The sequence below is a fragment of the Rhinolophus sinicus genome, linkage group LG12 (genome assembly GCF_036562045.2).
Source record: "Rhinolophus sinicus isolate RSC01 linkage group LG12, ASM3656204v1, whole genome shotgun sequence".
Taxonomy (NCBI): domain Eukaryota; kingdom Metazoa; phylum Chordata; class Mammalia; order Chiroptera; family Rhinolophidae; genus Rhinolophus; species Rhinolophus sinicus.
The window spans coordinates 37,219,972-37,292,060 of record NC_133761.1 but is presented as its reverse complement, the minus strand read 5'-3'; the positions used below and the strand labels follow the sequence as shown (position 1 = coordinate 37,292,060).

Below are 72,089 nucleotides of genomic sequence, written 5' to 3'. Positions count from 1 at the left end.
GGAGAGGGAAGAACTCAGACTGCTAGGGCTCCACTTATGGCCCACAGGGCTGAGGGGGCAGCATATAACACGGCGGAACGAAACGCTCACAGCAGAGACCTCGGAGAAAAGACTGAGGGAAGAAGGCTGAAAATGGTGGTTTAAGCCCTCACTGCTGAGCAGAGAACGGAAGCCTTAGGTACTGAGACTAGCCGCCCCCTCCCTACCCTCCCAGAGCTCGCCCCGCCCCCACCTGCCCGGTGCTAGAAACAGAACGGTAGCAGTGTCAGATTAAAAGAATAGAATATTTGCTGTTCTGAGAACTGTGGACCACAGACAAAGATTCACAGCCCAACTAGTTCCAGCAAAGGTAAGGGAACTGGGGAAGCAAGACCAGCTGTGGTGATGGTCGCCGCCATTGCTCTGGGCCATGTCTCACAACGCACCCCGCCCCTGGCCCTACCTATATGGGCGGATCCCTGGAGGAGTAAACAGAACTGCTGAAACATACGAGCTCTGAATCTGATGCAGGAAGAGCTTTGGAACTTCAAAAGCTCTCCGCATACCCACTGGGACACTGGGCCCTGTGAGACCTAGGCGAACTATTAAGAGGAGAAGCCCGTCTCCCAAGGAATCCCCCCATTTTGTGAGAAGCTGGAATAGTCCAGAGAAAACATAGCACTACTGTGTGAGAGAGAAAAACAAGGCTGCAGTCAGAGAAAAAATAAAACATTCTACCAACAAGTACTGGAAAACAAAGAAAGACCTCTTCCTATGAAGCTGTTGCAGAAGACACTCCTGTAGATGTCTAGGAAGAGAAATACTAAATCAGTAATTGCCATGAATAACGAAGACAACAAGAGAGCTCAGAAAGAAAATGAAAAGTCTCCAGAAAAGGAACTTAAAAATACGGAAATATGTGACTTAAATGTCAGAGAATTCAAGATTGCAGTTCTGAAAAAATTCAACGAGATAAAAGAAAACACAGATAGGCAGTTAAATGAACTCAGAAACACAATCAAAGAACAGCATGGACATTTTACGAAAGAGATTGAAATTTTAAAAAACAACAAAATAGAACTTCTGGAGATTAAGAACTCAATAGAAGAAATTAAGAATGAAACAACCAGCTTAGGTAGTAGAGCTGACCAGATGGAGGAAAGAATCAGTGACATCGAAGATAGAAACCTGGAAATGACACAGATGGAAGAAGAAAGAGACCTGAGACTTAAAAGAAATGAAAGAACTCTACAAGAACTTTCTGACTCCATCAGAAAGAGCAATATAAGAATAATGGGCATACCAGAAGGAGAAGAAAGAGAGAAGGGAACAGAGAATATATTCAAACAAATTATTGATGACAACTTCCCAAACTTGTGGACAGAACTGGACCCTCGAATCCAAGAAGCAAATAGAATATCTACTTACCTCAATCCCAACAGGCCTTCTTCAAGGCAGATTGCATTGAAGCTGTCTAAAATCAACGACAAAGAAGAATCCTCAAGGCAGCCAAGGAAAAGAAGACGGTAACTTACCAAGGAAAGCCCATTAGATTATCAGCAGATTTTTCAGCAGAAACTCTACACGCCAGAGGGAGTCGAACCAAATATTCAAACTATTGAAACAGAGAAATTATGAGCCAAGAATAATATATCCACTAAAGATATCCTTTAGATGTGAAGGAGGAATAAAGACCTTTCCAGACATACAGAAGCTGAGGGAATTTTCTAATACACGACCTGCACTACAAGAAATAATAAAGGAGTCTATTCAACCACCATCAACAGGGACAATCTGTGGCAACCAAAACATAAAAAGGGGGAGAGTAAAGGCTTGAATCGGACTGTGGAAATGGAGAAAGTAAGCATGCTGAAGCAAATCGAGTATTCTAAATATCAAACTTTCTTTTACATAAACTTAAGGGTAACCATTCAAAAAAAATCCAGAACTGAAATATATACTGAAATAAAAGAAGAAACAGAGGGAAACATCATAGAATACCACCACACAGAAATAATAGACAACAACAAAAAGGCAAAGAAACAATGGAGACACAGCCTTACCAGAAAACTAAAGATAGAATGACAGGAAATCCTCACATATCAATAATCACCCTAAATGTAAATGGACTGAACTCACCAATAAAAAGACACAGAGTAGCAGATTGGATCAAAAACTAAACCCAACCATATGCTGTCTCCAAGAGACACATCTCAGCTACAAGGACAAGCATAGACTCAAAGTGAAAGGGTGGAAATTGACACTCCAAGCAAATGGTACCCAGAGAAAATCAGGTGTAGCCATAATGATATCACATGAAACAGACTTCAAGGTGAAAAAGATAACAAGAAGCAAAGATGGACATTTCATAATGTTGAGGGGACTGTACAACAAGAAGACATAACAGTCATCAATATTTATGCCCCCAATCAGGGAGCACCGAAATATACCAAGCAACTACTAACAGAACTAAAGGGAGAAATTGACCAAAACACAATTATACTAGGGGACTTAAATACATCATTGACAGCTATGGATAGATCATCCAAACAGAAAATAAATAACGAAATAGCAGCCCTAAATGACACATTAGATGAAATGGACATAATTGACATTTATAGAGCACTTCATCCTAAAACATCAGACTATACATTCTTTTGTAGTGTACATGGAACATTCTCAAGGATAGACCATATATTGGGACATAAAATCAGCCTCCTCAAATTTAAGAAGATTGAAATCATACCAAGCATATTCTCTGCTCACAAGGCTTTGAAATTGGATATCAACTGCAAAAAGAAAGCAGGAAGAAACACAAATACATGGAGATTAAACAACATACTTTTAAAGAAGGACTGGGTCAAAGAAGAAGTTAGAGGAGAGATCAAAAGATACATAGAAACAAATGACAATGAAAATACATCCTACCAAAATTTTTGGGATGCAGCGAAAGCAGTTTTAAGAGGGAAATTTATCTCATTACAGGCCTATCTCAAGAAACAAGAAAACTCCCAAATAAATAGCCTCATGTTACACCTTAAAGAACTAGGAAAAGAAGAACAAGTAAAACCCAAGGTCGGCAGAAGAAAGGAAATAACAAAAATCAGAGCAGAACTAAATGAAATAGAGATCAAAAAGAGAATAGAAAAAATAAATGAGACAAAGAGCTGGTTCTTTGAAAAGATTAACAAAATTGACAAACCCTTGGCTAGACTCACTAAGATAAAAAGAGAGAAGACACTAATTAACAAAATCAGATATGAAAAAGTTGTTGTTATCAAAAACACCACAGAAATACAAAGGATCATCCAAGAATACTATGAAGGACTATATGCCACCAAATTCAATAACCTAGAAGAAATGGACAAGTTCTTAGAAACATATAGCCTCCCTAGGCTGAACCATGAAGAACTGGAAAATCTAAACAGACCGATCACCAGTATCGAAATTGAATCAGTCATCCAAAACCTTCCAAAACCAAAAGTCCGGGACCAGATGGCTTCACTAGTGAATTCGACCAAACCTTCAAAGAGGATCTAATACCAATCTTGCTCAAACTCTTCCAAAAAGTTGAAGAAGAGACAGTACTCCCTAAGCCATTTTATGAGGCCAACATGACCCTGATACCAAAACCTGGTAAGGACAGAACAAAAAAAGAAAACTACAGACCAATATCTCTGATGAATACCCATGCAAAAATCCTAAATAGAATTCTAGCAAATTGAAGACAACAATGCATTAAAAAGATTATTAATCACGACCATGTGGGGTTCATGCCCAGGGCACAAGGATGGTTCAACATCCGCAAATCCATCAATGTGATACATCACATAAACAAAATAAAGGACAAAAATCATATGATTATATCAATTGATGCAGAAAAAGCATTTGACAAGATACAACATCCATTTATGATTAAAACACTTAATAAAATAGGTATACAAGGAAAATTCCTTAACATAATAAAGGCCATATATAACAAGCCCTCAGCTAATCTCATAATTAATAGTCAAAAACTGAAGCCTTTTGCTCTACGTTCAGGAACACGATAGGGCTGTCCCCTATCACCTCTGCTTTTCAACATAGTGTTGGAAGTCCTTGCCAGAGCAATCAGGCAAGAGTTAGAAATAAAAGGCATCCAAATTGGGAATGAAGAAGTTAAATTAACACTCTTTGCAGATGACATGATGCTATATATAGAAAACCCTAAAGACTCCACCAAAAAGCTATTAGAAACAATCAACGAATACAGTAAAGTTGCTGGCTACAAAATCAACGTACAAAATTCCATTGCTTTTTATATACTAACAACGAAATCTCAGAAAAAGAAATATAAAAAACAATTCCTTTTGCAATTGCAGCAAAAAGAATAAAATACCTAGGAATAAACTTAACCAAAGATGTGAAGGACCTATATGCTGAAAACTATAAGACATTTTTGTAGAAATTGAAGAAGACACAAAGAAATGGAAAGACATTCCGTGCTCATGGATTGGAAGAATCAACATAGTTAAAATGGCCATATTACCCAAAGCAATATACAGATGTAGTGCAATCCCCATCAACATCCCAATGGCATTTTTGAAAGAAATAGAACAATAAATCATCAGATTTGTTTGGAATCACAAAAGACCCTGAATAGCCAAAGCAATCCTAAGAAAAAAGAACAATAATGGAGGTATAACACTTCCTGATTTTGGCTTGTACTACAGGGCTACAATAATCAAAACAGCATGGTATTGGCTGAAAAGCAGACACATAGACCAATGGAATAGAATTGAGAACCCAGAAATAAAACCACATAAATATGGACAGATAATTTTTGACAAAGAAGCTAAAAACATACAATGGAGGAAAGACAGCCTCTTCAATAAATGGTACTGGGAGAATTGGATAGCCACTTGCAAAAGAATGAAACTGGACTGCTATCTGTCACCATGTACCAAAATTAATTCAAAATGGATCAAAGACTTAAGCATAAGACCTGACACAATAAACTGCATAGAAGAAAACATAGGTACTAAACTTATGGACCTTGGGTTCAAAGAGCATTTTATGAATTTGACTCCAAAGGCAATGGAAGTAAAAGCTAAAATAAATGAATGGGACTATATGAAACTTAAAAGCTTCTGCACAGCAAAAGAAACCATTGACAAAATAAAGAGGCCACCAACTGAATGGGAGAAGATTTTTGCAAACAGTGCCTCCGATAAGGAACTAATATCCAAAATATACAAGGAACTCATGCAACTCAACAACATAAAACAAACAACCCAATTGAAAAATGGGCAGAGGACTGAAGAGACATTTCTCCAGAGGACATACAAATGGCAAATAGACAAATAAAAAAAAAAAGCTCTACATCACTAATCATCAGAGAAATGCAAATAAAAGCCACAATGAGCTATGACCTCATCCCAGTTAGAATGGCTATCATCAACAAGACAAATAGTAACAAGTGTTGGAGAGGCTGTGGAGAAAAAGGAACCCTCATACACTGTTGGTGGGAATGCAGACTGGTGCAGCCATTATGGAAGGCAGTGTGGAGGTTCCTCAAAAAATTATGAATAGAATTACCATATGACCCAGCAATCCCTCTCCTGGGTATCTACCGAAAAAATCTGAAAACATTTAGAGATAAAGACACGTGTGCTCCAATGTTCATTGCAGCTTTGTTTACAATGGCCAAGACATGGAAACAACCAAAATGTCCTTCGATAGATGAATGGATAAAGAAGTTGTGGTATATATACACAACGGAATACTATTTGGCGGTAAGAAAAGATGATATAGGAACATTTGTGACAACATGGATGGATCTTGAGAGTATAATGCTAAGCAAAATAAGTCAGACAGAAAAAGCAGAGAACCATGTGATTTCACTGATATGTGGTATATAAACCAAAAACAACAAAAGAACAGACAAACAAATGAGAAACAAAAACTCATAGACGCAGACAATAGTTTAGTGGTTACCAGAGGTTAAGGGGGTTGGGGGGTGGGAGATGAGGGTAAGCGGGATCAAATATATGGTGATGGAAGGAGAACTGACTCTGGGTGGTGAACGCACAATGGGATTTATAAATGATGTAATGCAGAATTTTACACCTGAAATCTATGTAATTTTGCTAACAATTGTCACCCCAATAAATTAAAAAAACAACAACACTTTACCTCACTTAAAATAAGAAAAATGAAAATTAAAAATTATTTCTTAACTACCAGATTAACAAAAACCCAAACTCAAACTATATGTCCTGTTGGAGAGGCTGTAGGGAAACAGTTACCCTCATACATTGCTAATGGGAATGCAAAATGATATAATCCTGTGGATGGGAATTTGGCAATATTAGCAAAATTATATTTACCCTTTGTTGTAGAAATTGCACTTTTAGGAATATATCCCATAGATACACTGTAAAAATTATCCAAAGATGTATGTACAAAGTTATTTTTTGCAGCACTAGCTATTACAAAAAAAAAAAAAAGGGAAACAAATAAGAGATTGATTGAAATGATAAAATTAGAATAATCCAACAACTAAAAGATAGTAGAGAAAAAAGTAATTATGTTAGTATGTTAATATTGTTTGGAACCAAGATTTTAGGCAGAAAAGATATACAAATAGAAAATCAAAGAAGTTAAATAATAATTTTTTAAAAAGAGCCTGCAATGCTAAGTTCAAATCTAAAATGTTAGCAAAAATTCATTATATATTTACTCCTGAATATTTTTTTTTATCATTCTTTCCACTGAAACAGCCTAGAAAAAAATGACCAATTCTTAAGCAATAGGCAACCCTAAAGCAAGCTTGTGATCTTTAAATATCGTTTTTAAAAAAAGAACTAAGCCTCCTTGGAGAAAACTGATTCTAGGTCTAGAGCAGGAAATGTATAAAATATACTTATAACATTTGTCATACAGGGCAACAAAGGAAGTTATACCACTGGGGTTCTACCAAAGAATTCAGAAGCCAACAGGGAGAGGCTTTCACTGGCAAAAGATGGAAAATTTTAGTAACCAGTAATAATAATAACTACAATGAATTGAAACATATCAACTATGTTAAAAATCCATGAGGTTGTAATTATCTTCAACAACAAAACTTATTAATCTCTTTTGGAGAATACGAAGGGATTAATTCATTATTCAGAAAATGTAAATATAAGGCAAGAATTTAACCTGCCCTTGTTATACAAACTGTATCTCAAGGTAACCAAATAGTTTTTAAGGAAAACTTTCTCTTTATAGATGTCTTCCAGCTAATAAATGAAGAAATGATAGAATTGAAATATCACCATTTTGCAACCCCTACTAAAATAATGGAGCTAGACAAAGTTGATGAACTACAACAAAGAGACAACTGGTTACTCTGTGCCTCCCAAGAGAAGCAAGGATGCAATAAAACTTAAGAAGAATTTATGATGAAAAACTGTACCTTAATCAGATCAAACCTCCAGTTCTAGAGTATAGGTCTAACCACTACTTTACTGGAAATGCTTGTTGGAAAAACAGGTTACAGATAAAATGATGCCTCAGAGTTGCAAAATACAAAATATGAGAAACTAAAGGACAAATAAGTGTTTCTTCTATATATAAATTTAGAGAGAGAAGCAGCCTATAGATTAAAAAAAATTAAGAGAATGTTTGGACTTTATTTGGATTGAAATAAACCAACTCTTTAAAAAAAAAAAAAGAAAGAAAGAAAGAAAAAAATACAAGTAGGGAATCCCAAAGTTGTACTTATTAGATGTGATAATTGTTATGTGGTTTCTATTTCCAAATAGGCTTCATCATTTAGAGATACATATGGAAAGAGTTATGGATGAAGCAGTTTGCTATCTTGGATTTGCTCTGAAAGAATCCATTTGGAACACGACAGTGCTGTCCCCTATCACCTCTGCTTTTCAACATAGTGTTGGAAGTCCTTGCCAGAGCAATCAGGCAAGAGAAAGAAATAAAGGGCATCCAAATTGAGACTGCAAAAGTTAAATTTTCACTTTCTGCAGATGACATGATGCTATATATAAAAAAAACCCTAAAGACTCCACCAAAAAGCTATTAGAAACAATAAACAAATATAGTAAGTTGCCAGCTACAAAATCAACATACAAAAGTTCATTGCATTCCTATATACTAACAATGAAATTTCAGAGTAAGAAATTAAAAAAAAAAAAAATTCCTTTTGCAATTGCAGCAAAAAGAATAAAATACCTAGGAATAAACTTAACCAAGGATGTGAAAGACCTATATATGAAATACATAAGACATTTTTAAAATAAATTGAAGAAGGCACAAAGAAATGGAAAGATATTTCACATTCATGGATTGGAAGAACCAACAGAGTTAAAGTGGCAATATTACCCAAAGCAATATACAGATTTAATGCAATCCCCATCAAAATCCTATTTTTTAAAGAAATAGAACAAAAAATCATCAGATTTCTATAGAACCACCAAAGACCCCGAATAGCCAAAGCAATCTTAAGAAAAAAGAACAATAATGGAGGTATCACACTCCCTGACTTCAGCTTGTACTACAGGGCTACAATAATCAAAACAGCATGGTATTGGCAGAAAAACAGACACACAGAGCAATGGAATAGAATTGAGAACCCAGAAATAAAACCACATAAATATGGACAGATAATTTTAGATGAAGCAAAAAACATACAATGGAGAAAAGACAGTCTCTTCAATAAATGGTGCTGGGAGAATTAAAAAGCCACATGCAAAAAAGAATGAAACTAGATTGCTATCTGTCACAATGTACCAAAATTAATTCAAAATGGATCAAAGACCTAAACATGAGACCTGAAACAATAAACTGCATAGAAGAAAACATAGGTACTAAACTTATGGACCTTGGGTTCAAAGAGGATTTTATGAATTTGACCTCAAAAGCAAGGGAAGTAAAAGCTAAAGTAAATGAACGGGACTATATCTAACTAAAAAGCTTCTGCATAGCCAAAGAAGTCATCACATTTTTTAAAGCAAGCTGAGGGTGAGTTTAATAAACTACAGGTGCTAAATGAATAAAACAATAAGTACATACTACCTGCTGTTGATTGAACACTTACTTTGTGTCTATGTATAATCATTAAGATATTTAATCTCCACAACAATCCTATGAGATAGGTAGCTATTTAGGATGTAGGAATTTTAATGATCTTCATTTTACAGCTGAGGAAACTGAAGCAGAGAGAGACACATTGGTGTGATGAGTTCGGAGCCCACATGTCTTACCACACACTATATTGCCCATGATAGTAATAATAACAGTGATGCTGGCTGATATACAGTGAGTACCTGCAATGCACTGGACACATTACAAATGTAATATGAAGAGGGAATTTGCTCACAAATTTTTTTTAAATCTTCTAAGATGTCCATATTTTAAGGAAGGGGCAAAATTCATCTCAGAGAGACATGGTGCTTTTGTTTATTCCAGTGGTTTTCAACTCTAATTACATATTAGAACCACCTAGGCAGCATTTAAAAAATTTTTATATCCAAAACCTACCCCAGACCTGCAGATGGGACCCAGCTATCATTAATTTTTTAAAAAGCTTTGTAGGTGACATTGATGCCCAGGCAGGTTGAGAACCACTGGTTTACTTTAATCAACACACTTAGGACCACTTTGGAAAATGATTTGAAAGGGGGGGAAATGTGAACAAAGAAAAATAAATATTCTACATAACAAAGTTAGGAGAATTTGGAATCTTCTTCAAATAAGAAGAAGAGTTGTGGATGGGCAGAACCTAGAACAGGGAGAAGAGAATATTTGGAATCAGAGCTAGACAGTCTAGGAGGAGAGACTGCAGATACAAGAACAGGACAGCAGGAGAGACCCTGAGGGGAAAAGATGGTATGGTAGGTTAAAAAATATAAACACAATACTTTACTCCTCCCTGCAAAATGACTTTGCAAAATGACTTTGCAGTTCCCTCTTCCACAGGTAGAATCCTTTTCCCCTCCTCCTGAATCTGGGCTAATCCTGTGACTTGCTTTGACCAACAGAATGCAGAAGAACTGACAGAGTGTCAGTTCTAAGCCTAGATCTCAGAGACCCTGCACTCTTCCACTCACTTGCCATGTGAACAAGCCTGGACTAAACTGCTTTGAGTTCAGAGACCACATGAAATAGAATAGAGCCTGTGTGTCCCAGTCAAGCCCACAGACAGGTAAGAGTTCAGTTAAGATCAGCAAACTGACTCACAGCTCACTGAAGATCCACATGAGAATCCAACTGAAACCACAAGAACTGCGTAGCTGATCCTCAGTTGCTAATGCACAGAATTGTGACCACTAAGTTTGGGATGATTTGTTATGTAGCAATAGCAAAATGATACAGATGGCTAGAGAGGTGACCCATGAAGGGCTGAGAGACATTAGAAGGATAATACCTAATACTCAGTTTTTCGTTGTTGTCCGGTCTGTGCTGTAAACCCTCTTGAACCACCTTCAACTAGGCCCACATCTTCATAAACACAACCACCTTGGTTAATGATATTTTTCCTAATGAATAAAGTGTCTGGGGGACAGTGAGGGCCATCACAGCAGGAGAGATGAAGAGGGGACTTGAAAATTCTATGGACGCAGGGAATCAGAATGAGAGATGAGCAGGAAGAAAACAAAAGTCCCCCAAGAATTCTGAGAACTATAAAGGAGAGGAGATGGGACAAGCCACAGTATGTGGAATGAGACTCAGGTAGGTCTGTCAGGATATGAAAGGAAAAGATGACTCTATTAGGCTGGAGGACTCAGGAACACACCTGCAGCAGAACCTTGGGCATGCTAGCATTATTCCATTTGATCTTCACATCAGCCCTAACAGGGAGATATTTATTACCCTCATATTATAAATGAGAAACCATTTCTAATCTAAAGGTTCAATAACCTCCCCTAAGATGACTCAACAGGGAAGAGGTGAAACTGGGTCTGGCTGACTCCAGCTCTTTGAGTAAATCTAATTAGGTGGTCAGAGCTCTAAACACTTATTCCTGAAAACTCCAGACTTTCAGGCCTCCTGGGACCTGGTGTTGCACTGTACCCTGGCCTTATTTGAAGGCTGAATAAAGTGACCCCAAATCCCCATATCCAAATCCTCCCATCCCTTCCAAATACCATCCCAACCAGCCACATGGGACTTTCCACCCTGTGAACAATCCTCTTGGCTTCCCCCATCCTGTCCACCCTGTTTGCAAAAAGAGCCGGTGCTTCAGTTTTCCTGTGACCACACTACCATCCTTCACCTGGTGGGACTAGGCCCTCAGATCAGGTCTGGGACTATCCCAGGATCACTCCATTGATCAAATTCTACCCCCAAACCTGCCACTTCTCCCCAGAGCCTGTGCTTGGCTGAGAAGCTCACATACTCCAGCAGTTCTCTGCACGTCATACAGGCGGGGAAAACCAAGAAATAGGCTTGTTAAAGCCCATGTTCACAGGGAGTATCTGGAACCCAGAAGAGCCCAATCCAGGTCTGTGTTCCTCCTTCTCTCTCTCTCTGCCAGTGCAGGATCCAAATCATTTGTGTACACTGGAATTTTCCCCCTTAAAAAAAATTATGCTCTCTTGTCTCATTTATATGCAAAATCTAAAGAAACTGAACTCATAGAAACAGAGAACAGATTGGTGGTTGCCAGAGGCAGCAGGAGGAAGGTGGGGGAAATGGGTGTATGTGATCAAAGCGTATAAACTTCCAGTTATAAAATAAATAGATTGTGGGAATGTAATGTATAGCATTGTGACTAGAGTTAATACCACATTGCACATTTGAAAGTTGCTAAGAGAGTAGATTTTAAAAGTTATCACAAGAAAAAAGCTATAATTATATAAGGTGATAGATGTTAACTAAACTTATTATGGTAATCATTTTGCAATATATAATATTGCAAATTGTTATGCTGTACACTGTAAACTTATACAATGTCATATGTCAACTATATCGCAATAAAACTGGGTAATAAATAAATGTTTTCTTGAGAAATAAATCATGCCACCTGACTTCTCTTTCAAATGCAAAAGAACAGGCTTAATTTCACCTCCCCAGGTCTCCAGGGGATGGAAAAGAGAACAATTAAGTTCACTATTCCCCACATCTGTTCAGTTTGCACATCTTATGAATATACTCTTCAGCCTGGAAGGATCTTGAGCTGCAATTCCCTCTAGCCCTGGAAGAGAATTTAACCCTTACAGCACAAGCAGAGCCTTAGGAGGTCAGGCAGGTCAGATAAAAATTAATTGAATGTGAAGCACCTTCTACTCACGCTAATTTGCAAACCTAGTTTGAAGCCTCACGTTGGTAAGAAGACTTTCTCACAATTAATCATGCATTTTGTATTTTATGGGAGGGCAGCTATGGAGACAGCTTTCTTCGGGTCCCTGGGTTTGGAACACACCTGCAGGTCTCTCCCACAGTGACTCACAGATGCATGCCTCACACCCATCTTCATGGAGGCTGTGACCTTTGTCCATTAGCATCTGTCACCTGAGGGTGACTTCACCAGCTGTCAAATCTGCCTCTTCTGGGACCCTACAGCTTTTGGATTCATCTCTGGGCTGCTCTGCTTACTCCACCACAAATAAGGAGAGGTTAGACAGCAAGCCTAAGGCCACTTGGCTAGAGGGTGACAAACTTAAGATCTGGATTTCTCCACTGTGTCCCATTGTCTCCTCTGCCCCCACTTCCACTCTGTCATTTTCCAGACTTATAAAGTCCAAAGTGAGGTTGTCAGTTCACTGGATATGAGTGAAGCCCAGACAGCTCTTTATGGTGACTGGCTGGCAATTGGGTCCCTAACTGCCCTCAGAAAGTGGCCTCTCCAGGCCCTGATTTTCAATTATCTTGCAAGCAGCAATGAAAAGCTTAGACTTATTTTTTAGCAATAGGAAATATGTGGGATGTGCAAAGGTTTTGAAGAGACCTTTTAGGGTAGCCAGCAACTTGAGAACAGTTACTGGTGGAATCATGATAATGCATGTGAAAGCATAGGGTTCAAATACTGCATAAGTCAGGCATCATTTTATATACTTACAGAATGTTAGAGTAGCAAGATACCTTGGAAATCATCTTCATAAGGTCATGTACATGCTTTATTTTATGTAACATCCCTTTAGCACAGAGCCTGCTGTGTAAAATGACAATAATACTGGTACCTAATGAGAGTACTTTGAGATCCCATAAGATAATGGGTGTAGCAGGACCCAAAGTAAGTACTTGGCAAATGAGAGCTATTATTTCACTGGATGGGAAAATCTGGGAGGAGGAAGCAGAGTCATAGACAGAAAGCTATAGAGCAAAGAACACAGGACTGAGAATCAAAAAATCTGGATTCAAATTCAGTTCTACTGCTTAATAGCCATGTGTCCATAGATAAGTCACTTAACCACCACACAGTGAGAAGGACAGCATCTCCCACAGTGCAGGATGAGGCTTCAGCAGGACTATCCCAGGCTTCCACTGTGCCACCCACAGGCAAGCGGCCTTCAGTTTGGGTTTGGCTTCATGGTGTCAGCAGAGCAGTTGCTAAGAGATTTGTTGCACCAAACTGAGAGCCCAGCTACAAGCATAAAATCAGGGGAGAAGAGCACTGTGGGGGAATTTCAGGAACCCACCCAGAATATCAATGTCCAATACATGGTAGAGACCAGCACCCAGTGGGGTACTGTGTAAAAGAAACAATAGTGATGGGACTTACTGTCAAAATGGTAGAGTAGGTAAATGCTGTGATCGCCTCCTCCCATGTTCACATCAAAATTACAACTACACTACAGAACAACCATCACTGAGAACCACCTGAAGTCTAGCTAAATAGGGCTCCTATAACTAAGTATATAAAAAAGAAGCCAACTTGAGACAAGGTAGGAAGAGCAGTGATGCAAAATGTGCTATTCCCACACCCACATGTGGTGGTTGAAAATTGGGAAGGATATCTTGGTTGCAGAGATCCTCCTTGAGAAGCAAGGGGTCCCAGCCCAACACCTGGTTCCCCAGTCCAGGGTTCCAGTGCCAGGAAGAGAAGTCCTTATAACTTCTGATGGTGAAAACCAGCAGACATTGTGGCTGAGTGAGACAGAGGGCTGCTGGAGTCCCAGGCATGCCTCTTAAAGGGCCTGCACATGAACTTACTCACTAAATCACTCTGAGCTCTAGCTCTGGTGCAGTTCAAAAAGTGCTAGGGACATACAGGGAGAAATTGAATTGTCTGGCTTTATGACAAGGGCTGGAAGGGCAGCTTTCTTCCAGACAGAAGTATTGGCAGAAGTCACTGTTCCTTTGTTGAGCCCTCCCCCCACCCAGCCTGCAGGCATGGGCAGGCAACATAGCTGACTCTCCATCAACCTGGCTAACATTGTTCATCTGCCCCACCCTAGTGATCCCCTGAGACTCTGTCCCACCCAACTTCTAGGCCCATCTAACACACTTCCAGTGGCTTTTCCATACAAACAGCCTATCTTGGTTCATGCTTCAGACTTTCCTAAACTCTCTCAAAAGTTCATAAACAATTCTGTACACCTGAAATCTATGTAATTTTACTAACAATTGTCACCCCAATAAATTAAAAAAAAAAAAGTTCATAAACACCAAATGAGCAGCATCTGGCTTCAGCATGCCCATAACACTTACTAAGCAGCCCCAAGCCCTAAACTAGCAGCAGCCAGCCTCAGTTCACAGTTTAGCCTCTCCCAGGCACCTCCAAGCCCAGCACAAGTAACAACTATCTGCAGATCACTTTGTAGCTCATAGTAGTGGCACTGGGCAGGGTACAGGTGGCAGCTGACATTGGCCTGAACCAGAGCCCCTCCCAAGAGGTCCCAGAACCAACATATCCAGTGGCAAGTTTCAGACCACACCAGAGTACCACCCAACCACTTCCACAAATGACACACCCTGGGCAGGCCATCTGTCACATCAATGACAGACTTGGCAGGCACCAGAGCCCTACTAAAGTGAATCCTGCTCTGTAGGGTCCATCCCTGCACAACAGCTCCTCCACTGTAGTCACCGCCAGTCCTCACAACCAATCAGCCTGAGGGTCAATTCCTCCCATTGACGTGTACAACAGAAGGGCACACACAACCCACATAAGGGACACACCTGGAGCACCCAGCTCAGGAGACCAGGAAAACTGTTCCACTGAGCCCCAAAGGACACCTACTATAAAAGGCCACTCTACCAAAGCCAGAAAATGTAGCAGCTCTACTCAATATATAGAAGCAAACACAGGGAGGCAGCCAAAATGAAGAGACAAAAAGAAATGTCCCAAATAAAAGAACCAGAGAAAACTCCAGAAAAAGAACTAAACAAAATGGAAGCAAGCAATCTACCAGATGCAGAATTCAAAACACTGGTTATAAGGATGCTCAATGATCTCAGTGAGAACTTCAACAAAGTGGCAAGAAACATAAAAATGAAGACAGAAAACATAAAAAAAAAAAAATTAGTCAGAAATAAAGAATACATTAGAGGGGATCGATAGTAGATTAGATGAAGCAGAGGACTGAACCCATGATTTGGAAGGCAAAGTAGTGGAAAACACCCAATCAGAACAGCAGAAAGAAAAAAGAACCCCCCCAAAATTAGGATAGTTTAAGGGGCCTCTGGGACAACATCATGGTTACCAACATTCATATCATAGGGGTACCAGAAGCAGAAGAAGGAAAGCAAAAAATTGAAAACCTATTTGAAGTAATAATGACAGACATCTTCCATAACCTGGTGAAGGAAATAGACATGCAAGCCCAGGAATCACAGAATCCCAAACAAGATGAACCCAAAAAGGCCCACACCAAGATATATTTAAAATGCCAAAAGTTAAAAACAAAGAAAGAATGTTAACAGCAGCAAGAGAAATGCAAGGGAGCTCCAATAACACAATGGGCTGATTTCTCAACAGAAACTTTGCAGAACTAAATGGATTGGCATTAAATATTCAACGTGATGAAAAGCAAGGACCTACTACCAAGATTAATCTACCCAGCAAAGCTATCATTTAGAATCAAAGAACAGATAAAGAGCTTCCCAGAAAAGAAAAAGCTAAAGGAGTTCATCACTACCAAACTAGTATTACAAGAAATTTTAGAGGGACTTCTTTAAGAAGAGGGAGAAAACAAAAAGATCAAAAACATGAATAACAAAATAGCAATAACTACATATCTATTAAAAATTACTTTAAGTGTAAATGGATTAAATGTTCCAATCAAAAGATAGGGTGGCTGAATGGATAAGAAAACAAGAACCTTATGTATACTGCCTACAAGAGATTCACTTCATATTGAAAGACACAGACTGAAAACAAAGAGACGAGAAAAAGATATTTCATGAAAATGGAAACAAAAACAGAAACAAAAAGCTGAGGTATCCATACTCATACTAGACAAAATAGACTTTAAAACAAAGGTTATAATGAGACAAAGAAGGACCTAGTAATACCACTTCTGGATATTTATTCAAAGAACCCAAAACACTGCTTTGAGGGGATCTGTGCATCCATATGTTCCTTGAAGCATTGTTTACGATGGCCAAGATGTGGAGGCAGCCTGGGTGTCCATCATTGGATGAATGGATAAAGAGTAGGTAGTACATGTATACAACGGAATATTGCTTGGCCATGGAATGGAATGGGTTCTTGCCATCTGCGGTGGCATGGGTGGTCCTGGAGTGTATTGTACTGAGTGGAGTATATCAGAGAAAGACAGACGCAATGTGATTTTCCTTATACGTGGAATCAAAAGAACAAAATAAACAAGTGAATAAAACAGGAAAAAACTCATAGAAACAGAACATTTTGATGGTTGCCAGATGGGAGGGGGTTTGAGGGTGAGTAACCAAGGGGAAGGGATTAAGAAATTGGTTGTTGTACAGTAGTCATGGGAATGTAGAGTATAGGATAAGAAATATACTCAATAATATTGTAATAACTATGTGTGGTGTCAGATGGGTACTAGATATATCAGGGTGATGTGTGGGAGGGCAGTTGGAGGGGCAGGGTGAAAAAGGTGAAGGGATTAAGAAGTACAAATTGATGGTTACAAAATCATCATGGGGATATAAAGTAAAACACAGGGAATATAGTCAGTGATGTAATAACTATGTATAGTGCCAGATGGGTACTAGTCAGGGGGATGACCTTAAATTATATAAATGTCTAACCACTATGCTGTACATCTGAAAATAATATAAAATAATATTGAATGTCAAAATAAGTAAATAAAGTATAAAAAAACTTTAAAAATTTTTTAAAAGATCGTAGGAGATTGATAATTTCACCAAACTGAAAGAGTATTTGGGACATTTTTAAGATGCTGGTGGTGTTTTGTGTCTTGATCTGGGTAATAATATTCATCAAGTATACCCTTTCACTTATGAATATAAATTATACTTCAATACAATAATTTATTCTTGAAAAAAGACATTATAAAACAAAATTATTTTGATCAAACACAGAATCTTTGCTTTTTAAGTAGAAAACTCTTTCATAATCAGTAGCATACCAATAGTTTATGAAACTTTGTCTTATTTAGCAGAGAGAGAAAACTCAGCTCTAATTTTGCATCAGTTTACTTTTGATATTTATTAAATTTTATTTACTTAATCAACCTTATTTAGCTTAACTACACATAAAATTTCCTTTCAAGATTTCTCTTTACAAACATTCTGCAACTTTCCTAGCCCCTTTTAGTCTACCTCTTTTTATTCAGAAATAACCAGCTTTAGAACAAACACTTTCCTTCTAATGTCCTCCAAAATTGTATGTATCTCTATACCTTATTCCTTCTATTACCAAAAATACACTGTTTCTTTCTATCTTAATTAGAACCTTAATTGCTAAAAAATAAGCAATAGTACTCTTCAGATTGGTAAGTTTATTAATATATCTCATAACCTTCGGAAACATAGGTTTTTCCATTGGCAAATATATTCACATTTTCAAGAGACATACTTCTAATAATAAATCAATAGATCACAATTTATCTTTAAGCTTCTCTGAAAAAAGAAGCCAAAAGTAAGTGAACTCAAACTTATCTAATAATTAATGTTTCAGCATTGTATGTTAATTTGAAATATCTAGACATTTAATAATTTTTATAATTTAACTTAACTTAGTAAAACTGTTTTCAAGTTACCAAATAATTTGGGAAACCATGTTTAAGCATGTGTATATCATATATATATATATATATATATATATATATATATATATACACATACATATATATGTTATATATATATAATTATTATTACTGAAGTTTTATTAACAACCTTTTGTTTTAGTTATATCTATTTATTATTTTTATAACTCTATAAGATTTCAAAGTTAATTATTACCCAAGGTAAATCACGTGATCCAGATAAGTACTTGAGTTCTTTTTTTATTATTTATTTCTTAATTTATATAAGCACTTAATTTTTTTCAATCAAATTAAACATTATAAACTGGTAATATCCAGAGGCAAAAAAAAAAAAAAAAACATATCATATATAAAACACAGATAAACACAGATATCAGAGAGTATACATTTAAGTAGAATTACCGATAATTATAGAGAGGACTTACGATTTTTCATTTGCCATTGACAGTTTTAAGGAGGCTGGAGAAAATCAGGCTTGTGAGATTAGCTGCTTGTGTTTTTAAAAGTGCCCCTTTATTCCTTCAGTTGCCTCAGCTTCATGGAGTAGTGGCTGTGTTTATATTTCTGGTTGTCTGTAGACATTGAAAGTTACTGAGAGTTAGAAAAATCTTATAAGACTTTTAATTTTGCCAAGTTTCTAAACATAGAGTTGGTATCCAATTATTATAAGTGGACCAGGAGATGGGTAGACTGCCCTACTCTTAACATATAAAAAGTCTTTGAATTGTCCCTGGTCCCAAAGAGTTTGTTCCCAAACAGGCAGGCAAAATCTGTGGAAAGCAAGATCAGAAAGGGGTGGGAAGTCTAAGTGACAGTTGGCCCATAGCACTTTGACAGAGAAAGATGAGGTGACAATAACAGGGATCCCAAAATTTTTCTTGAAACCATTGTCCCAGATGAAGTAGTGGAAATAAGTCAAAAGATGTTTGATGAGACAAATGAAAGACAGGAAGAACCCATAATAGTGGGGTCAGGTCGATAAGAGAGGCTCTCTTCTTTGCCAGGACTTCAAAGTGTTCCAGGCATAATGAATGTAGTAAAGAGAAGTCAGTAACCAAGGAAAATAATCAGGTGCCTTGAAAACCATCAGAGGGAGGGGATGATAGAGGTGGTGAATATAGACAGCTAGATGAAAACCAGACCAGGGGAGGCAGGAAGTTCCTTGCCGCCATGAAAACAGGCACTGAGTCTCTAAGGGAGACACCCCTTCTTACCCAAGCAAAGAGGGTGCACCCTAACAACCAGGGCCTCAAAAGTCAACCAGGACTTCTGGGTCATCAGTGAAAAAGGAGAAAGCAATCAGAATTTCGAGACACAGAAATCAGGATCTGGCTGCCCCAAGAGGGCAAAAAAGAAAAGAAGTGTTAGACATATGTAAAGAATTAAGGGAGGGGAAACCAAGTTAGAAGAAACTGGGATAAAATGACTCACCAGTCCAGACAGAGAAAGCCTGGCTTGGTTGTCCACTCAAGTCTGGAAAAGGGGTTCTGCCTGAGTCGCCAGAGATATTACCCATGCACGGGTCCTTTCTCCCCTCAGGATAGAAATCAAGAGAGTGAGTGAAAACAGTTTTGTAGAAAGGTTTACTAAAGTGAAAGCTTGAGACACCAAGGGAGCACATGCCAATAGAGAATGGACGTGGCTCAAGGCTGTTTTCCCCAGATGCAGGTTCTGGCTTCATGACTTCCCTATGTGACCACCAATAGGATGGCTAATATATTTAAACATAACAAAACAGAAAATAGGACATGTTGGCAAAGACATGGGGAAATCGGAACCCCTGTACATTGCAGGTGGGAATGTAAACTGATGCAGCCACTGTGGTAAATAGCACGGAGGTTTCTCAAACACTGAAAAACAGAAGTACCATATGATCCCGCAATTCCAATTCTGGGTGTATTCTCAAAAGAATTGAAAACAGGGACTCAAACAAATATTGTACACTCATGTTCATGACAGCACTTTCCACAATTATCAAAAAGTGGAAGCTACCCAAGTGCCCATTGCTCTGTCTATCCATACATCCTGGGCAATGAGAAATGCTGGTTTAGGTGTTGAAGATGAGGCTATTTGACTCATAAAGAAATCAGGTTGATAGTAACCAAACAGATCAAGGATAAACAAAATGTGGAATGTATTTGTAGATACATACATACAATGGAACATTATTCTGTCTTAAAAAGGAAGGAAATTCTGATAAATGCTACAACGTGGATGAATCTTAAAGACATTATGCTAAGTGAAAGAAGCCAGTCAAAAAAGGACAAATACTCTATGATTCCACTTATATGATGAACCTGGAGTAGTCAAATTCATAGAGACAGAAAGTAGAATGGTGGTTGCCAGGGGCTCAGTGGGAAGCAGAATGGGGTGTTATTGTTTAATGGGTACAAAGTATCAGCTGGGGAGCATGAAAAAGTTCTGGAGATGGATAGCAGTGATGGCTGCACAACAATGTCAATGTGCTTAATGCCACTGAATTGTATGTACACTTAGAAATGGTTAAAATGGTAAATTTTATGTTGTGTATGTGACATATTTTATTATAATAAAAAAGAAGCCTATTCCACTTTCTATTACCTAATTTTCCCTGAATGTATTTAACCATGGAAATCTCCCATTTCACCAGAACTCACTGCAATACCATGGAGAGCAGGGTCCCAGAGAACACATTTTAGAAAATGTTGGCGTGTGGCATTGTGGCTGGACCTTCAAGGATAAAATCCTGTAGTGGAATAGGAGGAGAGTCTCACCCTCCATATTGGGCCAGTCATCTAAAGAAGGAAGGTGCCGGTATCTGACTCAGTAAACTAGGATTCAGAGGGAAAGCACTAAACAGAGAGCAGAGATAGCATCTGGTTCTCCTGATCTTAATGTCAAGATATGTGTGAGGAGTTCCTGAGTGGGGGAACTTAGGAGAACCCTTTATTGGAGGCAAGCTTGGAAGCTTAGAAATCAGAAATCCAGGCAAGAGGCCTAAGACAATATTCTTCCAGCATACACCCCCAAGAACTGGGGGCTTATTATTTCTCCCATTCCATTATAGAGTCTACTCTTCAGATGCAGAATACAGGTTGCTTAGCAACCTCAGAATTTAATAAAGGCCTTTTGGAAATTTAAGCTTCTCCTCAGCCACTAACGGGAAGTCCTTTGGCAGGGAGTTTGGTCCATATTTTGGCCAGAACATTCAGGCTGGATTATCCACCAGAATGGTACTAAGACTGCCCAAGAGGAAGATGACAGTTTAGAATACCAGAGTAGGACGGTTTCTTATTAGACAGTCCCTCCCTGATCTCCCTTCTAATCTCAGTCCCTTCTAATCTCAGAAGGCTCTTGGTTCTCACTTGAATAAAAACAATAATAAAACATAGCTCAACATTTTTTAGCTTTCATCTTGTGCCAGGGTCCAAACTTTGTATGCATTTTCCTATTTATTCCCTGTAAAAACCTGAGAAGCAGATAACCTTTTTATTCATTTACTCAATTTTTTCACTCAGATTTAAAAAAATGAGGCTTAAAGAGATTACATTACCTGCCCACATTACCCAGCAGGGAACAGGTGAAGCCAGGATTCAGACCCGGGCAACTGGACTCCAGAACCCCTCCTCCTCACAGCCACATCATCCCGTCTTTTCAGCCACCCTCTCACATGGCTGCACAGTCTGTCTTTTCCTTCTCAGTTACAAAGGAGTTAGATTCTTTGTGTGTAGTTCTGTCTTCTTTCCCATAGTCACAATTAAAATGAGAATCACCTGTGAAACACTAGGGTCCCATATAGTACCTGTTGGGTGGAGCGCTGTTTGGCATAAAAGCTGTGGAATGGACTTGGTCACTAACAATGTGATTTTTTTATGAATCAAACATCCTCATCTTCAACAACTAAAATAGCATTTCTCATTGCCCAGTCTGTACAGAGACTCTAAAAGGCACAATAAAGGAAATAAAATTAAGAGTTCCTCCTTTTGCTGCCAGAAGAGAGGGCATTGGCAATTTCCAAACTGCTAATGTTTTAAAATTGACTTTACACATTCCAAACGACAATGAAGAAGCCAGTCCAATATGTTAGTAAAGTAGGTGAGTCTCTACATGCAGGAATTCAGAGGGTTAGGTGAGGATGGGCAGTGAGAAATCCACCTACTCCTAAAAATATTTTCCCCTGTGCCAGTCAGATACACACCTATAATTCCCTCACACATTGTTGAAGTTACTGGTATGCAACAATCCCTAATACTCCCTCATATGTGCATAGCCCTTTAATAACCCAGTAGAGATTTGAATACTCTTTAGAGATTACAAAGCACTTTTACTGCTCTCATCCTGTCATCTTAAAAACACTGTGGGGTTGGTATCACCTTTCTTACTTTATATGTGAGGATTTTAAAGCTCACTAGTGATTAGCAAAGCCAGGACTAGTATTGTGGGGACAGAGCCCCAGAAAGCAGTTTCCAGGCTCCCGGCCTCACATGGAAAGGTGCTGGCTCAGGTAGTAAATGGCCATCAACTGTGTTTGGATGGCCATCAGCTGTGGCTAGTTGGCCATCAGCTGTAACCAATGAGCCATTGGCCACTAATATAACTGCCGTGGCTATGCTAGCAGAAAAATGGGGGGGTAGCAAGAAGATGGTGGTTGAGCCTGTAAGCAGCGCAGTGAGGGTTGAGAATTGTGTGACTCCTGTTTCCTGTTTCTCCAACTCAGCCACCAGCAAGAATATAGTGATATGACTCCCCTACCTATGGCTCCGTGGGTGTTCCTTTTTGGCCTCACCACGTCCTGCATTCTTATGTGGGGAGCGGGAGCTGAGGCCCCGCAGGCCTCCCTGCACGACAAATGGCGCAGCGAGCAGGGTGTGGTGCCGGCCGAAGCTCTCCGAAGGACTGCGGAGCAGTTTGTGCGTATGAACACTCAGTCTCAGGAAGACCAAGAGGAGCAGCTGCTGGAGAGCTGGACCCCCATGGAGGGGTGGGAAGATGTGGATGGTTCCCCAGCCAGCACAGGCCGGAGAAAGCAAAGGTTGTTGCGGCCCTGTGGGCTGGGAAGTGCTTGCTGAGGCAGCCTGGATGCGGGACTTGTCCCAGGAGGAAAGGCTTGCTGAGTCCTCCGTGGGAGATGAGGGTAAGGTCAAGGTCGTCCCTCACCCCCAGGACAGCCCTGGCGAATGACTGTGGACTATGGGGAATGGGTTCCATCCCTAATTTAATGGACCATTTGACTGTTTGGGAACATACCACCATGTAGTGGAATTGGTTTGGTAGACGTGGGGATATTTGCTTTTGTGTCTTGACTGGCCACCATCGAGAATATGTAAGCACCTTGACTGTGAGTCGCTGTTGTTCCAGCAGGGTACCCTGAGAGGCCCAGAGAGAGTGGCAGTGCCCTGAGAGACCTGGCTGAGCCCAGGAAATCTGGCTGTGCCCAGAGAGAGTGGCAGTGCCCTGAGAAACCCTGGCTGTGTCCAGGAAGACTAGTGGTACCCTAAGAAGCCCAGGAAGTCTGGCTGTGCCCAGAAGTACTGGTAGTGCCCTAAGAAACTCTGGCTGTGCCCAGAGAGCCTGGCTGTGTCCAGGATATTGCATTCACCTCCAGGCTCCTCGCACAGGGCCCCTCACGGAAGACTCTTGTCTTTGAAGTCCCACAGCAGCACAGATTGTGAGGCGAGAGCCTGTAGGGGTGGAGTGTGGGGACAGAGCCCCAGAAAGCAGATTCCAGGCTCCCAGCCTCACATGGAAAGGTGCTGGCTCAGGTAATAAATGGCCATCAACTGTGATTGGATGGACATCAGCTGTGGCTAGTTGACCATCAGCTGTAACCAGTGAGCCATTGGCCACTAATATAACTGCCATAGCTAGGCTAGCAGAAAAATGGGGGGCTAGCAAGAAGATGGTGACAGCCTGTAAGCGGCGTAGTGAGGGTTGAGAATTGTGTGACTCCTGCTTCTTGTGTCTCCAACTCAGCCACCAGCGAGAGTATAGTGATATGACTCCCCTACCTATGGCTCCGTGGGTGTTCCTTTTTGGCCTCACCATATCCTGCGTTCTTATGTGGGGAGTGAGAGCTGAGACCCCGCAGGCCGCCCCGCGTGACAAATGGTGTAGCGAGCAGGGTCTCCTGCATGACAAGTATCTAAAGCTTTTAACACCAAGCCCAGTTGTCACATGGGGTGTCAGGCGGGAGACCCTGCTCTCTATGCCATTTGTCATGCAGGACAGCCTGCGGGGTTTCTAGTCCCTCTCCCCACATAAGAACGCAGGACATGGTGAGGCCAAAAAGGAACACCCACAGAGCCATAGGTAGGGGGGTCATACCACTATATTCTCGCTGGCTGCTGGGTTGGAGACACAGGAGGCAGGAGCCATGCGATCCGCAATCCACACTCCACTGCCTACTAGCTCAGCCACCATCTTCTTGCTAGCCCCCATTTTCTGCTAGCGTAGCCACAGCAGTTATATTCGTGGCCAATGGCTCACTGGTTACAGCTGACGACCAACTAGCCACAGATGATGGCCATCCAATCACAGTTGATGGCCATTTACTACCTGAGCCAGCACCTTTCCATGTGAGGCCAAGATCCTGGAAACTGCACTCTTGGCTCTGTCCCCACACCAGTGTTCTCTGGATGTAAGATATTTGCAGTTATCAATACCTCTTACACAATTCCTTCACCTGGCAGAAGCCCAAGCCCAACACAAAAAAGTTTTGATAGGTGTACTGAGAAGAGCCAAGTCTGGAGGATGGCATAAGGAAGAAGGAAGGCCCAAGCAGGGTGACTAAAGAGGTCCTCTCTGAAGAGCTGGGAAGGGAGGCAGCTGCCTGACCACCCTGCTGAGCCCAGGTGCACAGCATGTACTCTTGTGAAAAAAGCATTGAACTGTCATCTGGATCCCTGGGTTCCAATTCAAGTGTGTTAGTGAGTCACCCTGGGCAAATCATACTTGTCAAGGTCTCAATTTCTCTGTGCAAGGAGAAAGAGGCCCTCTGGTATCTCAGGTCCTCTCAAGTTCTATACTTGAGTCATCTTTTGGAGTCAGTAGGTCTGCATGTGCTGCTGTGGGACCAAGAATAATCAATAAACATTAGCATCATGAGTTTAGCTAAGCTGCTCCATGGTATTGCTGCTTCTTGGGTGCCATTCTGTTTGGCCAAGTGACCTGCTGGGAACCTTAAACTGACACTAGCCCATTCACACAAGTGTATGTCCTAGATAACAGCCCACAGAGTCACAAACAAATGTAAGTTCCTAATATGACTTCCCCAGCAGTCCTTGTGAGCAACAGTCTCCCACTCCCTTTCCTTACTTCACCCCTTAAGTAAGACCCCCTCAGTTTGCCAAACCCCCTGCTCTTTTTAGATTGTATTGACCAATTCTGCCTTAGCCTGAGAACCTCAAAGCACTCCATGCTGGAGCCTAATAAAGGCATGTGCCCCATGCATCTCACTCTGTCTGAACCTTGCTTGACCTCCCCGTGTGGCCCCTCAAAGCATGCTGTGTTATTCCTGTGAATAATAAACTTCTCTATTTCAATTTCGCTTGTGGTCTTTTGTTGAACTGCAGTTCACCATCTAGCACCTTGTGTTCCACTTAACAAATGTTCATTTAACAAATGTTCATAACAGTTAGCTACTACCATCCTTATGGACAATAATCTTGGCTGTGACTCAGATGCATGACAGTGCCCCTCACCCAGAGCTAAATGAAGACATGTTTAGTCTGCCTGTCTGCTTCCTTGGGTTGCATTTCATGGTGTTGCAGTTCTTACCCAAAAGACATCCAGATGCCCTAGTTTCACTTTTTTTTTCCACCTCAACTCAGAACTACTTTTGCCTAATCATTCCTCAAATAATCCAAGCTCCTCACACTGTTGTTTCCAAATATTGGAACACAAGATGGCAGACAACCAGCTCCATTTCATAATCAAATAGAAGAATCACAAGGCAATTTCCTCTGTATTTTTAATAAGGATTCCATTCGTACCTCAGTGCCTTGTCCAGGCTGAGGTTTACCAAAAAAGAAATTACTGGTTTCAAATGTATCTGATTGAATGTTTTAGTCAAGTAAGAGCTGATTGACTGCTTGAGCTGCACTCCTCAGAGCTCTGTACCTTGCCCATTTTCTGACATTCGCACACTTGCTCTTGTTTGTGTCTTGATAAGGTGTCCTTTGCCAACATCCATGTGAGGGCTATAATTCCCTCATCAGATATTCATTTTAAAACATCTGCCATCTCTACTACAATCATTCCCCACCTTTAAATGAGACTGGTATAAATACATGTGTGTGCACACATATCGTGTTTCCCTGAAAATAAGACTGGGTCTTACATTGATTTTTGCTCCAAAAGGCACAGTAGGACTTATGTTCAGGGGACGTCATCCTGAAAAATCATGCTAGGGCTTATTTTCCTGTTAAGCATTATTTTCAGGGAAACATGATATATATATAAATATAGGTATGCATGTGTGTGAGTATGTATATAAAATTGCACATATCTTTAAAGAAAGTGCCCTCCAAAACTATTTTAAATTACCCACAGGACAGCCAGATTTCTCCAAGTTGAACAACTACCTTGAGATCTCTGGGTGATACTAGTGAGAATATTTCTCAGTACTCCTGCATTTTGATTGTTCTGAAAACTTCTAAACAAGTAGTTAAAAGCTTTAGTACAACAGAAGACACAAGCACACTTTTGTTTTGACTTATTTGACCACAATCCCAGCAAACTTAAATTACCACTTGTCTTAAGTTTCAGAAAGCGCACACACCTCTTGAATACTCCATTTCTTTGGTAGATGCTGAAATAAATAAGATCACTGAGAGCAGCCCCTTTTTTGGAATGTACTGGAAAGAGGAGCAAGAAAAATATACTGAAAGTGGAGCAAGCTAGTTGATATTTGAAGTTATTCTAATTGCAGTACTCTACTTTTCCTTTAATTGGAAGCGGTCTATTTCCTACATCTATCCCTCCCCAATACACACACACACTCAGGCACTTGGCACACATACATGCATGCACATGTACTCACATGCAGTCACTTGTGGAGACAACAGTATTCCTTTGCTAAAAACCTCAAGTCCTTGGTTTGCATACATTTTTCCCTAGCCACATTACATGAAAACCAGGTATATAATATTAGCTTTCTTATCTCCCTAGCAGTTAGATTGATAATTGCTAATGGTTTAAGGTCTCTTATTTTTTTGTGGCTGTTTTCTACAGAGTCACAAAGGCAGAATCCGTACCCTTACTCCAATGTAATTTTGTAATCAGGGCCTCGGCTAAAACTTGGGTGTGCCCCACTCTGCTGCCTTTCTCTTGCTGTCATTTGCACAGCTCTCTGGCTGCTATAGGCATCAGGCCTCATTGCTTTGTGAATTCTTCTTGTACTAAAGTTTGAACACTGCCAGGTATGTGTACTTTGTAAGTCCAATAAGCGAGCACATCAAATGGACTTTCCGAGAGAAGTCTTCCCCTTTGATTTTTAACATTTCCTTCTCTCTGCCTGGGGCACGTTACACAGTACACTAGGCTAGGTGTTCTGATGGCTTCCTCCCTGCCTCCTCACGGGTCCCTGCCAGGTCAACTCTTCTGGTCCCTGCCAGGTCAACTCTTCTGGGTCCTGCCAGGTCAACTCTTCTGGGTGATGTCCTGAAGCAGCGCCACTTGATCTGTCACACTGCTGTTTGGAAATATCTAAGTGACCACATTGTCTTCTGAAGCAAATCCAAACTTCTCAGCCTGCAGTCAATGTAGTTTATAATTGCTCCTCAACTTGTCTTCTGGTTTACGCACTCTCCACCTCTTAGACAATAATTTAAGCACTTTAAATTTAATCCTCCTGATAATCCTTTGAGATTGGTATTATCCTTGTTTTTCAGATGAAGAAATTGAGGCTTATAGAGGATAAGTAACATGCCCTTAATAACCTGATGTATTTCATTTCCTAGGGCTGCTGATGTTACCATAAACTTGGTGGCTTAAAACAACAGAAATTTATTTTCTTGAAGTTCTAGAAGCTAGAAATCTAAAACCACATGTCAGTAAGCCATATCTATTAGAAAGCTTCAGCTGTTGATGGTCCCAGGTGTCCTGGACAGTCCTGAGCTTACAGCTATGTCACTACAATCTTTGCCTCCATCTTCACACAACCTTCTCCCTGTGTCTCTTCTGTGTCTAAATCTTTCTCTCCTTTCTCTTAAAAAAATACCACTTATTGAATTTAGGGCCCACCCTAAATCCAGGATGATTTCATCTCAGAATCCCGAAGTAATTACATCTATAAAGACCCTATTCCCAAATAAGGTCACATTTTTTAGGTAGACATGAATTTTGGGGAGAGGGAGCCACAATCCAACCCACTATGCCCAACAACTAAGAATTTGAAACTATGTCTATCTGACTCTAAGCCTCATACATTTAACCACTTCACTTATCCACCTCCCAGAAAGTCCTGGTCAAATTGAACTCTCATTTTTCTAAACAGGTTTTACTCTTTCCTGCCTCTCTGCCTTTGCTCATGTTATTTTCTTTACATAGACCAACCTCTCTCTTTTTCTTTCCTTTAACCAACCGTACCTATGGAAATCTTGAGTAGTCTTCAAGATCTGGCTCAATGCCACATCCCCCAAGAAGACATCCATGATTGTACCAGTCAAAGGAAATTCTTTCTTCCATCCACGTTCAAATTATCTTACTTTACATATTTCTGCTGACCCTTCTCATTTTCTACATCATATTCTAGGTTTTCGTGCAGTTGTTGTCATTTACCACAATGCCCACCACTATATCACAACTATAACATAAGCTAACTCTATCATATCTATATGATAAGATTCTTAATGGCAAAATTGCCTTTCCCACCAGGCATTCTCCAGAGTACCTTGCACAAGCAGTAACTCCATAAATTTAGCCAAGTGTATTCATAATCATCTGTCTCTCTCCTTGTATTGAAAACTTCATGTATTAGTAAGTCAAAATGTAAGATGCTTAAAAACCAAACTTACCCCAATTCTACCACTTAAAAAGTAGCCCAATTTATTTTTCCACATCAAGTTCAATCATTTTAATAATAAAATTTCCTTCATTTCAATATAATCTAATGGCAGCAAATCCAATCCCTTCCACATATAATCCTCCCAGTTTTGTTTTTTGTTTGTTTGTTTTTTCATTTTTTTCCAATGTCCAACACCACTTTATTTGGCTTTTTAGGACAAATTTGCTACTCTCATGGCTTTGAGGATCAGAATAATGCTTTAAGCATATATATATATTCCCAGCACCTGGCTGTGCCTGGATGCCCAATAACATCTGAAGAATGCATGAGTGAATGAAGGTGTCCATGCTGCATTAGAGTAGAAGTGGTTAGCATTCTCTGGATGATAACTTACACTTTTCCAGGTCTCACATTATCCTCACCACACCCCTGTGAAGTAGGTATTATTGTTATCCTCATGTCACAGATGGAAAACTGAGGCTGAGAGACTAAGGAAGTTAGTTTTGGTCACACATCTAGGAGATGATGAAACCAGATTGCAACCAGGCCTGTCTGACTCCAGAACCATAGGTCTTAACCAAAAACATCTCTCAGGAATACCTCTCAGGCTGGAATGCAACCTGCGTTGTCCTGCCCTGACTCAAGCTGAAGGAGCATTGGAGTGACAATCCTGAACATGCCCATAAGCTTGGGAGGCTTGGGAACTGTTGGCCATTGACTGGGAAGGTCTAAAATAAGTGAAGAGGAAGGTCAGATCTGTGAGAACAGAGAATGGTGTAAATAAAAAATGTGTACATGTGGGGTAGGTATGTGTTGTGGCATGTGTGGTGTGATATATGTGGGGTACATATGTGACATGTAGGGTGTGTATGGTGTGAGATGTATTTGCGCCATGTTTGATATCCAAGGTATGACAATTAAGTTTGCGAAGTTGTTGCAACAATGTTGTTAACCTTTTTTAATATTAGAGGGATTATTCACGATGAACTTTTACCGACTAAACAAATAGTTAACCATGTTTATTGTTTGGAAGTGCTGAAAAGGCTATGTGAAAAAGTTAGAGTACCTGAAATTTTTGCCAACAATTCATGGCTCTTGCATCACAACAATGCACCAGCTCGCACAGCACTGTTTCTGAGGGACTTTTTAGCCAGTAAATAAATAACTGTATTGGAACATCCTCCTAATTCACCTGATCTGACCCCCAATGACTTCTTTCTTTACCTGAATTAAAGGAAATGTTCAAAGGGAGACATTTTGATGACATTCAGGACATTAAAGGTAATATGATGACAGTTCTGATTGTCATTCCAGAAAAAGTTCCAAAATTGCTTTGAAGGGTGAACTAGGTGCTGGAGTCGATGCAAAGCTTCCCAAGGGGAGTACTTCGAAGGTGACCATAGTGATATTCAGCAATGAGGAGGTATGTAGCACTTTTTCCAGGATGAGTTCTCAAACTTAATTGTTTGAACTCATACACACACACAAACACACACAGAGACACACACGCACATGAGTTCTGACAATTAGGTTTTTAAACTCATCATAAAAAAAGTGTTACATACCTCATTGCAGAATGTCATTACAGTCACCTTTGAAGTACTCCCCTTGGGAAGCTATGCACCAACGCCAGCACCTAGTCCACCCTTCAAAGCAATTTTGGAACTCTTTTTCTAGAATGGCCATCAGAGCTGTCATCGTATTAAACTTGATATCCTGAATGTCATCAAAATGTCTTCCTTTCAACATTTCCTTTATCTTCAGGTAAAGAAAGAAGTCATTGCAGGCCAGATCAGCGGAGTAGGGAAGGTGCTCCAATACAGTTATTTATTTACTGGCTAAAAAGTTCCTCAGAGAGAGTGCCATGTGAGCTGGTGCATTGTCATGATGCAAGAGCCTTGAATTGTTGGCGAAAAGCTCAGGTCATTTTCAGCTATCTTTTTCATGCAGCCTTTTCAGCACTTCCAAATAGTAAACCTGGTTAACTGTTTGCCCGGTTGGTACAAGTTCATAATGAATACGCCCTCTGATATCAAAGATGGTTGGCAACATCATTTTGACTGTTGATTTGGACTGATGGAACATTTTTGGTCCTGAAGAATTGGCTGACTTCCATTGTGCACTTTGATGCTGTTTCATTGTCCTATTGGTACACACGTTTCATCACCAATGATAACACAGCCCAAAAGAGAATTGTCTTGCCTCTCCTAAAAGTCTTGGAAAACTTCAATGCTCTTTTGCGTTTGTTCATCAGTTAGCTCCTTTAGGACCATTTTTGCATACACCTTTCTCACGCCAAGATTTTCAGTTAAGATTTTCCTAACTGTTTCTCTATTGATGTTTATTTGGTCTACTATGCTTCTCACAGCTGATGATTTTGATGCACAATTCGATGAATTTTTGCAATGTTTTCAGCAGTTCTGCTAGTTACTGGCCGCCCTGACCTCTCTTCATCATTAACGTATTCTCTCCCTCAGAAAAACATTTAATCCTTTTGTACACTGCCATTTTCTTCATGGCATTATCCCCATAAACTTGGACTAACATGCCCCTGATTTCACTACCACTCTTGCCAAGTTTAACAAGAAGATTAATGTTTGTTCATTGCTCTAATTCAAGCTCAGACTTTCTTGCAACGGCACACAAAAACAGGCAACAACAATAACGAATGCCACTCAGCAAGACACTGCCATATGTTGACACAAACACTGCTGTGAGACACTGATATACCAAGGTTACGAAACCTTACCAAGCTGTGTGTGTGTGTGTGTGCTGTATGGAGGGCTGTGATATGTATGTGATTTGTGTGCACTGTGGTGTGTGTGTGTGTGCGTGTGTGTGTGCTGTATGGAGGGCTGTGATATGTATGTGATTTGTGTGCACTGTGGGGTGTGTGTGTGTGTGTGTGTGTGTGTGTGTGTGCTGTATGGAGGGCTGTGATATGTATGTGATTTGTGTGCACTGTGGGGTGTGTGTGTGTGTGTGTGTGTGTGTGTGTGTGTGGTATGGTAGTACATGGGATGAAAAGGGCTGTGTCTATAGGAAACAGTTTTGGATAACAGAATATGCAAATGGCTTGGAGTCACATCTGGACTCCACTCCTGATCAAGAGAATTATCACCTTGACACACTTGGACAAGTCACTATCCTCCTGAATCTGTTTGCTGTAAAATGGCCTGCCAACCTCACAGGGCCATTAGGAGGATCTATTCAAGAAGAAACATTATGAAAGCCCCAATATATGCAAGGCACTGCACTAAAGAGAGTAGAGGGATAAAAAGGAAAAGAAGTAGTGGTCCTGATTTTAGGAAGTTTCCATTCCATTTGGGGAGGTAAACATATAAAACTAACTGTATGCAGAATGGAAGGCATTGTGACAATGAAAACTGACATCTCTTGAGCTCTTTACAGAGTAGCAGATTAAAATACAATCTCACAACAAACATACAAGGTTGGTGTTATTAGGAAATCCATTTTGTGGATGAGAAAACTGATGGTTAGAAAGGTTTAACCTTTCACTACCACAAAGACACACTCACGTTAATTGGCCCAGGCAAGATTCACCTCAGGCCTGTGTAACTTGAATCATTACTCTTCTCACTTCCCTGTACAGTTTCCTTGAGCAATTTAAAGATGCAAAGCGCACAGAGATAGGAACCTTTGCTCTGAACTTGGGAAAAGGAGGACAAAGCCAAGCAGAGACACCTTTTAAAACTGTGTCACTTTAGTCAATATGTGAGGTCCCATGATTGTCACAATGAGTTTGTGTCTGATTACAAACACCAGGAAGTTCCAGTTCAGCAACAGGGGTTCACACCGCCATTGGAAAGGTGCCACACGATTAATGTCAAACCATATTAATGTCAGAGAGGAGGATTTGGTTAAAGCCTTGCCTGACTAGATCTCAGACTGAAAATCATGTTTCCTTTTATTTTTCTTCTAATCCTTTATAATTTCCTCTAATGCTTTAGTCAAGCTTAGGACCATGAGCCGTCAAGGAGCAAAGCAAGGCCCATCTGTTCAGTCAGGAATTTGCCAGACCAAAGTGAGAGATCAATCTGGCTCTTACTATAACTTAGCATTTAGATGACCCCAAATACTTCCCAACTGTATCTGCCAAAAGTAATTTTGCATTTTTGTGAATCATGGTTCCAAAAGAGAAATGTCAGGGATACTCTTTAAAACAAATAAAGACTCGCCTATTGTTAATGAAAAGAAGAAATGAAATAATATGTGTATTTCTTTAGAATGTGTTTATTCTAAAAGCTATATCAAAATATGTAATCAAAATCATCCTGTTTGGGGAAGAAAAACAGTTAAGAATGCACTTTTTTCAAAGATTTTATTTCTTTTATTATAAGATATATAGGTAAAAACTTGTATATTCTGAAAAAGATAGAAAATGGTAATAAAATGGACATTTTTCTTATTAAGAAACATGTCATAAATATGCTTTATCAAATGTTAAAATGGTTATTATTTTGCAAAATAGCAAAAAATAGAGCAAAGCTGTGGCATACAAGGGTCAACTCAAAGTACTGGAAGTAGTTATGTTTTGTGCTATAAAAATTCAGACCTTTGATTATATTTTAAAATTTGGCATTCTGCACTCCAGGTTATCAATAATTCAGATGACTTTAAAAATAATGAAACATAAATGATGGTTTGACTAAGTAGAATTTGATTAAAATAATTTCCCCCTGAATAAAAAATTATAAGACACAGAAGTAAAGACACAATTTTTGAACCCATAATGGTACATGTATCAGTTCCCAATTCTATAAATTTTTCGATGTTCAGCTGTGGGCATGAAACAAAAATTGTTTACTAAGCTTTAGTTTCCAGCAAGGTCCATCATTTCTTTCACAGCTTGTTGGAGCAATAATGGTCATGATCATGATAAACCCAATTCTACAGTCCTAGCTCCATGAATATAAGGTACAGAGAAAGAAGATCTCCCTCCTTTGAATAAACACTTTAACACACTCTTATAATTGTTTATGACCATTGGCTTCAAATTCACCTATCAGAACAGTGGAGGAGGGGGGAATGTAATAATGAAATGTTATTGTTTTAGGCATTCTTTACTGGGCTTCAAACCTCTGCTCTCCAAAGGAGAGAGGAAACATATGTGAACACCAAACACATCCTCTAACAAGTCTTGGGTGTTCATGTAGCAAGGTCAGACTTTTCCTGTAAATAAATACTGAATCTTTACAAAGACTTTCATTTCCCATGTATTTTGTTGCTCATGACACTAACACATTAATTCCCATATGCACTAGGAGAAGCCACATCTAACAGTACTTAAGGATCCAATCTAATATAGATTATCAGTCCTGATGGCCTTCAATGATGTCCACCAGGAGGACATCTGGGTACTCTGGGTGCCTAGAGCACACAGAGGTCATGGCAGGATTTGGACTTGAGCTTGAAGGCCATATTCTTGTTGTTTTTGGCCACAATCTTTCCCCAGAAGCGCCTGGCTTTCCTGGGGATGCTCTCCCTCCTGTTTTGGTAGGCCAGTCGCTGCTCGTTCTTCTCCTTGCTGTCTCGCCGAAGGCGGACCTGCCGCACAATCCCCTCAAACAGCTCCTTCACGTTATGCTGGACAGCTGCTGAGGTCTCAATGAACTTGCAGTCGAACACCACAGCACACGCTCGCCCTTCTAGGAGGGAGAAGAGGGGAGAAGAAAGTCAGAGGGGAGAAGAAAGTCAGAGGGGCTACACAGTATGATCCCACACAGCACACAGCCAAGCTGGAGGACTCCTGACTTGAAATGGTCCTCAAGGTAACTTTAAGTCAGTCACAGATGCAATGAGTATAGGAGGCCACTGTGACACATGTCCTCGGACCAGGGCATAAATAGAAGCAAAGAGTCTCACAGGGAGATTCCCAGAAGCAGGAGAGATGGGCTTTAGACCTGGCCTACCAAATTCACTGTGTGAAGGTCTCATTTCATCAAATATAGTAATATTTATTATAACAGTAAAAACCATAGCCTTAATTTATTGCATTTACTATGTGCTGGGAATTGCTTTATAAACACTTCTGAATGCTCACAACAGTCTTGAAAAATACATTATCCCTTTCAGATAGATGAAGAAACTGGGGTTGTGGGGGTGGAGAGGGCAGTCTTTTAAGAATTTGAGAGAATTCACATAGCCTGTAAGTGGCAGATGTGAATCCAGGCCTGCTTTATTCTCAGGCTCATGTTCTTTTTTTTTTTTTTTTTTCCACCATATATTTTTATTAGTTTCAGGTACACAAAACAATGTAATAGTTAGACATTTATCGTTTATATCCCTCATACTGTATCAATCCCCTTCCCCCCATCCACTATCCCTCTGACATCACACACAGCCATTACATTTCCATTGTCTACATTCCTAACGCTGTATTCCACTTCTTGTAACTATATACATAACATATAAACTTGTAGTTGACATTCATTATTGTTCAAGGCTCATGTTCTTAACTCTTTATTCTGATCAGTTTCCTGAATTAAAAATAAGAATTTTACTACATGGCTTTCCTTTTAAAAAATATTTTTTAAGATTTGATGAGATATTTTGAAAAAAAATTTGAAGATTTCACAAATATATCATACAGTTACAGAAAACTATACAAACAAGCTTTTCTGGAACAGTCTCAATTTCAAATGTTCCATTGTATTTAATAACTATGTGTCCAAGTTTTGGTTTCAAAAAACGATCACTTGTAAATACTCATATCCTAAGGGTAAGACATTCCCAAACTGGTTGTGTCTATTAAGTGCTTACCAGGTTTCTTTTCTCCTGAGCAGAGCCTGGCAATGCAGTAAGTTATTTTTTAATCTTTTACCAAATCTGTGTTAACCCAATAAAATATTAAGGGTCCCAGTAGCACTTGGGTGCCCACTCAGCAAATAGGAACTACACCTAAAGTAAATATGAAAAAATGTATGTGACATCATCAGACTGATGTCTTTTTTTTTTATTTTACTTATTTTTATTAAAGCATTTAAAAGTAGAAATAAAACATTACCAATAAAATGTAATTCTCTTTTTTCTCAAGTCCTGATCCTGTTCCCTTCTCCCTTTCGAATGTTAACATTCATCATTCAATTTTTGTGTATCCTAACAATCAATTATAATATACCGGGGGTGCCAAAAAAGTGTATACATGACTTGTATTCATCTTTTGTTATTGGTATATATTGAGCATTATAATTTTAATAGTTTTTTTTTCTATTCATAAATTGTTTATACATTTTTTGCCATATATATGTGTGTGTATATATATATATATATATATATATATATATATACACACACACACACACACACACACATACAAATTGATACTATGCATTTTCTCTCATTTTTTTTAAACAGTTTTTTTTTTATTAGTTTCAGGTGCACAAGACAAAGCAATACTTAGACGTTTATCATTTATATCCCTTACACTGTGTGAACCCCACCTCCCCCATCCACTATCCCTCTGACATCGCACAGAGCCATTGCATTTCCACTGTCTCTATTCCTAATGCTGTACTCCACTTCCTGTAACCATATACATATATATATATATATATATATATATATATATATATATATATATATAAAATTATAGTTGGCATTCATTATTGTTCAGCTTCAGGTGTACAGTGCAGAGATCAGGCATCTACATCATCCCTGAGGTGGTCTCCCAAATGGGACACGTGTCCATCGGATACCCTACAAAATCTTTACATTATTGATTACGTTCCCCAAATTAATTTTCAAAACCCCATGACCATCTTATGGTTACCGACTATTTTCTAAATCCCTCACCTTCCCCTTATCCCCACCCCTTCCATCTAGCAACCCTCAGTTTTTCCTCTATGTCTCCAAAACTGTTTCTGATTAGTTCATTCACTTATTCTTTTCTTTAGATTCTGCATATAAGTGAGATCATATGGTATTTGTCTTTCTCTGTCTGACTTATTTCACTTAACATAATGTTCTCTAGGTCCATCCATGTTGTTGCAAATGGTAAGATTTCTTTCTTCTTTATGGCTGTGTAATACTCCATTGTATAAATGTACCACCGTTTCTTAATCCAGTCATCTACCGATGGGCATTTCGGTTATTTCCATGTCTTGGCTATTGTGTATAGTGCTGCAATAAACATAGGAGTGCATAAAGATTTTTGAATTGGAGTTTTGGATTTCTCCGGATAGATACCTACGAGTGGGATTGCTGGATCATAAGGTAGGTCCATTTCCAAATTTTTGAGATACCTCCATACTGTTTTCCATAGTGGCTGCACCAATCTGCATTTCCACCAACGGTGCACAAGCATTTCCTTTTCTCCACATCCGCGCCAGCACTTGTTGTTTGTTGATTTATTGATGACAGCCATTTTGACTGGGGGCAGGTGGTATCTCATTGTGGTTTTTATTTGCATTTCTCTGATGGTTAGCAAGGTTGAGCATTTCTTCATATGTCTGTTTGCCATCTGTATGTCCTTTTTAGAAAAATGTCTCTTCATCTCCTCTGCCCATTTTTTAATTGGGTTGTTTTGTTTTTTGGAGTTGAGTGAGTGAGTTTTTTATAAATTTGTGATATTAACCCCTTATCAGATATATCATTGGCAAATATCTTTTCCCATTCAGTAGGATCCCTTTTTGTTTTATTGATGGTTTCCTTTGCTGTGAAACAACTTTTTAATTTGATGTAATCCCACATGCTTATTTTTTCTCTTACTTCCCTCGCGAGGATATATCAGTAAAAATCTTATTCGGGTAATGTCTGTGAAGTTTCTTCCTATATTTTCTTCTAGGAATTTTATGGTTTCAGATCTTACATTTAAGTCTTTAAGCCATTTTCAAATTTATTTTTGTATATGGTGTAGGAGGTGGTCCAGCTTCATTTTTTTGCAAGTGTCTCTCCACGTTTCACAGCACCATTTATTGAATAGACTGTCTTTACCCCACCGTACATTCTTGCTTCCATTGTCATAGATTAAATGGCCATATAGGCATGGATTTATTTCTGGACTCTCTATTCTGTTCCATTGATCTATGTGTCTGTTTTTATGCCAGTACCATGCTGTTTTGATTACTGTAGCCTTGTAGTATAATTTGATGTCAGGTATTGTTATACCTCCCATTTTGTTCTTATTTCTCAAGATTGCTGAGGCTATCCGGGGTCTTTTATGGTCCCATATAAATTTTAGGATTATATGTTCTATTTCTGTGAAAACGTCGTTGGTAGTTTGATAGGAATTGCGTTGAATATGTATATTGCCTTAGGCAGTATGGACATTTTAACTATATTAATTCTTCCTATCCATGAACATGGTATGTGTTTCCATCTATTTGTATCTTCTTTCATTTCTTTCTTCAGTGTCTTATAATTTTCTGAGTACAGATCTTTTACTTCTTTGGTTAAATTTATTCCCAGGTATTTTATAGTCTTTGGAGCAATTGTAAATGGGATTGCTTTTTTAATTTCTCCTTCTGATGTTTTATTATTGGTATATACAAATGCAACTGATTTCTGAATATTAATTTTGTATCCTGCTACTTTACTAAATTCATCTATCAGCTCTAATAGTTTCTTGGTGGAGTCTTTAGGGTTCTCTAAATATAGTATCATATCATCTGCATATAATGACAGTTTTACTTCCTCCTTACCAATTTGGATGCCTTTTATTCCTTTTTCTTGTCTGATTGCTGTGGCTAGAACTTCCAGCACTATGTTGACTAGAACTGGAGAAAGTGGGCAACTTTGCCTTGTTCCTGATCTTAAGGGAGCCGCCCGCCAGTCTTCCCAGAGCCTGAGCACTATGGCTCCTCTGTAATCTGACACCACTCCTCAGTTCAGGGGCCAGTTCAAGTCTCTGAAAGGGCGGGGGTAGGATTGGAAGAGCCAGGGGAGAGGCCCAGGTATGGAGTTTGTGTCCTTTGTCCAGCCTAGGGCTTAACTGGAGGTATCAGCTGAGGTTATTGCCTCAAATGCTGGATATGCTGCCTCCTCAGCGGGAGAAATCAGCTGTGGGATGCAGGGAAAGAGCCCACCTCCTGGCTTTTGTGTTCTCTGTTCGTTCTGGGATCCCCTGCATCTCTGCAGCTGCGAGTGTCGGTGGTGTTTCCACTGCCTCAGATGCAGGTTCATTTCTACAGCCGCAGATGTGGGCCACACCTCCACAGCCCAAGCTGCGGGCCACATTTCCACAGCCACAGATGTGGGCCACACCTCCACAGCTGAAAGTGCGGACCATGTCCCCACAGCCACAGATGCAAGCTGCGTCTCCACTCTGCTCCCTTCCCTCTTCCCCTGCTCGCCCAATTTTCCCACCTGCACGAGTCCAGACTGATGTCTTAACTGAATTTAGAAAGCAAAGAGTATGGGTAGGAGGGTGTTTCCAGGGTCTACAGGAACCAGAGGCAGCCAGAGTAGAATCCTTATTCTCAATAAAACAATTTCCCACAGTTCCCCTAAATCAGAGTTCCCATCCTTCTTGCATGAAGATGCTATTTCCACTTCCCTGAACTCTTGAGATCTCTCTCGAGAATAGAAAGGACCAGCAGAAAACATTAAGGACTGCCAATAAACCCCTGAGCACAATCTCCTCCCTAAAGGAATTCCAGGGAAACCCTTGGGGGTGGGAAAACTGGAATTCTACAGGTCGACAAGTTGAACAAGGGAGCAGCACCCAGCATAGAGATGATCTACCAGGAAGGTGGGAGTCTTAGGGTATACATAAACGTCCATGTAGCATTTTAATGAACTCCTGGTTCCAGCTTCATGAAAGAGAAAAAAAAGAATACCTGTTTGAAAGAAAATGCAGGTGACCCAGAGATTATATCTATGACATTAGCACCACTACTTTTACCTGAAACAGACACCTCTCGGCACCGCACCAGGTCACTTTTGTTGCCAACCAAAATTATAGGAATGTCCTCTGTCTGCCGGGCCCTGCGGAGCTGAATTCGCAGCTCAGATGCTTTCTCAAAGCTGGCTCGGTCTGTGATGGAGTAGACAATCAGGTAGGCTTCACCAACTTGTATGCAGTGGTCTTGGAGCCACTCATTCTCCCCCTAATGAAATGAGAAGATTTTCCATGAGTGCAGTTTGGCCTGGAACATGAGGCATCAGTTTGCAAAGAAACAATGCATGTATCCTGAAGTACCATGGCTGATGTGAGAAAGGAAGAAACCTTATTCCAACTCCCCAAAATGCATCAGTCTTCCATGGCTGCAAGATGTCTGGTGGCTGTAAAGACTGCTAGCCCATAAACTACTTATGCCAAGAAGTTTTTACTGTCCAATTCCTCCTACAGCACGAGTTGACAAATTATACAATGATTCTGCCAAACATTATTTCCAATTTCTATCTAAACTACCAACAATGAGCCTTTTCTGACTTCCAAAGAACTTCCTTTTGCCTTTCCCAAGTGATAAAATTTAGAACCCTTTTGTGAGGCTAGGAGGGTTCTTAATAAATAGAAAGTCTAGCCTATATGCACAGAAGCCCCAAATCTTTAAAAAGCAAATGTTGAAGACTAGTAGTGAGAATGTCAACTTCGTGTAATATGGTTTTATATAGTTTAAAATTATCATTCATACCTATTAGCACTTTCCCTAAAATGAGTACATTTTTTGTATTTTTAAATATAACTAAGGGCAACTTGCTTGTTATTCAGAGCTCATCTGTGAATGACCTGTTCCTTAAAACAGTCTCAAAAAAAAGCAGTAAAAGCTTTTAATCAAGAGAATGAACCTACTTCATCTGGAACACCAAAAAAGGCAAGGTCACCCTCGTACCCAACAGTTTGTTGGAAGGCAAACCCTGAAGAAATTTACAGAGAGCTCTGGACTCCACATACCTTATTTTCCCACATGTCCAGGAGTATAATTGTCGCACTTTCCCCGTCAACAATCAGTGTTCGCTCATATGTATCTTCTAGAAATAAAAGAACAGTGATATAGGAATCAGGCAAACAGGCAACACTTTTACTTAAAAGGGTCATGCAGAAAATTTTGCTAGAAAATAAATATACTACAGGTGGCCAGTTGGCGCAGTGGTTCGAGCACAGAGCTCATAATAACACCAAGGTCGCCGGTTTGATTCCCACATGGGCCAATGAGCTGCGTCCTCGACAAATAGATTGAAAACAGTGACTTGACTTGGAGCTGAGCTGCGCCCTCCTACAACTAGATTGCAACCAACGATTTGACATGGAGCTGATGGGTCCTGGAAAAACACACTGTTCCCTGATATCCCCCAATAAAAATTTTAAAAAGGAAAAAAGAAAAGGAATACACGACTATGTGATCAAAATGGCGGCATGAGGTGAGCCTCTATAAAGCTCCCCTGGAATTTACAACGAATCGAACAACAACAACTCCCCAAAGGACTCCCTGCACAGCAGACAGGCAAGACGAAGAGGCCCACTAGCGAAGTCACCTACAGGTGGGCAAATCACGTGAGCGGGGGAGGAGAGAAGGGAGAAGAGCAGAGACGGAGACGCGGGGTCACAGGACACAGACCTAGCTCAGTGCTCCGAACTCGCTGCATCCGGGAACTACCACAGCTGTGGGAGAGGGAAGAACTCGGACCGCTAGGGTCCGCTTATGGCCCACAGGGCTGAGGGGGCAGCATACAACACGGCTGAACCGAACACTCAAGGCAGAGACCTCGGAGAAAAGACTGAGGGAAGATGGCTGAAAACGGTGGTTTAAGTCCTCACTGCCAAGCAGAGAACGGAAGACTTAGGCACTTAGACTAGCCACCCCCTCACTACCCTTCCAGAGCTCGCCCCGCCCCCACCTGCCCGATGCTAGAAACAGAACAGAGGCAGTGTCAGATCAAAAGAATAGAATACTTGCTGTCCTGAGATCTGTGGACCGCAGTCACAAATTCGCAGCCCAACTAGTTCCAGCAAAAGGGAGGGAGCTGTGGAAGCAGGACCGGCTGTGATGGTGGTCGCCGCCATTGCTCTGGGCCACCTCTCACAACTCACCCCGCCCCTGACCCCACCTATCTGGGCGGATCCCTGCAGGAGTAAACAGAACTGCTGAAACACACAGGCTCTGAATCTGGAGCTGGAAGAGCTTTGGAACATCAAAAGCTCTCCGCATACCCACCAGGACACTGTACCCTGTAACCTAAACGAACTATTAACAGAGGAGAAGCCCGTCTCCCAGGGAATCCCCCCATTGTGTGAGAAGTTGGAATAGTGCAGAGAAAACATAGCACTACCGTGTGGGAGAAGAAAAATAAGTTGCAGTTGGAGAAATAATAAAACATTCTACCAATAAGTACTGGCAAACAAAAGAAAGACCGCTTTCTATCAACCTGTTGCAGAAGTCACTCCTATAGATGTCTAGGAAGAGAAATAGTAAATCAGTAATTGCCATGAATAACCAAGGCAACAAGATGGCTCAGAAGGAAAGTGAAAAATCTCCAGAAAAGGCACTTAAAGATACAGAAATATGTGACTTAAATGACAGAGAATTCAAGATTGCAGTTCTGAAAAAACTCAACGAGATACAAGAAAACACAGATAGGCAGTTAAATGAACTCAGAAACACAATCAAAGAACAGCATGAGCATTTTACGAAAGAGATTGAAATTTTAAGAAAGAACCAAATAGAATTTCTGGAGATTAAGAACTCAATAGAAGAAATTAAGAATGAAATAACCAGCTTAGGTAGTAGAGTTGACCAGATGGAGGAAAGAATCAGTGACATCGAAGATAGAAACCTGGAAATGACACAGATAGAAGAAGAAAGAGACTCGAGACTTAAAAGAAATGAAAGAACTCTACAAGAACTTTCTGACTCCATCAGAAAGAGCAATATAAGAATAATGGGCATACCAGAAGGAGAAGAAAGAGAGAAGGGAACAGAGAATATATTCAAACAAATTGTTGATGAGAACTACCCACATTGTGGACAGAACTGGACCCTCGAATCCAAGAAGCAAATTGACACCTAATTACCTCATCCCAACAGGCCTTCTACAAGGCACATTGTATTGAAGCTGTCTAAAATCAACGACAAGAAAGAATCCTCAAGGCAGTCAGAGAAAAGAAGATGGTAACTTACAAAGGAAAGCCCATTAGACTATCATCAGATTTTTCAGCAGAAACTCTACAAGCCAGAAGGGAGTGGAGCCAAATATTCAAACTATTGAAAGAGAGAAATTATGAGCCAAGAATAATATATTCAGCAAATTTAGCCTTTAGATATGAAGGAGGAATAAAGACCTTTCCAGACATACAGAAACTGAGGGAATTTTCTAATACACGACCTGCACTACAAGAAATGCTAAAGGAGTCTTCGAACACCAACAGGGACAATTTGTGGCAACCAAACCATAAAAAGGGGGAGAGTGAAGGCCTGAACTGGAATATAGGAATGGAGAAAATAAGCATGCTGAAGAAAATGGAAAACTCTAAATATCAAACTTTCTTTTACAAAAACTCAAGGGTAACCGCTCAAAAAACATCCAGAACTGAAATATATGCTGAAATAAAAGAAGAAACAGGCAGAAACATCATAGAATACCACCACACAGAAAAAATAGACAACAACAAAAAGGCAAAGAAACAATGGAGACACAAACTTACCAGAAAACTAAAGATAGAATGACAGGAAATCCTCACCTATCAATAATCACCCTAAATGTAAATAGACTGAACTCACCAACAAAAAGGCACAGAGTAGCAGATTGGATCAAAAAACTAAACCCAACCATATGCTGTCTCCAAGAGACACGTCTCAGCTACAAGGACTAGCATAGACTCAAAGTGAAAGGGTGGAAATTGACACTCCAAGCAAATGGTATCCAGAGAAAATCAGGTGTAGCCATAATGATAGCAGATGAAACAGACTTCAAGGTGAAAAAGATAACAAGAGACAAAGATGGACATTTCATAATGGTGAAGGGGACTGTACAACAAGAAGACATAACAGTCATCAATATTTATGCCCCCAATCAGGAGCACCGAAATATACCAAGCAACTACTAACAGAACTAAAGGGAGAAATTGACCAAAACACAATTATACTAGGGGACTTAAATACACCATTGACAGCTATGGAGAGATCATCCAAACAGAAAATAAATAACGAAATAGTAGCCCTAAACGACACATTAGATGAAATGGACATAATTGACATTTATAGAGCACTTCATCCTAAAACATCAGACTATACATTCTTTTCTAGTGTACATGGAACATTCTCAAGGATAGACCATATATTGGGACATAAAATCAGTCTCAACAAATTTAAGAAGATTGAAATCATACCATGCATATTCTCTGATCACAAGGCTTTGAAATTGGATATCAACTGTAAAAAGAAAGCGGGAAAAACACAAATACATGGAGATTAAACAACATACTTTTAAAGAAGGACTGGGTCAAAGAAGAAATTAGAGGAGAGATCAAAAGATACATAGAAACAAATGACAATGAAAATACATCCTACCAAAATTTTTGGGATGCAGCGAAAGCAGTTTTAAGAGGGAAATTTATCTCATTACAGGCCTATCTCAAGAAACAAGAAAACTCCCAAATAAATAACCTCATGTTACACCTTAAAGAACTAGAAAAAGAAGAACAAGTAAAACCCAAGGTCAGCAGAAGAAAAGAAATAACAAAAATTAGAGCAGAACTAAATGAAATAGACAACAAAAAGACAATAGAAAAAATTAATGTCACAAAGAGCTGGTTCTTTGAAAAGATTAACAAAATTGACAAACCCTTGGCTAGACTTTCTAAGATAAAAAGAGAGAAGACACTGATTAACAAAATCAGAACGTAAAAGGGGAAGTTATCACGGACACCACAGAACTACAAAGAATCATTCAAGAATACTATGAAGGACTATATGCCACCAAATTCAACAACCTAGAAGAAATGGACAAGTTCTTAGAAACATATAGCCTTCCAAGGCTGAACCATGAAGAACTGGAAAATTTAAACAGACCGATCACCAGTAACGAAATTGAATCAGTCTCAAATCTTTAGGTTTATAAATGTTTATAAATAACTATGGTGTACCCCTAAAACTAATATCATATTATATGTTAGCTATATTTTTAATAAAAATATTTTTTCAAAAGTTAAAAAAAAAAAAAAAAAGAAATTGAATCAGTCATCCAAAACCTTCCTGAAAGCAAAAGTCCGGGACCAGATGGCTTCACTAGTGAATTCTACCAAACCTTCAAAGAGGATCTAATACCAATCTTGCACAAACTCTTCCAAAAAATTGAAGAAGAGACAGTACTCCCTACTCATTCTATGAGGGCAACATTACCCTGATACCAAAACCTGGTAAGGACAGCACAAAAAAAGAAAACTACAGACCAATAACTCTGATGAATACCGATGCAAAAATCCAAAATAAAATTCTAGCAAATCAAATACAACAATGCATTAAAAAGATTATTCATCACGACCAAGTGGGGTTCATCCCCGGGGCACAAGGATGGTTCAACATACGCAAATCCATCAATGTGATACATCACATAAACAAAATAAAGGACAAAAATCATATGATTATATCAATTGATGCAGAAAAAGCATTTGACAAGATACAACATCCATTTATGATTAAAACACTTAATAAAATGGGTATAGAAGGAAAATACCTTAACATAATAAAGGCCATATATGACAAGCCCTCTGCTAATCTCATAATTAATGGAGAAAAACTGAAGCCCTTTGCTCTACGTTCAGGAACACGACAGGGATGTCCCCTATCACCTCTGCTTTTCAACATAGTGTTGGAAGTCCTTGCCAGAGCAATCAGGCAAGAGAAAGAAATAAAAGGCATCAAATTGGGAATGAAGAAGTTAAATTATCACTCTTTGCAGATGACATGATGCTATATATAGAAAACCCTAAAGACTCCACCAAAAAGCTATTAGAAACAATCAACGAATACAGTAAAGTTGCGGCTACAAAATCAACGCACAAATGTCCATTGCCTTCCTATATACTAACAATGAAATCTCAGAAAAAGAAATACAAAAACAATTCCTTTTGCAATTGCAGCAAAAGAATAAAATACCTAGGAATAAACTTAACCAAGGATGTGAAAGACCTATATGCTGAAAACTATAAGACATTTTGAAAGAAATTGAAGAAGACACAAAGAAATGGAAAGACATTCCGTGCTCATGGATTGGAAGAATCAACATAGTTAAAATGGCCATATTACCCAAAGCAATATACAGATTCAATGCAATCCCCATCAAAATCCCAATGGCATATTTTAAAGAAATAGAACAAAAATCATCAGATTTGTTTGGAACCACAAAAGACCCGAATAGCCAAAGCAATCTTAAGAAAAAGAACAATAATGGAGGTATCACACTTCCTGACTTTGGCTTGTACTACAGGGCTACAATAATCAAAACAGCATGGTATTGGCAGAAAAACAGGCACATAGACCAATGGAATAGAATTGAGAACCCAGAAATAAAACCACATAAATATGGACAGATAATTTTTGACAAAGAAGCAAAAACATACAATAGAGAAAAGACAGCCTTTTCAATAAATGGTGCTGGCTGAGTTGGACAGTCACGTGCAAAAGAATGAAACTGGACTGCTATTTGTCACCATGTACCAAAGTTAATTCAAAATGGATCAAAGACTTAAGCATAAGACCTGACACAATAAACTGCATAGAAGAAAACATAGGTACTAAACTTATGGACCTTGGGTTCAAAGAGCGTTTTATGAACTTGACTCCAAAGGCAATGGAAGTAAAAGCTAAAATAAATAAATGGGACTATATGAAACTTAAAAGCTTCTGCACAGCAAAAGAAACCATCAACAAAATAAAGAGGCCACCAACTGAATGGGAGAAGATTTTTGCAAACAGTGCCTCCGATAAGGGGCTAGTATCCAGAATATACAAGGAACTCATGCAACTCAACAAAAAAAAAACAAACAACACAATTGAAAAATGGGCAGAGGACTTGAAGAGACATTTCTCCAAAGAGGACATACAAATGGCAAATAGACATATGAAAAAATGCTCAACATCACTAATCATCAGAGAAATGCAAATCAAAACCACAATGAGATATCACCTCACCCCAGTCAGAATGGCTATCATCAACAAGACAAATAGTAACAAGTGTTGGAGAGGCTGTGGAGAAAAAGGAACCCTCATACACTGTTGGTGGGAATGCAGACTGGTGCAGCCGTTATGGAAGGCAGTGTGGAGGTTCCTCAAAAATTACGAATAGAATTGCCATATGACCCAGCAATCCCTCTCCTGGGTATCTACCCAAAAATCTGAAAACATTTAGAGATAAAGACACGTGTGCTCCAATGTTCATTGCAGCTTTGTTTACGGTGGCCAAGACATGGAAACAACCAAAATGTCCTTCGATAGATGAATGGATAAAGAAGTTGTGGTATATATACACAATGGAATACTATTCAGCAGTAAGAAAAGATGATATAGGAACATTTGTGACAACATGGATGGATCTTGAGAGAGTAATGCTGAGCGAAACAAGTCAGACAGAAAAAGCAGAGAACCATGTGATTTCACTGATATGTGGTATATAAACCAAAAACAACAAAAGAACAAGACAAACAAATGAGAAACAGAAACTCATAGACACAGACAATAGTTTAGTGGTTGCCAGAGGGTAAGGGGGGCAGGGGGTGGGGGGTGGGAGATGAGGGTAAGGGGGATCGAGTATATGGTGATGGAAGGAGAACTGACTCTGGGTGATGAACACACAATGGGATTTATAGATCATGTAATACAGAATTGTACACCTGAAATCTATGTAATTTTGCTCACAATTGTCACTCCAATAAATTTAATAAAAATAATAAAAGAGAGATCATGCTGAAAGGGTGAGATGGAGTTTCTATGATTGGGCAATTACAGTCAGTAGCCATTTTCCCTGGGCTAGTGAACCTCGATTTGTCTTTTCTCATGTGATCCCCATTGGGCTTGAAGGACACTTCTGCACAAGACTGGCTCAAGTGCTATGTGTGGAAGCTGCACAGGAGTTCTCTCACATGCTTGGACTTGCTCCTGCAGCCCCTCAAAAGTTCTGAGACTCCAGAATCCCTCTCCCCCAAAACTCTCAAGTGCTTTCAGCTTTCATAGCTGAAGGGATCCCAAGGAACCCTGGAAGAAACAGCTGCTCTAAGAATACTGTCCTCCCCTCTAATGGTTCATGTCTCCTTTGTGAGTCTCACAGGGCCCCACCTAAGAGTGACCAAAGTGGATCGGGACTACAAGCAATGAAAGTGCCAGTTTTGAAATATAAGCATTAGGAAAGGAAATGGTAGATTCAGAATTAGCTCTAACTAATAATACTCATTTCATACTTGCTAAGTGCAGGCACTATGCTACATGCTTAATATATGTTATCTCCTTTAATCCTCTTAGTATCCTGTGTAGTAGGTATTATCCCTATTTTACTAATGAGGAAGCTTGAGGAGTATCTTGTCCAAGAGCAACCAGCTAAGTCAGTATTAAGGCTGGGTTCCACTCCCCATGATCAGACTGCAAGCCCGGTGCTCATTCTGGCACTGCCTGTGTGTATGTGCAGTACCTCCTCATCTCTCAGGGCTCACAAATCCTTATTGTCCTGAGGGTCCAGCTCAGAGACCACTTCTTCCATGAACCCTTTTCTGATTTCTACAGGCAGAAGTCATCTGTTCTCCTCTGAATTCTCACAGCACTGTCTTTGCACCTATTTCTAGACAATTATCACACCTTATCTTGAGTTATAGTTGGTGTATATCTGATCTCTATTGCATATAATATAAGCATCTTTAGGGTAGAAGCCCCCTGACTCTTTGTGTATCTCCAAAGTGCTTCACTAAGTTACATGGTATATGTTCAGTAACTAATTATTCAGGGATGAAGAATGGAATGGATGAATGAGTAAATGAATGAATAGCATTAAATGTGTACACAGTCATAAGATTATTGTAATATAACCATACAACATCCATCTTTATTAGGAGAAATAATGATGAGAGTATTACATAGATTTTTCTTATGGTTAATGCTGAAAAAAGAACAATGTAGGGGTATGCCTTGGAAAACCCTCCTCTTGGGATACATAAAGCCAACTAGTGATTCCAACAGCCACCTAGAGATAAGGGATGTAATCCTAGACGGTATAGATTAAGTTACTCAAATAGGACACACCTGAGAAACTTCTTGTTGTCAAAGACTCTCTACTTGAGGAAATAAGAAAAAGAGTCTCCCCTCTGCCCCCATTAAACAAAGAAGTTTCCTAAATATAGAAGCCTGCCTTCCCAAATTCCAGGTATGACTTGGTCTTCATGCTCTATGCTTATGGGGATACCACCCTCTGCATAGATGCCACTCTAATCAATAAACATTTTTGAAAGTGTGCTATCTACTTTTTCAATTCCTCCCTCTTAAAAAAAAAAACAAAAAAAACTCTCAGTTGGTCTCTTCCTTATGCCTATCCCCAAAGCACTTAATTGTTACTTCTTAAGGTCTTCATGAATTTTTCCTTGCTCTGAGTTATAGCCACTGATACTCAGCTCCTTCCTAAGAGAATATGCTGTACCTGATTCATCACTGAGGACTAGACAGCCTAGAATAGACCAGGCATGTGGCCAAACCCAGCCGAAAGTGCTGTCGTATAGTATTTGAACACTAAATCCAAGGGCTGCAGGATACAGTGAAGGGACACAGGATTTGCGTTCAACCACAACTAGATTTGAATCCTGGTCATACCATGGTCTGGCTTTTTTCACCCTGGGAAAGCCATTTGACTTCATAAGCCTCCATTGCATCACCTGTAAAATACAGGTATTAAGTACCAAATTCGTTCAATTTGTCAAGTATTATCAAAGAAAACTTATGTGAAGTATTTAGCACAGTGCCTGGCACATAGCAGATTCCCCATCAATGGTAGAATAAGAACAACACCAAACTAAAATTATAAAACCCCAAGTTCTAATCACAGCTAACCCACTGGGTGATTCTAGATAAGCCACTTAGTATCCCTGAGACTCAGTTTATTCATGAGTACAGGAATTTTATGAGGACCAAAATAAACAGTAGCAAATATAAGGCACCCAATAAAGTGCCTCTCCCATTGCAAATGATTCTAGATGTTAGCTCCCCCATTTCTCCTATAGCCACAGTCATCCTTTACAAAGAAAAAGAAAATGTGCAATACTGACCCTATCTCCTCCTTCACTCATTTAGCTATACTCTCTGAGATTCCAGTGTGAGAAATCAATGTTCTATCAATGAGTCATCATTTGTAGCCCAGTTCAGGAGCTACCTTCTGAAGCAGTTAAGTCTCTAACAGTAGAGATAGTCAAGGAGGATAAACATTTAGTGGAAGTGGGCAGACAGTACTGAGGAAGGACCGGGATTCCTATGCAGCAAGTGCAGGACAGAACTAAGTCATCAATGAGGCATCTTCCTACTCTGGAAGTCTGTGATTCAGCTGTGATTCACAACTGAGAGTACAGACAGAGCATGCCACTTAGACAAGTACTGGCAATCTCTTTATTTCTACAACTGCAAATTGGGACTTGCAGCCACCTTGTACATGTATGGTAAGATACTCGTAGAAGCCGTGGCTGCAAGACACTATAAAAACCATTAACTACTAAGATCCTCATATAATTTCCCGGAATATAGTGCTATGCTTTAGACGTATTTGAGTCATACATGCATTTTGGATTCTGTCACCTCAAATCAGTTTTGGAAACAGGTAGTGCTTAAATAATATATATTTTAAATGAGATTGTACAGGGAAACTGTCTTGAAAAACTAAGAGGCTACACAAACATACGTATCATCACTGTTATAATTCAAAATATTTAAAAATATTGTATTATTTCAATATTACAAATACAGATTTTAAACTACTTACACTTTCAAGAGACTCTAACATTGGTGGAAGTAAACTAATGAGTTGGTTTTTCAAATCGGTTTGGTTTTAGGAATAACCATAAAAAAAAAAAAAGCTGTGTCTACACTGAGCTCTTGAAAGGTCCAGGTCAACTGGTAAAAGCCAAAAGTGGGAGCTGGACCCTCTGGCTCTGCCCTCTTTAATCAGTGTCCCCCAGTCCCTTTAGAGCTGGAATCGAAGAGATTCCTTTTCTGGGCTGGTTTTATCTATGAGCATTTTCATTTTCTTGTCATGGGGGCCAGTGCCAGAGCTTTTCTGGGGACTCAGCTTCCCAGCCAATGCCAACAATGCATAACCTCAGTTCCCAACTCTGCAGATAAATGACCCACCCACTCACTCTTCCTGCCTGGACCACTGCTGACAGACAGAAGCCCGCTGGGGCTGGGCCACCTACCTCCCAGCACCTCGCAGTCGCTGTCCATGCTGTCATGCACGCCCGCAAAGATGTTGGCCAGAGTGGACTTGCCCACCCCCTGCTCCCCTATGAGCACTACCCTGTAGCGGGTGTTCCCTGACTCAGAGGAGATGACTGAGTCCGTGGAGTTGGAGGACCAGCTCCAGCGGCAGTGGTCCTCAGGGGCAGCAGTGCAATGGTTGCACTGGCTGTACTGGTAGGGCTCTTTCTGGACCATCAGATGCCTGCCATCGGCTGGGATGCTCCAGCGCTGTTGCTGTGCCTGCATGCCCACAGTGCCCTGGCGCATGGTGACATTATTCAGAGTCATTGTTGGGTCCTGGAGAGCAAAAATGGCCAAGATGTTAGGATTACTAAGCATGAGCGAGAGCTCAGGGGACTCAAATACACAGTCAGTCATCAGTAATATTCTATTAGATGGTGTGAGACCCAAGCAGTCCTAACAGAAGGAACACCAATGAAACAGTCCCCAAACCCAACAGGCTTTCAACTGGACACACACACACACACACACACACACACAATTAGTAACCAGCTCCTCAGGCAGACTGTCATTTGCAAAGAAACAGTCCCGTTAGCATTACCCACTACTCTGGAGCTTCCTCCATCCTCAAGGAAGCCTTGAGATCCCCACACACAGCTGGCACAGAGGCAACCAGAAGGAACCACAGCCTCCAGAGATGGCTTGAAAATCAAGGAGTTAATGGAGCTGGGGAGGAGCAGCCCAAGTTAGCTGCTCTTGTCTAAACATGGCTCTTAATTGTACCAGCATCCAGTGAGCTTTTGTGTCTTGGTGGGAAACACGTGGCGATGACATCACTCCCCCCAGCTGGACTGGACATATTGGAACTTCCATGTTTAGTAAAGTTGCCCTGATGCTCTCCAGCCTCCTGAATAAGCTATTATTTGGAGGTGAGGGAGAATTCTGTTTGTGGTTTATGCCTCAGCTCTGCCCTCTTGCCCACAGATATCAGTTTCAAACACCATAGCCCCAAGCCTTGTTGTTCTGGTAAGGAAATGTCCTGCTCACGTTCAGACTTATCAAATTTGCAGAGAAAATGCTTCATTCTTTTAAACCACGTCCGCTCTGACAGTTCTTTAATTTAACCCAGATTTCCACTTTTTTGATGGCCAAAGAGTCTCCTAAAGGACATTCAACAACTTGGTTACAACTTTCCCTTTGCAAGACTCCCCTCGCACGGAGGTCCATTCTTCCAGGCTACCTGAGATACAGTAGAAGCATTCTCATTTTAATCAGCAAGATCTGCTCATGATAATGAGACGGAGACAGACAGTCCCCTTCCCACACTCGCCCCACACTACACACCCCAACACGTCGGCCTCTGGCCAGGATGACCTGCCGGTGTTTTAAGCTTATAAGCAGCTCCTCAACTGGTACATTTGCATTCAAACAACAAAAGCATTAAGTGTCATTTCGTACTGCCCTCTGACCACTCAGTCTGTAGGAGGTAACCCTCCTAACAGGACTAAGGAACCGGCTGATAACAAAAGGCATCCTTTGCACCTTAAACTCTGCTCCGCCCTCCGTCCCGCCCCCCTTTTCCCCGACCCCCACCCCCACCCCCACCGCCGGAAAACCACAGCACGTTCCAGGGGTTCTGATCTCAACTTTGAAAGTTTTGCGGGCTGGGAACGTCCATTCCCTCCCCCAATCATTCCCGGCGTCAAGAGGAGGGCTCCTCCAAAATCGAAGCGCCCCCTTACCTGGCTTGACCAGGTGTGCATCCGTGTGTCCGTGCGTTGCTGTGCCTGTGAGCACCGCGAGCCCGGCTGCAGAGCACGGGGTGCTGGCGCCCAGCCGCCGCCGCCGGGCGGTTAATACGGTGCTCGCCAGCCGCGCGGGGCTGTACCCTGACGTCAGCGCCTCCGCTGGGACAGACGGTTCTGCAGCAAACGCCGAGTTGCGGCCACTTCACTAAATCAGTTCTTCGAAGTCATGTGATCCCTCTCCACTTTTAAAAAACAACGACACTTTAGTCCCGGGCTCATTTATTTTATTCTATTTTATTTTTACTAGGTGAACGCAGGGAGATGGAAAAATACACTTCATCGTGCTTCCCAGCAAAGCACTTGCGAGCTGTCGGGATAAAGGATGGGGGAAGAGGCAAGTTGAGTTGCTAGCCCAGCTTTGACAAAAAATAGGGATCGTCCAGCGCGCAAAGGCTTTAGCCTCTAGAATGGGGCTGCAGCAACCTTGAGTGGCTAGGGGTTGTGCTCGCCGCATCTTCCGCACGGAAAACAGCCGCTCTGTCACCTTCTCTTCGGATGAGGGAGAGAAAAGAGCCCTGCACTACTTTCCCTTCTCTGACATGGACCCAGAGAGAGGTGAGGAAAGCGGACAAGGGCTTCGAAAAGGGCAGTTTTGAAAAATAACTTAATTAGGTTCCACCAGATTGTGCTCAATGTTGCCGGCCCTCCTGCGTTGGGCCAGGACGCTGAGGCCCCTCAAGCAGAGGATTTAATCAGCATCACAATCAGCAACGTCTCTGTGCCAGGTTTCTTGGGATGGCTGGGCCTGGGCCTAGAGCCAATCAATGCCTGTCAGCCATGGGGAGGAGCCCTGAGCCAGACACTAGGGCCCATATCTTCTGAGAGATTCCTATGAATAAAGGGCACAGAATAATAACAATAATAATAATAATAACTACCATTTACTAAGTACCTCTCAGTACCTATACTCAATAAGTACTGTTAGGCCTTTGCAGTTCCTCAGTCCTTACCACAGTTCTGCAAGGTATTTATTGCTACCCCCATTCTATAGAGAAAAGTAACACTCAGCCACAAAGCTTGCCCAAGGTCACACAGCTCGTATAAGTGGCACAGTCAAGATTCAAAACCTGGTTTGCCTGATTCTTTGTACTGCACCACTAGCTGAAGGGTTTCAGTGAGCACTTTCTGGGTACATGGGCATTTCCCAGATGCTGTGTTTGGAGATGACACTGGCCTTTCCAACACTTAAATCCTCTTTTCCAACTAGCTTCATTTCCAGGTTGGCTAGTGGCTCTAAGAAACAGCCAAAGGCACCAGCGTCTATTTGAGTGGCTGGAGACTGCTGTGAATAGAGTCCATTCTCAGTTATCCTGAAGGCAGTTATCTGCTTTGGAGATTATCCAAGTTGTAGCTGCTGAGACCTACAGGCCCCAAGTTGGCAAAGGTGGAATCCACCGACTCTAGAGCTCCCTTAGTTCCAGGGCCCTGGCCCCAACCTCCTACTTATTTTATATCTAAGGAAGCTGATACCCAGAGGAATGACTACCACTGAGTTAGTAGATGGCAGAGCTGGAACTAGAACCTGGGTATCAAAACTTCCTGGATGGTGCCCTTCACTTCGATCAAGTTTTCCTTCTGGCCAGGAAGGGATGGCTACAGATGTGCAAAAAGCAGAAGAGTGGGGGAGTGAGGAAAGAAAGAAAGAGAGATCATCCAAGAGTATATTGCTGACTCCATGCTAAAAACAGATGTAAAGTAACTTGTGAGATACCTGCATTTCAGAATTATCCATGCTTTTTCCATGCTGAGCCTCCTACTCTGCCAACTGATCTCAACAGAAACATTATGTGGGTAAAAATTAAGAATCAGAGTTTATAAGCATATTATATAGCCTCTCAATTCTACTTTTGTCCATTGATAAAAACCTAAATCTTCACACTAATAACCTAATTTTATTGCTTGTTGTAGTCAATATACACTATGAACTAGTTTTCATTGGTGTATGTGAGGCAAAGAAAACAAATTCTAAAATTGGGGAGCATAAAGTCCACTATTGATTCTGAGTACAGCTATGTTGAGTTTGAATAAAAGAATCTGCCTTCTTAAATTTTCTGTCCCATTAGAAGCCAAGTGAGAAAACAACAACTTAGAGTTTCAACAGTTAAATTTGAGCAAATATTTAGAAAATCACAGTTATACCTCAAAAAAAGCATATTTGAGAGCCAAATCTTATCCAGCTGAGTCCCAGATCCCTGGTCCAGGATTCCAGCTCATTGGGACCAATCTAAGGCTTTGGAGCTGGAGGGGAAAAAAGTAGAATCAGGGCATTTGGACACGTGGTGAGTTCTGAAAAGGAAAAAATGGCAGAATATTATAGTGTTTTGTTCTATGAATTATTCTCTCCATATTCCCTCTGCCAGCATTGGAAGGCTTCCTCGGTTTCGATCTACTATGTTTCCCCGAAAATAAGACCTAACTGGAAAATAAGCCCTAGCATGATTTTTCAGGATGACATCCCCTGAACATAAGCCCTAATGGTGTCCTTTGGAGCAAAAATTAATATAAGACCCGATCTTATTTTTGGGGAAACACAGTAACATGGCTAGGAGACAGAACTCAAAACAAAAATAACATTTAGTGAACTCTATGCATGCCTTGTCCCAGTTAGTCCTCATCATCACTGTCCTTACCCATGTTTCAGCAATGAAGATGCCAAAGAATGAGGTGAAATAACTTGTCCAAGTTCATGGAACTAGTAAGTAGCAGAGCGATGCTCTCTGGGGCCAGTCTTAACCACTGTTCTATTTTGAGTAGGGGATACACTTCAACCCCATTCCCATGCTAGCCCCACCTCAGCCTACTCTCTTTTTAACGCCCCTCAAAAGAGAAGGAGTTTTGATTTGATTGAGAAAATTCTCCAGGGAATGACAGTTTTGAAGTTCCTTTTATGCATTAGAAGCAAAGGAAGAGACGTAGGACCGTTACCCGTCACATGAAATCCGTTGGTGGTAGATTAAGGGGGTGGGAGAAAACAAAGGGGAAATTTCTGGGATTGGATAAAAAGCAAAATGGAGCGACACCTACTTCTTCTACATTGGTGGGTACAGGATAGTTGATAATCAACATTTACAGCACACAGAAATGGTATATGGGGAACAAGATAACAATGAGGAGTTCTGTGTTCTTGGGCCTGCAGTTGTGACTTCGAGAGGTCTGGAAAGAAAATTATTCTGACATTTCAAAGATGTGTTGTCCTAGATGCATAAGAACAGTGCACAGGGCTGACTTCAAGTAAAGATTGACCTTTGCTAAGAAGCTATAAGCCTGGAACGTGACTACCCACCATAACCTGCCCAGTTAGGAATTTATGATTTAACTATCCTGTGAGGGTAATTTTTGGTCACTGAGCTTGTCAGGCCTGCCATGTGGCCCCCTGAACTTGTCAGGCTTATTTCATAGCCCCTTTTCCATTCATAAATTCAAAAATGGGTGAGAGAGAAAGGAAAGAGGTAGGGAAGGAGGAGGAGAATCTTTGACCAGGACTGTAGGTTAGGGTATCAGAGACTCATAGAACCATAGTATAATATTACTTTGAATCTCATCCCTTGAAAACTCTTGGCCCAGGATCTATACATCTGTAATACTATCATAAAAGCAATAGAATCACTCACGTATCTTCAATTTACCATACTTCCTCATCCATACTGTAGACTCGCACAACCAAGGTCATACCCATGCCACCAAATCAAATCTACTCAGTGGTAAAGGTGATACCATTTACGTGTCCTCTCTTTTCCACCAACAAAGAGGTAGATTATAGACTGGGCATTGAAGAGGCAGTAAAATAAATGTTGTAGAAAATTGTTTTTAAATGTTTTGCATTTTGAAGCCCTTTAGGCAAGGCATGCTCTCCAATTTCCCACAGTCCTCACTACTCCCTAATATATTATACTCCAGCCAGCCTCTCTTCATTTAGATTATCTACCTCGCCCCAAGGATATTTGATTTTGTAAGCCTGTAAGGTATGAAAAAAAATGTAGGGTATTTAGCATCATAAAAGCCAGTTCAAAACTAGGCATTTCCTCTTCCTAGCAACATGATGCTGGGGATGTCACCAAAGCCCAGAGACCTTGGCTTCTGTTGTTCTGAAGACTAAGAACTACTGAGTGTGGAAGTGCTTTGATAACCACAGAGCACTGTGTCAATGCGAGTGACTATGATTATGATGCAGGAGCCAAGGATTGGAGCTTGGCCACCTGCGCTCAGTTTTGCTGCCTGTTAAAGCTCAAGTTAAATTAATCCAGTAGAATTCAGGACACATGAAGCAGAGGGCGGGAAGTGTATTCATATTGCTGTTACTGTACTAAGAAAAACTAATTGGCAAGGAGAGTGGTATGGTTAAGTTCTTTGTAAAAAAACAAGGAGCTGGGGTCAAATCCCCAGCACACGGAATAGGTCCTCCACCAGCCACAAAAGTGCTGGGGAGGAGTTAGGTGGGAAGCAACGTGCAAAGTGTTTGAGCACAAAAAGTACCACCCACCCTCTCTGGGAAATCTAAAGAAGGAAAGAATTATGATATGAAAAATCATTGCTTTACAGAAGGGGGAGAAAAGCTACGATTACAAAATCAAGAGAGCCTTGATTAAGAGAAAATAAAGATGGAAGAAAAGATGGCTAAGAATAACCCCTCAGTATCCAGAGGCCTAGGGGATCCAGATGGACACTCCTGCCATCTGCAGCCTCCTTCAGGCCAGCTGCAGTTTCTCATTAGACTCCTGCTGAGCAGATTTAATTTTCCATTGAAAAATATTCTTAGCTGTCACCCTTCCTCCATTCCATTAGCCCAGCCTGCTACAGGCCTTTATGGCTCCTTCTAAAATCCTGCAAGGGAAGTGCAGAAGAGCCAAATATATCTCAAAAGGCCTAGGGGATCCTCCTGAAGAAAGCAAATATTCTCTGCCCAGGTTAAGCAGTCCTTCATTCATTAAGCAACAATAACTAATGAGCCTCTCCCTTATGCCAGGACCTGTTTTAAGGGCTAGGGATAAGGTACTTATACTCATGGAACATATGTTCTAGTAGGAGAAATAAACAATGTATCACTATATTCATTCATTCATTCATTCACTCATTCTCTATCTGAGCATGCCACTCTTTAGCCTCAGTTTTCTCATCTGTAAAAAGGGAATGATAATACTGGAGAGGATATGCAAAGCAAGGGTCAAGTACATACCCATTCAGAAATCTAACAATGCCAAAGTTGCAGAAGTCTAATAATGCCAAGGTTGGTGACAGTGTAAAGAAGAGAGGTTCTCATGTACCATGGTAGGAGTGTAAGTTGGTATGGTTACTTTGGAGATGAACTAACATTATCTAAAATGTACATATTCTTCATGATCCAGCAATTCCAGTTCTAAATGTGCATCTTTTGTACTGCACAAGGAGATGGACACAAGGCTGTGCATCAAAGCACTGTTCGTAATAGCAAAAACAGCAACCACCTAACGATCATCAAGGAATAACACATTATGGATATTTATATAATGAAATATTATACAGCAGTGAAAATGAGTGAAGTAGATCTACACAGATAAATATCCAGACAATAGTGACTTGAAAAAGTAAATTGTAGGACAGCTACAGGGTCATAATTTATATATTTTTAAACCCCGCACTAATATTATATATATATATATATATATATATATATATATATATATATATATATTTAATAAAAGTATAAGAACATGGATGAGAAAAATATGCACCAACTTCAGAATAGAGATTCCCCTTGAGAAAGAAGATTGTGAGTGTTAGATGGACAGCTAACTCCTCGAAAACAGCCAAGAAGCCAGTAGACAGTTGCATAAGATCAAAGTGCTTAGCAAAAATATCTGTCAACCTGTACTTTTATGTTCAGCTAAACTGCTGTTCAGCACGTGAGCTAAACAAATATTTATGGAGCATTTGTTATTACTAAGCAATATCCTAAGCCCTAGAAACACAGAGTTATTTACAACCAGGTTCCTGTCCTCAAGGAACATAAAGTCTGCCGTTCTTTTCCCCAGAAACTACCAAATCCATGAGAAGACCATCCAAGAACTGCATTATAAACTTCAGTCCAATGTATATTTGGTTTCCCAGCCAATGCAACATTTTCCCTGGGATCCTTTCCTTTAACAACAGAAAAATCAATAAGACTATTTAACCCAGGAGTCAAAACCAGCCTAAGGCTAAGGCTTTGATTTAGCCAATTATAGTGACATAAGAATTCTTCAGTGATAAACCTAGAGTGTCCAAAAGAATGAACAGTTGGATTGAGGACATAACAGTTAATACCTTTCATCCATGGTTATAAGTATTCCTGTTTGCCTGCTTTGTTTGCTTAATCTCATGTCTTCCCAATTTCCTAGGCCTTATTTAAACAACTGGATGGTTTCTTCAACATTTAAAAGGCAGCAAGACTTTTTGGCATTTGGTAGCATGCATTTAACTCACTCCTGCAATGATATCATCCAGATTTTTTTTTAAAAAGAAAAATGAATCAAGCTCTTAATTCGTGAAAAGTTGTAAGTCTAAGTTACTGTTAGTTTTAAAAGATTCCTTCATAATCAATTTAAAATCTGGCAAAAATATTTGACTAACAAATACATGCTGTGTTCTCTATATAAGCCAGGTATAATTTTTAACCTAAAATGGTACGTTTATTGGAGGTGGTGAAGCTCACAGATGGAATAGAGACAACAGTAGCTAGCACATGTACTAAGCATAGACATGCAATGTCTAACTTAGTCCTTACAACAACTTTATGAAGTAGGGACCATTATTCTTCCCACTTTTCATATATGGAAACTGAGATTATGGGAAAGCTCAAAATGGGCATATTCAGTCTGTCTAACTCTCATCTGGCCCATGTGATGAGATTCTTCACAGCACCTAAGGACAGATGCTGGCACTGTTTCGCACCCTCTCAGGAAGCAGGAAGTAAGTGAACAGAACTGGACAATGTTACATTAGTGGGTGAAGAGGGGACAGGGAGAGGTCAGTCTCCTTCACACTGGGAGCTGCATGAAGGCAGGGAGTACATCAAATCCATCTCTGTATCCCAGCTCCTAGGAGTTAGCCTGGCACACAGTGGGGACTCGATGTATCTGTTGAACAATAATTGAACAAATAAACAATAAGCACCACCACCTTATCCAGTCAGTTATTTAAAACTCCCTGATTATGTCATTGCACAGTGACTCTGGCCCACCATGCCTCTATCTACGGGCCTGAATACAATGGTCCTCCATCCAGGACAATGGAGCGGAGTGATCCACAACCATGTGCTGGGCCTTCAGTGTGTGCAAGGACACAGGTAAGATGCTGTGCAGGGTACAAGGCCACACACTTAAGGAGCTCAGAACCCAGACAAAGAGGAAGACACACAGCGAGACCTGATATAGAAGGTGATGAGAGACTATGATAAATGTGCACATGAGAATCAGACAGGGGCACTAGACCACACAGTCTCCTTTGCTGAAGGAGAGCCTTCCCTTCCCCTCCTGCATGCCTGCCTGGGTCCAGACTGCACAATATCCTAATTGTAATCTCTGTCCCTAGGGAAGAACAACACTGGGAAGCACCTCTGCCTTGGTCTCCTCCCCACACACATTCCTTCCAATGTAGAAGGCATGACCCTCTTGATCAATGAGATCAGGGAAGAAACTAAGCCTGTGAAGTCAGGCCTCTTTACTTCTTTCTCACTAGGGTCAGGCTGCCTGTGGGATGGCTGGCTTCTTTTCCTCTTGCTGTTTTTCAAGCAGCACACAACTGTGGTGGGGAGAGGCTGTAAACAGTGTGGCAGTCACTGCACATGACCTCCTGGCCGCTCTTCCTCCCCTCTTCCCTTGACCAGAGGTCTGTTCTGGTAGTGGATGGAGGACCCCTGGTAATAAAGGATGAAGTAGTATAAGTTGGGTAAGGTAAGCTTACCCCCTTTGCCAGGGATTGGTCTAAATATGTGCATGTGATCCTGTTCTGGCCAATGAAATGTAAAGGAATGTCTGTTTGAAAGCTCCTGGGAAAGAATTTCCTCCCCAATAAAAAGAAAGACCTCTTTGTCATCCTGTACTTCCTTCCTCCTGAGAATACAGGTATGAGGATAGCTCCAACCTGGAGCAGAAACTGCTACTTTAAGACCTCAATTAATGGGCAGATGATGAAAAGGAAGAGCCTGGGTCTTTAATGACATGGTTGAGCTACAGAAGAATCCTGGAGTCACCCTCCTCCAAACTTTTTTATCAGGCAATAAGCTACCACTAGTTAAGTTTTCTATTAATTATAGCCCAAACGAACTGATAGACTGGTGAGTTTAATTCTGTAAGGAAAGTTAAGAGAAAAAGTGAATTTAGCAGACCACATCATATGCTCCAATCCAGCAAAATCAGCTCTTTTGATCTCCATTTATCTGTCTCCTAAATCTATATTTCAATGGATTTAGAACTTTAGAAGAGGTTGAGGTTTATTACTCCCTCAAACCCCAACTTATATGAAGGTGGAAATTATATCTGATTTATTTACCACTGCACAGCCAGTGTTGAGCATGGTGCCAGGTTTATAGTTGGCATTTAATAATTACTTTGGATGATTGAATAAATAATGAGATTACTTCCAGCTGGAGTGATTGAGAAAGAATTCATAGTAGTAATATTTAAGATAAGCCTTTAAATGTAATGATACTCATAACATGATCAAGAAGAGTATCAACTAACATTTATTGAAATTTTTCCATGTTTCAGGCTCTGCAAATGTGGATTACCTCTTTTATTCCTCAACACTACCTTATGAGGTAGTACTATCATAATCACCGTTTTATAGATGAAGAAACTGAAACATAGAAAGTTTAACTAGCCCAAGGTCCCACAGCTAGAAAGTAATAAAGATTTTAATTCCAACTTCTGATTCCAGAGAACATGGACTTAATTCAGTAGGCCACAAGGAGCCATCAGTTCAACAAACAGATGTGAAAAACCTATTACATGCCAGGGTCTAGGAATGCAAGGTATATAAGAGACAGTCCCTGTACAAGATGGTTGGGAAGAAATACTGAGGAGTTAATAATATTAATAGCTGTGCTTTATTTTGCTAAGTGATTTACATATATCATCTCATTTAATTTTCTCAAGAACTCTATCTCACTGTTAATATTATCCCCATTTACAGATTAGGAAATTGAGGCATAGAGATATTAAGTAACTTGCCCAGGATCACACAGCCCAGATGGAGCTATAAATTATAGCCAAGCAACTTGACTTCAGAGCCACAGCCCTCATATCCAAAACCATTCCAATGGCATGACAGACACTGTCATAGAGTGTGTGTGCAGACCACTGGGGCAACAAGAGGGGCGTGATGAACTATGCTTGCTTGGATTGGAGAACACTTCACTGAGGAAACTTCAGTCTGAATTTTGAAGTATGGAGAGAAATTGGCATACACATGGTGGCATGTGTATGTGTTCACATGCATGTTCTGTGCACATGCACACATCACCGCATGGACAGGGGGCAGGAAATAGGAAGCATTCTGTTACCGGTCCAAAGTCTGTATGCCCAATGCTTCAAAATGCCAAAACTCAAAACATCAGAGTTTGGAATAAGAAAAGGTTTCTTGATTCTTGATCAAGAAGGCGCCAGCCAAGAAGATGGGAGACCTAATCTTCAAACCCATCTTAAGAAAGTACAGAATTCAAGCTTCTTTTATGTCAAGGGAAGGGGAAACCGGAGGGGCAAGAGATGACTGATGACCTCAGACATCTGGGGTCCAGGAAGATTGTGCTTAGCCTGTTGACTCTAGTTGATGTGAGTTCAGTCACAGTCACAAGTTTCCTGCAAATCTTTGACAAACAATCATTATTTTTGTACACACTTCCCTTATCTCCTTGGGAGAGGTATTTTCTGGTAAGGAGCTGTTTTTCTAAAACTCAAGCCATAAGCAAAATGTCTTTAAGCAGGACTAAGCAGGAACTATTAACTTGAAGGCCATGGGAACCAAGCAGGTTTGAATGAGATGGAGTCAGAGAAGCTGAGTATTTCACTCTGTTACAATTCCAGTTTTTAAAAAAATAGCTAATGCAAAGGCATATGGGAATTTGGGAGACTAAAAGCCATTTGAGGAAGCTGGAGAACATGGAAAGTGTGGGAGTGATGAAAGGTAGAGCCAGAAAGGTAGCCAAGGGGTCTTCTGTGAATTCTGAACCAGTGCTCTGTTTAGTCCTACCTCATGAACTAAAAGTTCCAGCAGGAGCTCAGGTGATGGGAGGGAGAAGAAACCTCTCGAAGTACAGAAGCAAACAAGAAGCCAGCTGTGTTCGCCTCAGAGCTAAATGGGCATGGGAGCCATGACAGTCTCTCACACATCCACATTTTCCCATAAGGGGTGAGAGGCATCCACAATTTTTATGAGGGAACAGATCCATAAAATGGAGCTAAGAGGCTCACAAGGCCCACTGGATATGCTCCCAGAGGAAGAGGAGAGGCCTGGGATCCACCAGGACCAGCTAGACCACCCATAGCACCTCCAGCTAGAGCAGGCAGAGGTTTCCTGCCTTCACACCCACCTTCTTTTCACTTCCACTTTCTCCTCCCCAATCCTTTCTTCACTCCTCTTCACTTCTTTGTCTTTGCTCTACATTATTTTTCTGAGCATCCAATGCACAGCATATATGATTGGTGCTCAGCCAAGGAATTCTCATCTATACCCAACATGAAACATCATGGATTGGAAACATGTTTTTGTCCATTAAAACTTATATGAAAACTATAACCATTCCTCTGACGAGTAAAATAAGTATAAGCCTCCAAGAAATTGTGACGTCATGTCCACTGGGGAATTCAGTAGGAGTGATGCATAACCCAGTGGCAACTGAGCTTCCTCTCTCTTATTTTCTACCTCGTGGCTTCTGCTTACCTATAGTTACTATTGCTTCTACTTACTGCCTATCTCCATGCCTCTTGGCTTCAGTGCCACTTTACTGCCTGCATCTGTCTGAGTGAATGGCATTCACTTGCCCAAAAAGTAGAGTGGATTGAATATTAACTGACTTGTACCTCTCTTTCAGTCAGTCATTAATCCATCAGTTAGTCAATCTCTGGTCATCAACAGTGGCCAGGGTGACAGGGTTACAGAACAGAAACTAAGAATAAAGAATTATTTGCCTCTACTTTTCCCGGCAAACAGCAGTTTTCCTGGCAGTTTTCCTCCAAAGACACCATGAGTTTCTAGCACTCAGACCATAAAAGACCTATTCTGTCTCCAAATACTCTCTGGACATGAAATGAGCTGCTTAGGAATCTCTATGAGCATTTTTAATTTTCAAACAATTACTAGTTTAGCATTTCTTATATTTTTACTAAAATTACTAATGTACTATTCAGTGTAATATTGTACCCTCAATTGGTACTTTAATATTATTATACTATTCAATTACCAACTTCTGAGAATCTTAAAGTAAAATAGGGCAATCAGTTGACAGATTAAATGAAAATACTCCTCACATATCACAAAATCATTAAGACTGCTACATAACTTCTTGGTGACTAAAGTCTTACGATCTTGGTGGTAAGACTGTGATCCTTCTTGCAAAATCCTCTGTAAATTGTTTATTTAAACAAGATAAGCAGTATATTCTTTCTCTTGCCGGGCACTGAGAAATATAAATTAATTAATATTAAATGTTACAATGTCTCAATTCTTGCCATGATTCAGGGGATAATGTAACACACAAACATGAAGTAAGAGAAAACAGTATGTCACTGAGAACAAAACAATATATACCACTGAGAACCAATGGGAGTTTTAGAAACAGACAGACACATCATGTTACACAAGACATGTAGGATCTTACAAAGGATCCTAAATATTTTGATCTCCTAAATACAAGCCCAACTTCTAATTCATTTATGGCCTGAAGCATCCAGTCACTGGTAAACACCACCCTATACCAAAGAAGTTGATCCCCTGCCATTAGGAAGTTCTCTTACCCACGATAGAGACAAGCTAACTCTTGACGCACCAAACCAGATCAGGCTTGTCACTGGAGAAAACTCCATGAGGATATAATGAGTTTGATCTGATTGATAACCACAGAAGGGCAATCTCTTTTACATGCCACTCAAGAAAGATTTCCTTTGGGGGCTCATTTGCGTCCCTGAGATGTAAAACTCTATTTTAAATGGTAGAAGACCACAAAAGCATGATCCAACTTCATATACTCTTTCCATAAGGAGGAAATTTGGTCAGAATCACTCTCATGCTCAGGCCCAGATGAGGAACTCTAAAAAGCCAGGCTCAGAAGTCAGGAGAAGTAACCTGTCCCAGAACTATATCCCTGCTTCTTGCAACGAACCCAAATTCAGTTTAGATAGTCCCTCCTTGTCACAGGTTCCTCCCTCCCATCTTGTGGTATAAAACAGCTTTTGTCAAGTAGGAGTCCAATATAAACCCAATGGTAATTTCCCTTGATACACTGGATCTAAATTAAGTAAATTCTTATTAGTAAAATCCAAAAGTAGCACCTGATATCCAGAAAATCTTGACTAAAAAAGCAAAATAGAATACGTAAATGTAAGAAACCCAGTGAATTGAAAACCCTAAATATAAAATTCCTAGGTAAATCTTTTAGGATTAAAAAGCCATGGCAATATACTCATTAGACAGTGAGCTCCCCACTAGCAGTTATATACATTGTGTTGTAATAAACCACCCCAAAACTTAAAATAACTATAATTTATTAGCTCATGATACAACGGGTCATCAGTTTGGGCTAGATTTAGATGGGTAGTTTTTTCTTGGTCTCATCTGGACTTACTCAGGTGACAATTATTTGCTGGCAATTTAGCAAAGATTGTATGATCCAAAATTACCTCATTCATACGACTGGAAGTTAGTACTGGCTCTCAGCTGAGCTTCTCTCTCTCTCCATATAATCTCTCTTTACCAAGGCAGCTGGCCTTAGCTACTTCCCATAGCAGCAGTAAAATTCCAAGAAAGCAAGACTGGAGACTGCAAGACCTGGAACTCCCATAGCTGAGAACTCCCACAAATGTCTCCCTTGTCACATTCTATTGGGCAAAGTGAGTCACCAGGTCAGCCCACATTCAAGATGGTAGAAAATCTACCATTTCTGTTCATGGAATAGGACACAGAAATGAGAGGGATTTGCAGTCATTTATTTCAGTCTATACAAGCAGTAACACATCTTAATGAGCTCTATTGTCTCTAGTACCTAGTATAAGGTTTGGCATACATAGAAGATATTTCAAGTCTGTTGTTAAATGAATGCACAAGACTGGAAATATAGTCAATCAGTTGCCAACTAGCTGAAAGGAATTTCAAAATTAAATTAAATTTAAAAAATTAAAGTACTTTTTAAAACTATGGTACTAACATTTTGATCAATTCTACTCTTATGACACTATATTTCTCTTTTTTAAAACTTCTTTTGGCATGGAAACTATTTTATCCAAATAACTAAGCTTGAATGAAGCTGATTTTGACATCTCCTTGAAAAATTATGCTAGTTCTCTACACTAGCTTCTAGTATCATCAAAATAATATAGGCCAGGGCCGCCCCAGTGGCTCAGGTGGTTAGAGCTCCATGCTCCTAACTTCGAAGGCTGCCGGTTCAATTCCCACATGGGCCAGTGGGCTCTTAACCACGAGGTTGCCAGTTCAACTCCTCGAGTCCCGCAAGGAATGGTGGGCTCCGCCCCCTGCAACTAAGGTTGAACATGGCACCTTGAGCTGAGCTGCCTCCCACAGGGCTCAGTTGGTTGGAGTGCATCCTCTCAACGACAAGGTTGCCAGTTTGACTCCCACAAGGGATGGTGGGCTGTGCCCCCTGCAACTAGCAATAGCAACTGGACCTGGAGCTGAGCTGCCCCCACCATAACTAAGACTGAAAGGACAACAACTTGAACCTGAATAGCATCCTCTGCAACTAAGATTGAAAGGCCAACAACTTGACTTGGAAAAAAAAATAAGTCCTGGAAGTACACACTATTCCCCAATAAAGTCCTGTTCCCCTTCCCCAGTAAAATCTTAAAAAAATAAAAAATTAAAATAATAACAATAATAATATAGGCCATTCTAGATATAATTGTATAAACAGCTTATAAATATAACTCTGATGTTTTGCTCCACAACTTCTGGAAGCCAACAGAATCACAATCCATTACCACAAAGAATGCAGGCTTACTTGTAGCTCATTATAAACAAACTGGGGCCCATTTCACAGAGTATGCTTAAGAAGGGAACCCAGAAATACCCTCCTTTTAAATTCTTCCTTCCTTTTCCATCCACATGCCCTTCCCTTTTCATGAAAGGTAACATATGTTTGCAGTTGAGTACTTTTGTTAGCCTCTTTCCAACATCTAGAATTTTGGGGACTCTATGCTAGGTGTTTTACAGAACTCAACATCCTTCTTTCATTTCATTCTGTCCCTTTCAGTTCAAGCTGGCAGTGTTTCTGCTGGTATAAAATTATCAAAAACCTTGTGAGTCTGTTGTATATGTCAGAGGGATTCACACTATTAGGCCTTTGGTAGATAATCCCATTTCTGGTTTTGCTTTCACTGAAATGACTAAGTGACAATCCTTAATGTAAGCTTTCTCTATGCTTTCTGGTTTGATTGAGAGGATTCTATGAGCCACACTCTTCTAAACACCTTTTGTATGACTAAACACTCTTATCTTTTGAGGTATTAGCAAAATGTTGTACACCCTCAGCCTTTTCTTTAGAGCATGGTTTTCTAAAAATAAATCAATTTTTGTATCTTTTGCAATCTGGATAGGCTGAAAGGTTCCCAAAACATCAAGTATTGGGTCTTTTTTATTTAACCATTATCTCTCTCCTCTTGCATTTTACTATAAGCAGCAAAAAGAAATGAGGCAACACCGTCAATACTTTGCATGCAAATCTCATCCATAATTTACAAGCTCAGCTTTCTACATAAATGCAAGTCAAAATTCTGATAACTTCTCTGCCACTATATAACAAGGATCCACTTTCATCGTTTCCAATAACATGTTCCTCATTTCCTACAAAGTCTTCACCAGAACTGTCTTTGAAGACCAGATTTCTATTTAATAGTCTGTTTACAACCATTTAGGTATTCTCTAAGATGATTCTTCAGAGCCCTCACTAATGAAGACTTTAATGTCCATATTTCTACCAACAGTTTGTACCATCTTTCCTGTGCTGAGCCTTCCCCCAACGCCGATGGACAAATCTGAATCTGAGTTTGTCTGAAGGACTCATCTCACTCCACCCCAGGGACTCCCTGGAACCCCACCCCACCCAACTCACCCAAGGCCCAAGGCACTTTCTCAGTGAACAGCCAGTCTTGTCTGCATTGCACTAATTCTTGGACAAATATTGGGATATGTGGGCTGCAACTGACTTGGTTTGTTCTGAGACTTTTGCTGAGTAGCTCCAAGCTCAGCACTGGCAGCAAATCACAATGTAGAGAAATCTGGTGAACACAACTTGTCCCCCCATGGTGACTCTCTGAGACCTACCTCACCCAACTCGTGTACTGCAGGAGGTTATATCAGTGGCTGAACCTTAAGAGAACCGGCAGGTAGCAGCGGGCCTCAGGGTGTCCAGGCTGTTTGCAGAGCTACCGCAGTCCTGGTACTGGTGGCAGCCATCCTCAGTTTGCAGCACGGCCTCTCCCACATGCCTCCAGGTTTAGTATAGGCAGAGAACAACTAGGGATCACATTGTAGCTCCATTCAGGTAGCCTCCAGCTGGTCACAGGCAATAGCTGACCTGGTTCTGCATCAGAGCCCCTCCCAAAAGACCCCAGAATCAACATATTGGAGGTTGGCTTCAGACCTCAACAGAGCACCATTCAATTAGCCCCACAAGTGGCACACCAAAAGGGTGGTCTCAACAGGCACTAAATCTCACTGGGGTGAATCCCATTCAGTGGGATAAGCCCTCCAAAAAGTAAGCCCTCCACAGTAGCTGTGGACGTGGCCGAACCAGACAGCCAGTCAGCCTGGGGGTTAATCCCACCAACTAATGTACCAATAGCAATCAAGGCTCAATTGTAATAGGGAGGCACACACAATCCACACAAAGGACACTCCTGAATCACCAGGAGCAGGTGACCAAGAAGACAGTGACTCTGGGCCCCACAGAGCACCTACTACATGAGGCCACCCAGTTAATACTGGGAGACCTAACAGATCTACTTAATACATAAAAACAAACAAAGAGAGGCAGCCAAAATGAGGGAACAAAAAAACATGTCCCAATAAAAGAATAGGAGAAAATTCCAGAAAAATAACTAAATAAGAGAGGTCCAAGATGTCAGAATAGGTAAATACTATGCCTACTGCACCTCAGGAGCACAACAAAATTACAAATAAGTTAGAAAAATTAACCTCAAGAATCATCTAAACACCCTGAACAGAACCCCTATAACTAAGGATATAAAGAAGAGGCCACATCGAGAATGGGTAGGAGGGGCAGAGACATGAAATGGGCTGATGCCAAACCCAGAGATAATGGATAAACACCAGGAAGGACACCTCAGTGGCAGAGTTCCCTCCTGAAGAGGAAGGGTCCCCCCTCCCCGGCCCAAACCAGGCTCCCCAACCCAAGTTTCCTGTGTCAGGAAGAGGAGTTCCCATAGCATCTGGCTGTGAAAATCAGTAGGGACTCTGTCTGTCTGTCCCAGTGGGGCAGAAGGTGGCTGGAAACCCAAACACACTCTTGTAGAGCCAGCTCTTACTCGCAGGCAATCACCTGGTCTCTGGTGGAAGGGTGGCAGCTCGGGAGGCCCAGGGACAGACGGGGATGGACTGAATTGTGTGGATTTGCTATGGGAGCTGGAGGGACAGGAGCCATTGTTGTTCCTGTATGGAACCTGACACATGTGTGGCTAACAGGAATGTGCCATCTCTGCAGGGCGAACTATGGGACCACATAGGTGTGGTGGAATCTACATGTGTGCCCTGCTTTGGTGACACCCTGGGTTGCCCCCCTTCACACACCTGGTGCTACATCACCCAGGAAACTCTTGGTTGCTGGGCTGCTGGCCCTGCCCCACAGGCTGCAGATTAAAGCAGGCAGAGGGCCTATGGTGCCCTGGGAAAAATTTGCTGGAGGGCTGTAACCCAAGACCTGCACTGCAACATCTATTGGGCAGCTCTCAGGAACCTGTTGGCCTGAGACGGGCAGTGGGGAGGCTGGGATGGGCAGTCGGTAGCCAGAGTGTTCTCAGGGCATTTTTGCACAATGGTCACAGGCCCAGCACCAGTATGGAATCTGAGAGTGCATTGACTTTGTAGAAATCACTGACCAAACCACTTAGCTCCCTGGAAACACACTCTGCCCACCTAGAGCTGCATTGTCAGGGCTACTCTGGGTGCCTGGGTGGCTGGTGCCACCCCACAAGCCACGGAAGTATTTTACAGAAGCAAATAATATGCAACAGCGTGGGGAGATTTTAGTGATGTACAGTGACCCAAAAACTGCACCACAGCCACTTGGGGGTAGCTCTCAGGAATTTGGAAGCCTGAGGCAGTGGCTGGCTGCAGTGCTCTTGGGGCGCTGTGCAAGGTGGTCACAGGTTGGGCACTAACATAAGAAATGAAGTTGCATTAATATTGTAAAAACCACCAGTCACATCTTGTGACTCCATCCAACCCAGCTAATGGTACATCACCGAAGGTACTCTCAACACTGGGTCAAACAGCCTGGACTGTGCACCTAAGGAGGTTCTTTCAATGGCTAGGCTTTATGGGCAGCTGGCAGGTGGCAATAGACCTAGGGGGCCCTGAGTCTTTTGCTAAGCTGCCTCAGCCCACTACTGGTTGCAGCCAGCCTCAGTGCACAGTGAGGCCACCCCACATGCCTCCAGGTCCAACACAGGCAGAAGCCAACCACATATAGCTTTGAGGTTCCTACCAGGTAGTTGTGAGACTGTAACAGACAAGACTAAAATTACACTGCACAGGAGCCCTGCCCAAGAGACACCAGAAAAACACACCCAGAAGCCACCTTCAGAACACAGAACACAACAGAGCACCACTACCTGGTTAGCCCCACAATGGCACATCCAAAGGGGGCATCTCAATAGGCACAAGAGTCCACAAAGGAAAAGCCTTCTCAGAAGGGTCAGCCCTCACAGAGCAGCTCATACACTGTGGATGCAGCTAGTCTTCACAGTTAGTCAGCCTAGGAGTCAATCCCACCCACAAACGTGCCAAAATGAATCAAGGCTCGCTACAACAGAAGAACACACAAAACACACAAGGGACATGTCTGGAACACATGCACAGGAAATTAGGGAGATTGCACAATTTGACTACACAGGATACATACTACCTAAGGCTACCCAGCAAAAACTGAGAAACATAGGAGATCTACCTAACATAGAAGCCAACACAGAGTGGGAACCAGAATGAGGAAACAAAAAAACATTTCCCAAATAAAAGAAGAGAAGAAACCTCCAGAAATAGAACTAAATGAAATGGAGGCAACCAACCTACCAGAAACAGAATTTAAAACGCTGATTATTAGAATGCTTAAAAAACTTAGTGAGAATTTCCACAAAGAGATAGCAAGCATAAAGAAGGACATAGAAACCATGGAAAAAACCTAGTTAGAAATAAAGAATATAATAACTAAAATGAAGAATACACTTAAAGGAATCACCAGCAGATTAGATGAAACAGAGGACCAGATCAGCGATTTGGAAGACAAGGTAGCAGAATGCACCCAATTGGAAAAACAAAAACAATAAAAAACAATAAACATAGTTTAAGGGACCAGTGAGACAACATCAAGTGCAACAACATTGGCATCATAAAAATACCGGAAGGAGAAGAGAGGGAGCAA

At 40.7% G+C, this 72,089-nt stretch overlaps 1 protein-coding gene across 3 annotated transcripts; it reads right to left on the bottom strand.

Moving 5' to 3' along the window:
- Nucleotides 1–33,431: 33,431 nt before the first annotated feature.
- On the bottom strand, nucleotides 33,432–57,857 carry GEM (GTP binding protein overexpressed in skeletal muscle). Of its 3 annotated transcripts, none has more exons than XM_019719223.2 (5): nucleotides 53,186–57,857; nucleotides 51,440–51,779; nucleotides 40,961–41,037; nucleotides 39,968–40,172; nucleotides 33,432–34,769 (listed from the first exon to the last, which is right to left on the bottom strand). In XM_019719223.2, exons 1-5 carry the CDS (start codon nucleotides 53,204–53,206, stop codon nucleotides 34,495–34,497), a joined length of 918 nt encoding a protein of 305 aa, XP_019574782.2. In that variant the 5' UTR covers nucleotides 53,207–57,857; the 3' UTR covers nucleotides 33,432–34,494. The 3 variants fall into 3 exon arrangements, with proteins under 3 accessions (XP_019574782.2, XP_019574781.2, XP_074172561.1); XM_019719222.2 differs by having other exon boundaries at nucleotides 33,432–34,772; nucleotides 53,186–57,849; XM_074316460.1 differs by lacking the exon at nucleotides 53,186–57,857 and adding an exon at nucleotides 52,045–52,644 and having other exon boundaries at nucleotides 33,432–34,772.
- Nucleotides 57,858–72,089: the final 14,232 nt, after the last annotated feature.

Coding starts and splice junctions, on each gene's coding strand:
- GEM (XM_019719222.2), bottom strand. CDS start 53,206: ATGCACACCTGGTCAAGCCAG. Junction 51,780..53,185: donor TGCACACCTGGTCAAGCCAG/GTAAGGGGGCGC, acceptor TTTGCTCTCCAG/GACCCAACAATGACTCTGAA. Junction 34,773..39,967: donor CCGAGAGGTGTCTGTTTCAG/GTAAAAGTAGTG, acceptor TCTCCCTCCTAG/AAGGGCGAGCGTGTGCTGTG.